Below are 56714 nucleotides of genomic sequence, written 5' to 3'. Positions count from 1 at the left end.
GATTATGTTGCTGAAACTGTGGCCAGAGACAAATACCAAATAATTGTACTATGCAGAGACCTCAAAAGCCTTCTATTCTATTATTCATCTCGACTTGACCTACTTTGGCTTTGAATTATTTTATCAATGGGCTAGATCTATGTTATGTTCTGTAATTATTTGCGTCTCACTAAGGAGCTTTTAATATAAAGGTTTTGGTTTTTCTGCTTAAGCTGGTATCTTACATAACCTTTTTTGCATTTCTAGATTCTTGATTATGGGTTTGAACGAATGGGTGCTGATGGATATCAGGTAATTGTCAGTGTGCTCTTATTATGTATGTAGAGTATAAGTATACTATGGGTAGGACTTTCTTGTGGTGCTTTGTTCTATGATGAATGCCTTGAGTCTGTGTGTTCTGTAGACTGCTTTTTATCTGTTCTGTTGGGTTATATTTTGAGTTTGGAAAGGTGATACACAGGCTACCTCATCACTGATTATTTACCAGCATAATCAGTTATATAATTTGATCCCTCTTTCCACCCATAAAAAACATATTCAGGTAACATTATTTGTCCAGCTAAAACCATCGTGAACATGCATAGACATATTGGATGCTGAATCAGTTGCAGGCTATGATGTAGGATATGAGCAAGATGCAACCGAACACAGATAAATGTTGGCAGAAGCCAGATCCCAGACAGAATATCAGTTCCAAATGTTGGGAACAGGTAAGGAAGATGGCTTAGAAGCTGGTGAAAGGCACTGAAATGAATATGAGTGTTGTGCGACTTATAGGATAAGAGAAATGCACTTAGTGGGGATACTGAGTTCAGTATTTTTTTTGTATAGCTCTCTATCTGAAATAAGTAAGTCTGCCAATGGTCTCTCTCTCCTATTGAATACCTTCCTTCCAGCATAAGAGCACAAGAAGATTCTTTTGGCAGTGAGTTGAAGTGTTAAGTGAATCTCTCATATTTATAGAAGTTAAATATTCAATAACAAACCCATTTTGGAGAATTGTCGCACCCATAGGTCAGGAGGTTTGATCAGTTTGATATCCTGGTCAAAGGACCCTATTGTGTGATCCTTGTATGGCGCAAAGAAATGGACAAATCTGGTGGATAGGTTCTCCAGAACAGCAAATATTGTTTTCAATAAAAAGGCTAATAAATGTAGCAGCCGCCAGGTTTTAGGGGGAGGATTCTGCTGGGTGTTCAGTCCTCATTATTATACTATTAAACACTAGACAACAATTAAAAACAAATAAATAAAGACTTCTACTAATCCTGTATGCATAGCCTCTGCCTGTATTATGGCCCATTAATCTTGCTCATTACAAAGTAAATCCACTTGATATACCCTTGCTTATGTAAGTTTTCAGCACATGATATGATTGATCGCATGATTTTGGCTTACATACTAATAAGACTACTGTTGTTGGCGTGTCAAATTTGAGGGCAGAACAGGTTGAGCATCCGGTCCTGATGACAGAATGTGCATGTAATCCAGTGCAGTCTCGCAGCAAAATGGCAGAACTTCTTTTTGAGACTTACGGGGTACCATCAGTGGGTATGAGTTTTATATATATATATATATATGTATTTTTTTTATTTTTAACTTCTGATGCACTGTAAGTATTGTTTGTCTATCTACATTGGTGTACTGAAGAATCTTTTTGTTATATCTAGGCAATGCTTTAGCTGTACAAAATTCTTTTGTTTCTATATTTTATTCATATGAATTTCCCCCTAATTTGTTTCTTTTACATGTGACATCATAGCTTTTGGTGTTGATGCTGCATTCAGCTACAAGTATAACCAAGAACTTGGTCTTTGCAATAATGATGGCCTTGCTGTTTGCTCAGGATTTTCGACAAGCCATGTTATCCCTGTAAGACTACTGATTTACTACTTATTGGTGAATACCCCAAGCACTGACATTCCATGTTTTCCCAGTTTTCTCTCCCTTTGCTGCAATCTTCTTCTCTCTTCCCCCACTCCTAGACGGGGTAAGATAATAGACTTTTAAGTGAAGTACCTATATTTTATTGTGCTTTGTGATAGTTGAAGTCTCTACTGACTTTTGAATCAGTAATTAGGAACTTCACACCGTGTGGAGCCTGAAGAGAACTGTATTTCATCAAGATAAGATATAATGGCTGACAATGATTGTTAATTGCATTAGGAGTGTAGGAAGAAATCACAAAAATTTGTATACATATGAGGGTTCCAGGCTGTGTTACTAGGTGAGAACCTGGGAGTGATTGCGTTTCGAGCGACTGGTTTCTATTTGATACGTGCTAAGTAGAGAAACCAATTTTCAAGTGTATTGTAAATCAGTCAGGTTTTAAGAGTTATGGAATATGGAGGAACACAAAAGGGCAATTCCTTTCTGATCTCTGTAAAAATTATTTGCGGTCACTATATAATTCTTGTCTTTATATTTTATTATTATTATTATTATTATTATTATTGGTGGTACAGATTCTTTCTGGGATCAACACCAATAAATTTTGGGGGGTCTGCCGCATCAATCGCCTCAAGATGACTTGACTTGTATCTGTTCTGTGTACCGTGTACTAGTGTACCTGGGATTATCACCTTGGTCGATTGTCATTGTAAATAAGTAGTTTGTGTATTTTGTTATAGACTAATTAGACTTTTTTATTCACCCTCTAAGGTGTTCAATAATTTGTAGAATTATAGCTTTTGGCTGTTTTAGTAAAGTGCAATTTTTTACTAATGAAGCTAAATCCCGTCATTTCACATGTATACTTTAAAATCGTGCAAGACGATGACAACTTTTGGTAATGACATGATCAAAAGTTACTTTCAAATTAATGTTAAACCTCATTTTACCCCTTGCTTGAAGTACCTTAGGCAATAAGATAAGGGGCGATCAGAAGGTCTCAATAGGTCAAGTTCTAACTACACCTCTGGAGGAGCCCTTTTGGTAGTTCTGGCATTTGCCTACAGTATTTACTATTAGTCTGCGTATCTATTTTGTTCTGGGTAGTAATTAAGTAAGATTGACACCCTAATGCCCTTTGGGGGCTGAGTCATCCTTTCATTGAGGATTTTTGGGGAACCTGATCTTTTGGTAGTTACTTATCCACCATCTTTGTTGTAGTACCTTCTCATTACACAAACATGCACAAATGCAATGGGGGCCAAAAACCCTAGGGATATGGATAATTTTCTCATCACTTATGTTGCTACTATGTTCAGTTTGTAGGTGGCGAGCCTGTTTTGGAAGCATGCTGCAGAACTAATGTCGGTGGTTACCATGTCACTGATTACTTGAAACAACTTTTGTCACTTAAGTACCCACACCACATGTAAGCAGGGCCGTTTCTCTGTTTTGTTTATACTGAATGTTATTGCTCTATTTCTGTGTTTCTGCTCATGTTTTAATTTGCACACAAGCAGGTCTAGCATTACATGGGAGAAGGTTGAAGAGCTAAAGATGGAACACTGTTATGTAGCTATGGACTATGCTTCTGAAGCTAGAATATTTCAGGTTTTAAAATTTTGTTTCTCCTTCTCTACTTTTATTCTTCTGGACTGAAGTTTAAGTGGTAAAAGTACATGACAGAGAGGGGAGAAGGAAGCTGAAGACAAAACAAGGCGTTGGCAGCTTCCTTGGGTGCCTCCAATTGAAGAACAACCATCAGAAGAAGAAATTGCAAGAAAAGCAGCTATAAAAGAGAAACAAGGTCAGCGGCTGAGAGAAATGGCAGCTGCAAAAAGATATTCTAGAATTACAGAATTGGAAAATGAATTGCAGGGTCTGGAGTTTCTTTTGCAGCAGCTGGAAAACGTGGAAGAGGATGATGTTCCCTCGTTCCTGGCCGAGACTGGCTATGGGTCCAAGCAGGAAATTGAGTCTGCTGCTGTTAAGGTAACACAATCTCTAAGAAAGGCAAAGGGAGAGCAAGTTGAAGTTGAGGAAAAATTGGAGTCTTCAAATGCTGAGAAGTTTCCTCTTGTCAATGTTCCGGACAATATGCTGTCTCCAGAGCAGGTATGCTCTTTTGATAAATAGCTGTGATTGTTCTTCTGTTGCCATGGTTTTGTGGTTATATTTGATGGAACTTGCTTAGGAGAATGCCATTTCATAGGGAAAGATACAATTGGAACAAGATTTTCTTTCACTTCAAAAGTTGTTCAAATACAGCTTTGGGCTTATGGTCAGAGGCTTGACTGTTCGCTCCAGGCTGTCCAAATTTTTGTCACAGTAATGCAGAAATTGACAAGATAGTATTTAGTTTACCCAGAAACGATTAAAGTGCAATGGTGAGGCCTCATTTCAGTTTGTGGTGGTGTTGGGATTCTGAGAATTGAAGTTACTCAATGCCTTGCATACATCATATTCATTATGCACTCAAAAGAGAAGAAAAAAGATATAAACATCTAATAGGATATTTTCACATTTTGTCCATGGTTCATTCAAGTTTTTGCTTGCATCTTCTCTCTAGCTCTGACTGTAAACTATACTGTTTCTCATCTTAATGTGGCCTTGCTTTTTGTTGTCAGTGCTGACATTTATAGTTCACTCAACTCAATTTTTATTCATTTGGCAGCTGAAGGAGAAGAAGAAGCAATTATTTCTTAAAACCACATCTGAAGGGCGGCAGCGAGCAAAACAGAAACGCTTTGAGGAGGAACAACAACGAGAAAGGCAAAATCAACTGGATGAGGAAAAGCGTTTGTATGTTATATCATGCTATGTTTTAATGGCTTCATATTTTAATAAGCAGATAGCTGACTGGATTCCTGATCTTTCAGTAAGAAATGAACATATTATCTTCTGCTGAATTTGACTGCATACTTGCGTAGGGTTTGGGGGATGGAGGGATTTCTTTTCCTACCACTTTTGTTTGTTTTGATCACAAAAATTGGAACTTCTGATTAAGATCCAAAGGACCATAGCTTTAGCCTGTGGGAGGGGCCACCGTGAATTTCATGCTGACCTTTACAGTGTACTCACATGATGATGGACTCTGACTATATTTTTTATTTATTTTCTCCCTGCCCGATGGAAATATATAGAGAGAATCCAGAGCTTTATTTAGAACAACTACGTGCAAAGCACAAAGAACTCTCTGAGAAAGTTGAGCAGAGGAAGCGGTTGAAGACAAATGGGACTCGTACAAATGGGAATAATAATTTTCCTGGAGGCGTTGGCCGTGGTGAGAGATTGAATGCTGCCCAGAAGGAAAGGATGCGCCTTTTGACAACAGCAGCATTTGATCGAGGGAAGGGTGAGGATACTTTTGGAGTCAGGGATGAAGATTGGCAACTGTACAAACTCATGAGCAAAGATAATGACGATGATGACGAGGGACAAGACGAGGATGAGGCAGAGCTTGTTCGTGTCTCGTCTCGTTTGCAAGTCAGTTGAAAAAGAAAAAGAAATCCTTACATTCTCAAACTCTCAATTTTTTACTTGGTAGTTTTGTTGTCCAGGTGGTTCCTGTGGATTGATTATTATTTTCCTCTTGATTTATTACCATGACAGGACATTGATCCAACATTTGTTGCCAAGCCAGAATCAAGTTCCTTTCAACCCATTGCAGAGGTCCCACGCTACCGTCCTCTAACAAAGGAAGATTTCCAGATAACACTGGGGGTTGAAAGGTTCCGGTGCCCCGAAATTCTTTTTCAGCCTAACATGATTGGAATTGACCAGTCAGGGTTGGATGAGATGACTGGGATCTCAATGCGGAGATTGCCTTCAGAAGGTGGCGGAGTGGAGGATAGAATCACCAGTTCAGTCCTTGTGACTGGTGGGAGCTGTCTCTTCCCTGGTATCGTCGAGCGCTTGGAAGCTGGCATCCGGAAGATCCGTCCCATCGAGTCACCGATAAGAGTGGCGAGGGCATCTGATCCAATTCTTGATGCATGGAGAGGTGCAGCCGTGTATGCTGCTGCTGCGCAGTTCTCTTATCAAACTTTTAGTAGGGAAGACTATTATGAGAAGGGTGAAGATTGGCTTAGGAGATACCGACTGAATTACAGTTTATAGCCACACTGAAACTTGGAGTAGAGGTGTCGATTCATGAATGCCTATAAATTATGCACTGATGCGGCCTCGGCTACCCACGCTATTAATTTTGTGTGATGCGAGCATGTATTGGTGATTGTAAGTAGTTTTTGGCTTTGGCTGTAAGATGTTTGACTAAACAACACGAATTCAAATGGTTCGTAACATGTTGGTTTCTCATACAACGTAGACGATTTAGTAGGAATTGAATGGTGGTATGATTGCGATTGAACATCAAAATAAGCTCTCTTTTTCTACTCTGTTGTCAAAGACTAAATGTTTTCCGATGCACATAGCAGGAAAGCTGCTTAGTCTCAGATCAGTTCAGAAGTTGCAAATGAGGGGGTTGGCTTTATCCATGAGAATCAAGGATTTTGTGGGTTGGGGTACAGCTGCGCACAAAATGGGGACTTTGGTCAGAGTAAATATTCTTCTAAAATTTCTCCACCACACAATCGTGGAAGAGTTAACTTTTACACATTCATATTTCCTTTTATAGAAGTGTGACTTCTACTCTTTTACACATTCATATTTCCTTTTATAGAAGTGTGACTTCTAATGAATCTATTATCTATTATGTAATGAAAAAACGTTAAAAAAGCACAAACCTTGACTAGACTCAAAAATCAGTGTTGCAGCCGAAAATTTTGAATTTTGTATTTGTGACAGCCAATGAAATTGTGGCTTGTGCCACGAAATCTAGCGTGAATGGATGCTGAGGATTTGAATCGCAACCAAAGAGTTCATTAGGTATTTGGGTTCGCAAGACCTACAATTGTCATGCTGCCCGTGATTCTAGGAAAGCCAACCTCTACGTGGCACAATAGATCTCCAAATTAAAAGATTGTGCCATTTTCAAACCTATGACCATATTTTTGCATTCAGAAGAATCCAACAATGACAAGGTAGATAACGACTCTGACATTGCCACTTGGCCCCAAAGACCACATTCTCGTTCTGCATCAGGCGTCCGTTGGGGACTAGCGGGAATAAAGAAAATCGTGATATATATTACCTTATGGTTTAATTTTTAATTATAAATTTATAGACATTTAGTCAAGGTTGATTTATAATTTCAATTTCTTCTTTGTTTTCAGCTATAATAATTTTACATAATTTCAATTACATCTTTGTTTTCAATTAATTTCAATAACATTTATAAGAATTTCAATCAAGTTTTTATTTTTATTTTTATTTTAATAATAACAATCGTATTAGAAAGATATACAAATATTATCTTATCATTTGATTTCTAATTTTAAATTTTAACTTTTATAATTTCAATTACATCTTTGTTTTAAACTATAATTTCAATTATATCTTCTTCTTTTTTCAATTATAAATAACTTTACAATATAAACTCTCCTATTCTGTTGTGTTTTGAATTTTAGGATAAAATTCACATTTGGTTAAGTTTGTATTTAAAATTTAAGTTTGATTTGGTGTCTTAAAAATATATTCTCTCTCACATCAACCACAAACAAAAATAAATAATTAATAAGAAAAGCAGTAAGAAACTTTCACTCCTAATCATAAATATTCAACATTTAAAAGAAAAAAAAAGAAAAGAGAAAGTGTCAAATAAATAAATCAAAAGAGAAAGGAAAAAATAAACTAGAAAAGAGACAGAAATAAGAATACTTGATTGTGGTCCTCTAATGAAATTTAAGAGAAAATATTATTTTTTAAATTTTAGGAAAGAGGGGAGAGAAGATGAGAGAATAAATAAGAAGAAAGATAATAAATAAGGAAAAATCTAGAAATCATGAGTTAGTTTTTAATTGGGAGTTAATTACTTTGTCCTTAAAAATTAGACTTTAATTATAATCATAAAATAAAAAAAAAAAAAAAAAAACATGTGTATCCTTCATCTTTTAACTTTAAAATTGTTTTCAGTATTACTAAAAAGAAACTATCGAAATTAAAAACCCCAATGTAGTTCTAGCCCTGCTTAATAACCAGGAGATAATCAGAAAAAGATTACAATGGCAGCGACTTACAAACTTGTAGTCCATAAGGTAATAGTCAGTATAGCTTCTTCAACTCCTAAAGCTAGCACAGGTCAGTTATGCTCATTTTCTCATTTCTCGTTTACTTAAATGCTACTCACAAAAGCAAGGCTTTGGATCTTCTGCACTCTTAAGGCTGTAAGGCCAAACCGTAGGATTTGGATCCCGAGCACTGGATGGGCATTTGAATCAGCCCAAGTATTAAGGGCCTATTTGGTTACATGAATCCAGAGATTTCATGAATCTAAGATTTATACATGTTTGGTTGTAAAAATCTCTAGATTCATGAAAACTAGAGATTCATCTTTTTACACTAAAAACGTAAATCTGTAGATTTATGGGTATAATGCGGTGAAATTCAGAGATTTTATTTGCGATTCTACAAAAATCACGTCGACTAATAGTTTTTTAGGATGAATCCATTGATTTCATTCTACAACCAAACAGTTAATTTTATGAATTATGACTCCATAGATTTGAAATCTATAGATTTGAACTCTCCAAACTCATGTAACCAAAGCTATTTAACAACTAATGAAAGGAATGTGATCATCAAAATGGGAAATTCTAACAACATTCAGTGGGATCCTTCTCCCCTCAATAAGTCCTGTGAACACATTAGGGTGGACAACTATTTACATATATAATTTAAATATAAAATGCGATTTTATCCTTGGTCCCCAAGGAGATTCGAACTCTTCATCTCATTCTTTGGAGGCACAAACACACTACGGTCTTGTTTGGTAATTTGAATTTAGAGATTTCAAATCCTTGGATTTATGAATCCGAGATTTATACCTGTTTGGTTGTAAAGTATCCATAGATTCGTGAAATCCGGGGATTTCACTTTTTTGCCTAAAAACGTGAATTAAGTTATTTTTGGGTATCGGATGAAATCCATGGATTCTATCATAAAAATAAAATTGATGAAATTTGTGGATTCACGGGAAATAACCCAAATGATAAACTTTATGAACTTTGATAGATTTGAGGCTAATCAAACAATTAATTTTATGAATCATGAATCCATGGAATTGAAATCTCATTTCCTTTCAAATCCCTGGATTCAGGCTGTAAAGTAACTATCATATACAAAGAATCCACCCACAAGCATTCCTATGATCGTTCAAGATTTCTTTCTATTTTAATATCGTAACCATATACAATGGATTCTCCCCTCAACCATTCTTATGATCACTTAAGATTTCAAGGTTTAATTGTGACTTTTTACCAAAAGAAAGAAGAAAAAAAAAGGTTGTGACTAGATACAGTGGATTCTCCCCTCAACTATTCCTGCGATCACTCACGATCTCATCTATTTAAGGATTGTAACCATTCATACCATGTAGTTTACCAAAAAAAAAAAAAAAAAAAAACCATTCATACCATGTAATAAGGGTGTTCACTCAATCAATCCTAAGATCACCCCAAGAACTCATCTGAGAGCTGTGACCACACAACAGAAAGTTGTTCTGAAAAACTACCCTCTGGCCCATTGACATCAGTAGGTAGTTCTACAACTGAACCAAGTTAGAGCTTGATGTGCTTCTATCCAGTCTCTTTTTTCTCTCGTATGTGCCTGGTTTGTGTTGGCTGGTTAAGCTAATAATAAGGGTATTTGGCATTTCGAGATAAGGAGTGAAAGAAGTTTGAATTTGGATGGATGAGGGACCAAGTGAGAATGAGTGGTTAAAACGCCTTTTTCCCTCTGGCCCAGGTGGTTCAGTTAAAATTCTGAATCATCCAAAACTCAAAACGCAACGTGTCAAGGACGATCTACTGACTGTGGACTGGAGGTCTCTCTCTCTTCCCCTCCCATTTCGTTGTTTTCTCTTCTTTTTCTCTTCAGAGTTCAGGAAAGAACCAGTCTCTTTGAAGCTATTTTCTTTCCTATTTTTCGCATAAAAGGCAACCGAAAGTGTTACCAAAATCAACATAAACACCTCCTTCTCCTCTACACCACATCATAACAAAATTCGTTTTTCATATTAATCTTCATCCTGCTCCCTCCTATTTTTAGATCCCAATTCTGTTGAAACAACAACAAAACAACCAACTTAGCCTAATTTCTACTCTCCGGTTGGCTCCTGCTTAATATAAATTCCCCAGCCACACCTCTACCCAACACCCCCACTCATTCTTGCATCCTAGGCTCTAACCCCGGCCAACCGATGCAACCCTTCTTTCCATCTTCTGCAGCTATTCTTCTCTCATGCTTCTTCTTGATTTTTTCCTTTCTTTGTTTATTCTTCTTCTTCCTCCAATGGCGTATGCGTCAGAACCAACCCCACTACAACCTCCTCCCTCCTGGTTCCCTGGGTTGGCCTTACATCGGCGAGACTCTGAAGCTCTACACTGAAAGCCCCAACACCTTTTTCTCTTCCAGGCATAACCGGTACATCTCTCTGTCTCTCTCTCTAGATATGTACAGATGGCAAAACATTTTGTGGGCAGTTTTTACTGTTGAGAATCCCAAGGGTGATCTAATTCATGGATTTGTTTGTACTGTGTGATTGTGACAATTCTAATCATTGCGTATCTAATTAGTGTTGGTTATCTGTCAAATTTCATACTGAAAATAATTATCCTCTCGTCTATTTTAATGAATATTCTCAGTAGTTGAAGATTTTTGAAAACTTTATTTTGCCACTGGACCAATTTCAACAGCACCATACTTGCTTTGTAATACGAATAGATGGACTATCCTTGTAAACCCCATTCGATTTACTGATGCATTACATATTTATATGCTGTAGGCATGGAGATATATTTAAGACCCATATACTAGGATGTCCCAGCGTGATGATTTCCAGACCTGAAGCTATAAAGACTGTGCTTGTGAGTCAAGCCCATTTGTTCAAACCAACTTACCCACCAAGTAAAGAGAGGCTGATTGGTCCTGAGGCTGTTTTCTTCCACCAGGGAGAATATCACTCCATGCTAAAGAAACTGATTCAGTCCTCCTTTCTTCCGAATGCAATCAGAGGACTAGTCCCTAATATCGAGCAAATTGTACTCAACTTCCTTCCTTCATGGGAGAACTCCACCATCAATACACTCGAAAAAATGAAGAAGGTATGTCAAATGTCATGTCCTTGTACATATTCATCTTTCTCTCTACAACAGACGTCTAATTTCCCTTGAATTTTCTATAAAGTTTGCTTTTGAGGTGGCAATGTTCTCTGTCTTCGGCGGTGGTTCGGACATTGACAAGGACAGGATCAAACATCTATACCTCTGCTTGGAGTCAGGTTACAATTCCATGCCAATCAATCTCCCTGGGACTCTCTACCGCAAATCAGTCGAGGTAATTATTCTTGTTCACACATTTGATATTAAAAACTTCAAATTCTAAACGATGGTTCATGCTATATGAATCAGGCAAGAACTCTACTGAATGAGGCCTTGCGAGAGGTAATCCAAAACAGAAGGGAAAGAGTTGATCAAGACCAAGGAGGGGGCTTATTGGGAACATTTTTGAGGTATAAAGATGACCAACTTAACCATCTAAGTGACTCGCAAATCTCTGATAATATCATTGGAGTTATATTCGCTGCCCACGATACAACTGCTAGTGCTCTCACTTGGATAATCAAATATTTGCATGATCATGAAGATCTTCTAGACCTTGTTACTGTGAGTAAATTTACTTGTGATTCCTTGTTGTTTTTTCTCTTTTCTTTTTTTGTCCATGTTGTCTGTGATTGATAGGAAATGGGGTTGTTGCAGAGGGAACAAGAAGGAATACGGAGAGAAATAAATGAAGAACAACGTGAACTTACATGGGATGATACAAGGAGGATGCCATTAACCAGCAGGGTATCATTTCATTGCTGATTCAATTAGTTTACCATGTTTTTTTGGCTCCCTTGCCTGTATTTTCTTTGCCAGGAGGAAGGAAACTTGCTGTCTTTTATTTTCAAGAAAATTTTTTAAACAAGTAGGGTTGCAATTTGCAGTTAATTCAAGAAACCCTACGGAGAGCGAGCATTATATCATTCACATTCAGAGAAGCAGTTGAAGACGTAGAGCTTGACGGGTACATAATCCCTAAGGGATGGAAGGTTCTTCCCCTCTTTCGAATTATGCATCACTATCCTGATTTTTTCCCTCAGCCTGAGAAATTCGACCCTTCGAGATTCCAGGTGAACATTTTTCTTTCTCTCTCTCTCTCTCTGATACACATGCACAGAAAAAGTCGTCAGAGAGGCAAGCCGTTCTGGAACTACTGTACAAATATTCCATCTTCCAATATTTCATGGTGGATATAGATACACGAATCTAAAGCTTATATGGTGTCATAACTCATAAGTGGGTTAATTCTGCAACCCATGATTTTTTTTTTTTTCCCTTTTCAATGTAAAACCCATGAAAGCTCTGAAAAAGAGTAAGAACTATACGGACCTTGCTAGGAAGGGGCGCTGCTCCGAGCAGCTGAACTCGAAATCAAATCTCGACGGTCAGCTGTTCGGAGAAGCTCCGCTCCCTAGCAGTTTGTGTACTATACTGGTTTCCCAGAAAAAAGTAAGTACTGGAATTGCGGTTTCACTTGTCGAGGCAGCAGGATTCAAGTTGAATACCTAAAATTGTGTCAAGAGTCGAATCTATAACAGCACGTTAATGGGTTTCCTGCAAATTTATTTAACAGATAGTTTTGATTAGAAAAAAAACAACTGGTTGAGATTAAGTGGGAACCTTGTGTGGTAATGTTTTGCAGGTTCCACCAAAGCCCAACACCTATATGCCGTTTGGTAGCGGAGTCCACTCGTGTCCTGGCAATGAGTTGGCGAAGCTTGAAGCTCTCATCCTTCTCAATCACCTTACGGCCACTTACAGGTATCTCTCTCGCTCTCTCCCTTTCATGTAATTATATTGTAACATGGAGTAGGGTAAGACTTACTAGGGGAAGAGGACAACAGTGAAAGCCAAGACCTTAATACGATAGGACCACCAAAGAAGTAGCATTAGACAAGTGGCAAGCATACAAGAGGTGAGCAGAGGTACTGGGGCTCTAATGTGAACCAGTGTCACATTCCTGGGATTTGTGGGTGTGGGTACCTCTGTGGTGACTCTGATGATAACATCTATGAGGCACACAAGCATCCTCTGAGAATCGATCTCCATTCTCGATTAGTAATTTATTCTGGTTTTAGAGTGGGGTTCTGTGATTAGCTAGTGTTCTTTCTCCCATAGATTTTAACCATTTCTCCTCTTAAGTTCAAACTGTTAGTGTTTGATATGATAATTCATAGATAAATATTGAGAATGAGCCCATTTTTTTGGGGGTATTTAACTAAAGAAAATTGATCTACAATGTAGTTCAGAAAGTTCTGTTTTCTTTATTCTGATTGAACTACTTGGCATACAGGTGGAAGGTTGTTGGGGACAATGAAGGAATCCAATATATTCCATTCCCCGTACCAAAACGAGGTTTACCCATAAAGGTAACTCCCAGGAGCAACAAGAAGGATTTATAATATAAAGAAACAGCTTGTGCTTAATAGAACCTCCTGAAGATGGTGGGCAATTTCTCTGTACATCTTATTCACCAATGTGGATGCGAGGAGCAGCAAGAAGGAATTATAATATAAAGAAACAGCTTGTGCTTAATAAAACCTGAAGATGGTGGGTGGGGCAATTTTTTTTTTTTTTTTTTGTGGGGGGGATTTTTTTTTTTTTTTTTTTTAGTTTTTTAAATTTTTAAAATTTTTTTGGGGTAAAAATCTCTAGTTGATTTGTTTCCTATTGTATTCTTAAAAAAAAATAAAATAAAATAAAAATCTGTATCACATTTTTGAATCATAAATAATTACAATCTCTTCTTCCCTTCTGTGCGTTGACTTGGATATCACATCGTGATTCTACATAAACTTGGCTCTACCGTTACGGAGATACCAAATGCAATAAAAATCATTCCATCAATCTATAGATTGATTATTCTTCTAGGCGTCAACCAATCAATACATATGTTCGTCAAGTTCTTCATAGAATCAAGAATGTGGCATTCAGCAAAAGCAAAGAGAGAAGAAGCGGTGTGTGTATATATATATATATATATATATATATGTGTGTGTGTGTGTGTGTGTGGGATAAAGCCTCGAACTAATGGTTTAATTATTATAAGTCCTTGGAATTCATTGAAGAAAATTCTACAAACACTTGGTTGTAATTTCATCGTGCATGTCATCCCCATATCATTTCCTACGTGAGGTGAATATATGGTTTTAAGTGTTAACAAATATATATAGTTATAAGATTATTTCAACCACAGTACTGTCAAACTTTATGCAAGAATATAAGTGATGATCGAGGATATGGTTACAATGACAGCAGGGGTAGAGCTAGGATTGAACATTAGGGGCCAAATAATGAATCCAGATCACCTTTCTGTCGGATGAGCGTTAACCCTTTTTCACCACACGTATTGTGTGGACCGATGTGAGAATACCACTTTTGAACTATTTTATCATATTCTGACGTGGGCCCATATTAAAAATTTAGATTAACTAGTGGGAAGATTAAAATATAAATAATACAATTATAAGTAAATTTTAAAATTTAGATTAACTAGTGGCTAAAATTGTGAATTACATTTGTTACCATTTAAAATTTAAAAAAACCATAAAATAAAGAAGGTGGGGAAGAAATTGTAGGAGAAAATATATTAGTAAAATTTATCAACTAAATATGGAGAAAACAGTGAATTTCTATAAATTATGTTAAAAAAAAATTTAAATGATTATGATTAGATCTGATAAAATCAATAGTTGAAATTCTAAACATCCCAACTAATAAAACTTAAAATTTAAATTGCTATTGTAGGAATGGAAACCTTAGGAGAAAGTTTAGGTATTCAAAAAATTTCAATGATTATGTCTGATAAAATCAATGGCTGAAATTCTAAATGAGATTTAAATTGCTATTAGTGGAAATTGAAAATTCAAGAGCAAGTTTAGGGATTAAAAAAAAAATTCAATATTATGATTAGATCTTATAAAATCGATGGTTGAAATTCTAATGAAATTTAAATTGCTATTAGTAGAAATCAAAATTAAAAAAAAATGTTTAAGGATTCAAAAAAATAAAAAATTCAATGATTATAATTAGATCTTATAAAATCAATGGCTAAAATTCTTACATATTTAAATTGCTATTAGTAGAGTCAAAATTTTAAAAGAAAGTTCAGGGATTTTTGGAAAGTAATGGTAAATAGTGTATTTCAAACATACAAAGTGAAAATCAAGAAGAAAATAAAAAGAATATGAAATTAAAAAATAAAAATAAAAGTTTGAGGGGGCCATGATCCCCTTCCGCCCCTTAGTAGCTTCGCCTTTGAATGATAGTAACATAAAGCTTGTTTGCAATAATAAAAGTTATGATTGAGATGAATCATCAAAATTTCCCTTATCATCACATTTATAACTTATCAAACATTCAAAATGTAAAAACAACGATACCAACCACCGGGGGTGGTGGTCTAGTGGGTCCAAGCTCCTTTATTTCTCACATTAGGAAGTTGTGTGTTCTTTGGCTTCGGTAGGGGATTATATCGGCTTCTATGGATTGTATTAGAGATCCGGTGAGGTTATGCGAATGAGGTCAGTGCTTGCATTGGTAGTTTACAGGGCTAATGCTTGCATAGGTCGAACTCAAAAATTCGAACTTTGCGTAATAAGGGCGCAAGGTCACCACTATTGCATCCTCTCTTCTGTTTACCAAAAAAGAAAAAGAAAAAAAAAAAAAAAAAAAAAACCCTACAAACACACACCGACAACAACAACACCATCAATAATAAGAAGCTTGGTCCCAATTAAATAGGTTGACTACATGAATTCTCATATTCCAATTAACTCGATTTAAGTCTACCAAAAAAAATTAACTCAATTTAAGACGATATTAGATACAATCATTGAAACAGCCAAAATGTCTTGTTGAAATTGAAAAATTTTCTAGGAAAATATCACACGTTGCAAGTAAGGTAAATATTTTTTTGTTCTTTTCTAATTTTTGTGTCTTTTTCTTTTTGTGCATGAGAATTGTTAGACCAAAGTGTCCTACATATGGTCCACATTGGAAGGCGTATTTCACAATGACACCTACTTGTTTCAGGCTCTCTTTGACATGATTTTCATCATCTTTTAGGCTCACTTTGTGGTGATTTTTCTTTTTGATATTTACTTATTTTTTTAAAATCAGTAGAAATTATTTTTCGATTAAAATATGAAAACGTTAATCAATTGTTAAAATAGGATTTTTATTAAAAAATACGATTGGTATATATTTCTCTAAAATAATTTTATTTGTCAGCGGAGATAAAAATTTTATGGAAGAATAAAGAGATAATGAGAGCTTTAATAAAGGAACTAAATTTAGTGTTTTAATCTCACTTATAACTATAATTAGAACCTGTTTTTGACTTTTGATTGTTTTTTTCAACAAATTTTAAATAAAAGTAGACTGTATAAATAGTACCAAACACTATTATTTCTATTTATTTAAAAAAAAAAAAGTAAAAAACAAAAACCATGCCAAACACTGCCTTAGAATTCTGGAATAGCTTCCAAGGCAATGTATCCCAAGCCCTCGAAGTAGGACAATTAAACGGTACAGAATTATTTCCTCCCCAGTCCTCCTTTTGGGGATGGTAGCTCTGGCTCTTCTGTCAAGTGGGAATAGCATGACACTTATAACGCTCCTTTAATAAACTCTCCATTTTTTCCCCCAAGTATCTTGAGGAGTTGCACACAATTTCTCTGGAAAAATTTAATTCCAAAGCTGTAGTCATTTACGTGTCACATCCAGGGATTGTAAGGCTTGATCAAGTCCATAGGTTAAATTTTTTTTATAACATAACTATTAAACCTGTTTTTGCTGTGCAAAATTATAATTTTTCCTGTCATCATCAAACAAGTCACATACACTCACAAAAAAAATTGCCACCACTATGACAAAAGCTCATCAAACCATTTTTTTTTCCTTTCACGAGTAAGAAACGCATTTATTGAGGGGCAATACGAGACTAACAAGCAAAGTTCAACCAGCAAAAGAGTGAAAATAAGCCAAGCATGTTCAAACAATTATCCAACCATTCATTTTCAACATTTAATGATCAACTTCAGGCTTCTGCTTATATTCAACTCCACTCTGCATATCACAGCTCACAAAAATTGGCCAATTCCAATTCCTTGAAGCCTGTCAGAACCTGCATAATCTTGGTACGTAATCCAACATAGCTGCTGATACCATCGACCAAGCGTGTTCAAAGAATTTCCGATCACCATCAGGACCTTGCACCATTCTCAACTCTACAGTCCCAGGCTAGACTGCGTATACCAAATCTACATGATCATGGTCTCAAATGTGGAACCAGCATGATCCACATGAATCAAACTACACATACTCAAATTTCATGAATAAAAAAGCCGAAATACATCTCATTCCTCAACTGTAATTTAAGGAAAAGAAGAAAAAAAATACATTGTTATAATCATTACATTGTTTTTATTCTTTCCTGTTGTAATGTCTTCTAGAATCCACCTTTTTTTGAGGACACTTTCTACCTCTTTTTCTCAAATACATAGCCACCCGTCCCAAACCGAAGGGAAAAAAGAAAGAATCAATCAGCCAAGACTAGTGAGTAAGCGGGGCAAATGAGATCCCCCTCTACATGGTATCATAAATCAGCCAAGTTGTTTGAAAAACTCCATGTAAAAGTCTGCCTCTACAAACATCAGATCTAGTATGTTCACTAACAATTTGCAAACTCTTGATGATTTGGCTTTCTCTATACTGATGAACATGGACCATCCAAGGATTTGATCCAATCACAGGACATGGGAATGCACAAGCAGCGCAGTTTACATGCAGTGGTGGTTGAAATGAAAAACCAACCTTTGTTTCACATTCACATCCTAACTGCATCTGTCCACATTGAGAGCAACTCCTCAGGTGTCCAGAGACAAAGCTACTTGGAAGGTCTATCTCGAAGTTGATATGAAATTTGTCTGATCGTAGGCAGTTCGAAACCGGAGGCCTGAGCCTATGTGTCCTGACGTGGGACATATCCAGGTGAAAATGCTTGGGCCCAGTACCTGGGAGAGAGAGAGAGAGAGAGCAAGAAAAACCACCTTTTATACACTTAACTAAAGAAGATAATATCATATGGATTCCAACCACTTTCTGTTGAAACTAGTGGAAACATGTTTAAAGTGTGAAAGGTCAATTTTCAATTACTTTGTGCTTCTGGAGAAACAGATTTTAGATATATAACCACCTGTGTCCTAGGTTATGAAATAAATAAATACAATAAAAATATTACCGATGTCAGATTTTCATAAGGACCAAGGTCATAAGGATGCCTGTAGACATTCCCAATCTTCTCTGCTAGAGACATTGCTCTTACTCCTTCATGATACTGCATGAATATAGGCACATAAATCACATACCATTAGTCCATAACCACTAAGAAGGATATCTAAATTGAATGGACCAAGGAAGAACAGAAACAAATACTAGTTATATTATTATATTCTTCAAACCTCAATTGTTGTCTTGTTATGCAAAATGAGGTATATATGCCAACCCAAGAGGATACTTAGTGCCACAGTCAAAGGAGCCAACAGCACACCAGATAGGATCTACAAAGAGCAACTACTTGAGCAGAACTACAAACAAGTAAGATGGTGCTTGAAGAACCATACACATACTTGTATTACTTACATAAGCAGTTTTTATTGAGCCTTCACTTAGTTGCTCGTCTTTCTGAGTATCATGAGTGACACTACCCACAAGCAATACCTGAAACCAGGTTATGTTTTGTAGTATTTAGTATATCACAGAGCCACTTGGCAAGGCATGCAACAAGGTGAAAAGGAACTAACTCTCTAACACAAGTAATTGATGACAGCAAATATGCCACACACTTCGCCAAAGATTATTAAATCATACCAGGGAGTGCATGCATGAGATTACAGCATATGTCACGAAGACAAAGAAAACCTTGTAGTTAGCATGTCCCACACAGTTATTGATCCATATACAATGATGGTCCTGCAAGCAACGGATGGACAAATTCAACACAAAATCGGCACTAGAAAATTCAACTAGGTACCAGTAATGATATAATTCTTACATACCATTCGCAGAACACATCTCTTACAAACACGGCAATGATGAGCACGAGGAGGCTTAAAGAAAGAACACTTCTGGCAATATCTCAGATCCCCACCCTGAAAGAACATTGATCATGAGAAATGATGATTCAGTTCACCAAGGGATATTTCCCAAGTAGGGGCAAGACAAAGTATTTGAATAAGCTTTGGGAACAAAATACTTCCATGTGGGGTGGATTCAAGAGGGTTCAACAGGTTCTACATGGTTTGTTATCATCCTCTTGGTCTATTGTGATGACAAGATTGTCCTCCCAAAAATCAGTCGATGCTACCATGGGCAAAAAGGATGCAATGTATATCTACAAGTTGCTATAAGAAGTTATGGGGGATGCTGTACTACAAATGTCCAGGTGGCAATGGACCACAAAAGAATCTTTAAGAAAGGAGGGGAGAGATTGATGACAAAGTGCAACAGTAGGCTCCACATCTTTTGGAGTTTGGACGACGTGCAGCCTATTGCATTGATCCCATGCATAAGGAATGGGAAAGAAATCCTTGCAAGCTGCTGTGGTCCAACAGGCAAGATAGGTTACTAAATTTGTTGTTGATTGGGTTTTATTTTCCATTATATTGAGGAGGTGCAAAGGATATTTGAGGCCAGACATTACTCAAACGCCAAATGGTTGACTTGAATCCATGTTTCCTAGTGAGGATTGATTTAGTTGGAAGGAGTAAGGTTCACCAGGGGAAAAGGCAGTACAAAGGAGCAGTCAGCTACCTCTGCTGACCAGTTCTGACAGGACTCGAAGATCTTCATACTGAAGGTATTGTTAAGGGTGCTGATTATGGTAGATTCAGAGAAGAAGCCTACCATGAGACATTGGATGCTGCCATGGAGCTAATAAAGTTGTCAACACAGAAATGCGATGCTTGGTGGTGGTGATGTAGATCAAAGGTCCAAGTGCAGCAGGAGGAATCCAAAGGAAGACTAGTATCATTGTGGGAGACAACCAGGTATGCTTATGTGGCAATGTTTTAAGGGTTCAATGGAGTATCTCATAAGGTAGCACAATATAGAATGCAAGAGAATTATAATTTCCAATTTCCAGATTTGGATGGAATATCAGCCAGCTGTTAAATAGAGTATATTTTCCAGGATATGTTCCAGATCTGGTGAGCCCCATGGTCAGTTGTATGGTGGATGGTTTAAAAACTAGTTGCATGAAGATTTTTATCCCAAGAGATAGAGCTGTAAAGAAATAATTCAGAAACCCAATTTGTCTTTTCGCGCAGGATTTAGTATTTAGTTTAGTTTCTATTTTCACAGGTAGTTTCTAAGTTCCTAAACCTTCATTTACCAATTAGTGGGTTTGGATTTATTTGCAATTAGCCTCTAATAATGAAGCAGTACCACTTGTTTCTATGAAGAGTATGAGGTCTCTACAAGATCTTGCCCATCTTCCAAATTTCAAGACAAGAAGAAGGGTCACAATACTGAAATAGTACATTTTCTCGGTTGATATTTTGGAAATCTTGCATCAAAGTTTTGTCTAGGGGGAAACTATTACAAACCATTAATAAAAGTTGCATTATTTTGGATGAAATCTCAATTAGAGTCACTTCACTTGGTGGGTATTCGCAATGCCTTCACAAAAACTCTTATCTGTTATTATTAGTATTTTTTTTAATTTATCAAAATACAACCCAAATCTTGCTTGTGTCCACTAAATTTGTTGCCACAAGTTTGGCTTTTGACTTGTTGCAGAACATCATTTGGAGGATATTGCAACTTGAAGGTATGCACTATTTTATGGTTTATAATTTGATGTCTATTTCATTCTTAATGCTTATTTAAGAATTCTTTTAACTCAAATTATGTGTTCAAGTACTAAAGCTAAATTACCATTCAACTGCAGTGCGCTCTTTTGGGGGCAGGGCACTTAAATTAAAGGGTTCCAAACTACTGCTGGTATTTATTAATTCCATAGTAGGTTTTTTTTTATAGTTGCTGAGATGAGAACCTCATTATGCCACGGATGTTGCTTTTCATTAAAGAGATCCTTCTCTACAATTAATAGGTGGCAGCTTAGCTATTTATATTAGGAAGAGTGTTTCCCAAATGCTTAGGAGACAAGGTTCCCAGATGTTATTTTTCACTTTCCTTCTTTCCTAAAATTATTGGGGGTACATACTGTATACTTATACGATAAGAAAAATCAAAACTAAGTTGCATCAAGTCATCCAAAATCAATTTTAAGCTACAAGAAGTTCTAAAAAATCAATGTAGAACTGAAAGCAGAGCTGAAGAAGCAAACTATTCGACATTTGAAACATCCATTTAGTTTATAATGTTCATGGAATTGGTCACTTTCCTGGTATACCTAGTTTCACAATTAGCTAATATTGTTCATAGAAAATATGATTTATCTGTAAACCATTAAATTGCTCTAAAAATGTTCTCGTTCTCTAAGTTTGACAAGTCAAATGATTCATTCACATGAGATTTTTTATAATACATAAGAGCATAAACCAGCTTCCCAACAAATCCAAGATTGCTTAAATCTGAATTAAATTAGGTAGAGCAAAATCCCAACTCTCCTTTTGGAAGTTTATTTTTTACTATTTGTATTGGATTCAAATAAGAGGGAGGTATTTGCTTACTTATGAATAGTATCTTATAATTTAAATACTATTTGGCATAAATAAGAGCAACTTGGTTCAATACCCACTAAGTTGAAAGTCACCTAGACCCCAGAAAATCCATCTGAACTGCTAGGCAGTGCCCTGACAACTATGGAGCTAATAAAGGAGCGCACGAGAGTTGCAACACCTCAAAGTGAAAAGGCATACCTTAAAATCATAGAGAATCAATGGGAGAAGAACTCGACTCATCAACTACATAGAGCTGGTGGTTTCATGTATGCTTGGTAAAAGATTACTTAAATGTTCATAAGCATTGCAATGCAAATTTACAGCATACTATTTCAATCCCAGATTTCACTAGAACCGTCACCTTAGGATTGAGAAAGCACTACCAGAAGTCACGGAAAAATAAGGAGAAAAATGCACAATGAGGTAAGACTTGATAGTCACTAATTTGTACAGAATTTAATTAATCAAAATGAATACTAATGCAAGGAAAGCCTAAAATGAGTGTAGATAAAGAACTTTAGAGATGCTCTTGTAAGTTTCCACTGTGTAGTTGTATTGCAACTAACAAAATAAATTGTGCAGTTGTAGTGGCTTTGGAGAATCTGCAAACCCTAGTAGGACCACTGGATTATTTATCATATTGTCTCCATTGATTCACACAGATACTATGTATTCAGTATTCCTAATATTCTTAATTTCCAAAGCAGCTTACTGGTGGGTGCTCAGTGGGAAAGGAACATCTAATTGACAAACATGGCAATCAAGATGACAAGGTCCTCCCTCAAATTTGTCCACCTCTCTAGATGCGAGTGTACATTCTCACTTACCCACAGCAAGAGCGAAACCAATTGGAACACAAAAGGCTGAAGCAGTTGGTGTTGGTGCATTATAACAAAAAGCGGAAGATGCAGTACATACTTCAAGGTTGGAGGCTGATAATGATCAAATCGGACTTGCCAATATTTTCCAGGTTCACTAAAATGATGAGGATGATTCCCTAGACCAGTGGGTGAAGGATCCGGCAGACTTAATCATGGATCAGGCTGGTGGTAGCCCGAACCCATGATAGCTAGTCAAATGGTACCAACAAGGACAAGTATACGGCACCTTGAAAGGTGTTGTGCATCCCTAGGAACTCCCACCTTTTGAGTCTCAGGTTGGTGGGGATGATAAGGGCCACAATCCATGTGTCCCCACACATAAAGGGCTAAAGCTACTTGTGAGGCCTACATGGCCAAATCATACCACCTGATGAGCAAGATGATAGCATTGTATCTGTGTCACTTCCATTCATATTCAATAGGCTTCATACTCTAAGGGTACCTCTAGTTCATTCATGACTTGGTAAATACATGGATGACTTCGAATGGTTCTTCCACCATGTTATGACATGGTCAGCTTATCTGATACAGTTGGAAGCCAACTTGGCTTGACAACGGCTAGTGCATTTGATCTCATCCAACTTTCATCAATACTGGAAGTTTAGATCCTTCAGGACTCCAGGATGGGATAGGGGTGTATTGATGCCTGTGTTGACAACTCTCAAATGTTGGTTCTCTATAACAAATAAAGTTTGATGTATGATTTATGAAATGGTTTACATTTTGATGCTGAATCATTCCTAATATACCCAAACTATATATTCTAGTATAACACAATGTAAGGAATATGCCATATCAGAGAATGTTCATAGGCTAAATGAGCTGCCATACATTTTGTACGTGAACTTCCGATATGTTTAAAGAAACTAAAATGACCTGCCCTACAGGTTTCATGACTATTCATTGGCCTTTGGCCCATCAAACCCAACATCGAAATCCACAGAAAAAAATGTCAAGTTTCGGCTGAAACTTCAGTTTGACTGAAACAATTTAGTTTTGGGACGGGTTGAAACCAAAACCCCAAACGAAACCTCCAACCTTAAGAAAATTACATTCACCATGCTGTCTAAGAGATGAGAAGTCAGACCTGTTCCACTTTGCTTGGTCAAGACTCTGCTGACCTCTGATGCAATATAAACTCATTAATGACAAAACACACAGGGTCCACATCTATGGTGATGATTGAGTTGATCAAACTAACTCTTCTAGTAAACTAGCTACAACAAAAACCACAAGGTCCACATCTAAGATGATGAATGATTGACAGTTAATCATACTAACTCTTCTAGCCTTCTGTGCAGCTTGTGTGGGAACGAAATGAAAATGGAGATGAAGAACCATTCATTATCACAATTGATTGGGAGGGTGAAGAAAACTAAATAGCATGTCAATATCCTTTAGTTTAGTATCATATCCAACATTAATCAGCAAAATTATGGGGTCCTGTATAAACCATTCCCCCTATCCCCACCCCCAATAAAAAAATATAAAAAAATAAAAAGGCTCAATGGTGAACTACAAAGATTATGCTTTATAATTTTTCACCCAAAAAGAAAAAAGAAAAAACAGATTGTGCTTTATAATCATCCAAATAGCGGTAATCTGGAGTTAGAAATTAACAAAAAAGACAGGAAAAAAAGGGTGGGGGAGAGGTTTTAAAGAAAAACAGATTGTGCTTTATAATCACCCAAATAGCGGTAATCTGGAGTTAGAAATTAACAAAAAAGACAGGAAAAAGGGTGGGGGAGAGGTTGTTTTAAAACTCTAAAAGAGTTCATGCTAAGAAGCAGATTGCAGAACGGAAATTTCTGTCCCGAGGCCACCCAAATCTCAGCAAATTGATCGTACGACCTGCGGTACTACAGTTTCATCAAGTCCTATTCAACTCTAATAAGACAGAAAGAATGGCTAGGAGAAGACCCTTGATCAGTCATTTAATAAGAAAAACATCATAAGGATGGTAAGAAGACCCTCGATCCATTAATTGATAATTGACAGCGGAATGCGAACCAACTCTCCCAGGAACTCCCATCACATAAAAACCACATCTATGATTTCGTTTTCAAAGTTTTGAGGTTTATTCTCATAGCCTCTGTCAAAAACGAAAAGACATTCTAGCTGACAGAAGAAAAAATAAAATTAATTAGCATGATAATGTTCTTGCTAGATTTATTGGTCTACAGACTATACCACCATTTTATTCAAACAAAAATGACAGCCCATTAGAGATCAACAAGAAAGACTGAGTCAGCGAACCCTAATTCTTGAAATTGCAAGACTACCATAAAGAACACCTAGCTAATTCGATAAAAATTAAGGGATGGAAAAAATTCTGAAAGAAGTGTTGACCTTTCGCTTGATCTCGTGGATCGGCGTCTTGGTATCTTCGATGTCGGGCACATAATTAGGTGGAATAGCGCCGGGGTCCCTGAGGATTGCAACGGCGTAATTGAAGACGCACATACCAGCTGTAAACGTTAAAATGAAAGCGTTCAATAGACCCGAAGACGTGCTGAGACCAAGCCAGCCTTCTATGATGATGAAGATGGTGGTGTAATAAATGTAGCAAATTGCCGAGAAAACCACGAGCACGGGAAGAGAGATGCGGCAGCCCCGCCTCATGGTTACCGGAATTCACAAACACGATAGGTCTGCAGGCGCAGAAAAGGCTTAAGCGGTCTTATCAGTTGAGAGCTAACTCCTAAGGACAGCAAGAAAACCGGAAAACAGACTTGTCGCCGCTAATGAAAGAGAAGGACGATCGATCCCTGCAGAGAAGCGACGAGGAAGCACTCGTGTGGAACTGAAATGGGAGGCGACGATTTGTCATGGTCGCCGAAGTTGGAGCCACCGGCGTTTGTCACGACGGCGTCTCCGTTAGTCCGTTTGGTCCTTCCTCTTTTCTGAGTTTATCGGTGATTTCTGCAGAGAGCTGGCTGGGTAAATAAAATATCAGAATCGGTCTTTTTTCCCCTTAATAATCACCACTCACCAGTACAAAATTGACCTTAGCTTCTTCCCTTTTTACAAAGATTCAATATTTCGGATGCTACTTCCACAGTTCCACCGTAGAAAAAATTTTCCAATGCTGCTTTAAAAAGAAAATATCTTTTCTTCCTCCAAGAAAAGGGAAAATGTGCACGAAAGTAAATGTGATAAATATGAATATTTTTTAAATCAGAAGTTTCGTAAGAAAAAAATGTGTGTTAGATTTAATTAATTGTAAGGATTCTATGAAAAAAATATATATAATGAGGATGGAAATAATTGATTATAAGTTAATAAAATAGTTTATATTTCTTGCTAACTTTAAAAATGATTGGTTTATTCAACGCTTTATATAGCCATATGTTAAAGCGGTTAAAGATCCAACTTCCCTAGGGATGTCTTGGGTTCGCACCCACTTGGCGGCATTACTATAAAAAAGCTCACTTGAGGATGTGAATCATGGTGCACGCAATGAACCTCAAATCCAGGGGCTGACCGACCTAGGATGAAATATTGGAGGCCTTAAGTCATATCCACAAAAAAAAAATGACTTCTACCAAGAAAACAAATGGTTCGGACAACCATTAGATTAAATTTTTTATTGTCCAAATACCTCAAACCCTTTGATATGATTTATGGACACGTATCACTCATTTATAAGAAAATGGACGAGAAGAAAAGTCAATTATCTCACAACCTCCTTAATATACAAAAGCTGGGAAAACATTCTCTGTTAAAAGACTATTGATTTTTTTTTTTTTTGCAGAGAATTGTTTTTTCTTCCAAAACCCTTTCCATTAGGCATCCTCGAGGTATCAAACAGTTTTGGGGTGGTGGATCATTTGAGAATCATGTTCGTGGTTATTACTTGGTAGATGATAGCAGAGTATATTAATTAGCAAATTGGAGATAAAATTCATTGTTTCCCTTAAGAGAAGCTACCAAATTTAAAATCGTCTGTTAAGGGTTGGGAGTGGAAGCCTCGAAAAAAATTCAAACGTTGAAGCATGGAATTAGCTTAAAAGAAACAAAGTCCACAAGCCTGTCAACGGTTGGATACAGATTACATACATGAAGCTGGAAAATAGTTTTAAATTTCATGCATGGCTGGAATGTGGAGGAAAATTAAGGATTACAAACGTAAGCTATGTTGTCTATACATTGCAAATCGTAATAAGCACTCCCAGAAAAGACACTAATTATTGGAAGTTCAAGCGTCCCAAATCATCACAACTGCTATAACTCCCACACCAAGAAGAACAGCAAAAAATTTGTAGAAAGGGGTGTTAAAGTTGCTGGGTTGTAGTGGTTTGAACCCTTTGGCGATAAGGTGGTTGATGGCAACATATATGAAAACACCAGTTGCGATAGACATGGAGATAGCATAGATCCAATCTGCCACTGCTCCTTGTGTTGTTGCATCAATGGCTATTCCGATACCAACTCCGACAGGACTTGAAATAGCGAAGGCGAAAGAATAACCAACAGTAGCTACAAATGGCCTCTTTGGCAACATACGCAACAATGCAATCCCCATGGCAATAGCTGCAAATATTTTGTGCAATGATATTGTCCAAAGATTCTTCCATGCTTCTGCTTTGGTCCCTGCAAATAATGAGTTCACACTTACTTGCAGATCATGTTCAATTGATACATACCCAAATTGATTCAAGAGGAAATAAATTAAACGAACGACCTGCCCAGTGCTCTAAAAACTTGAAGCTGCTAGAACAATCTAGCACCCATACATCAAATTGGGACACATAACAAAAGCTTACCTGCAACTCCAACGGCTATGCCCTCAAAAACAGAGTGAAAACAGAGGGCGAGGATTAGCAGCAAAGTATCCCCAAATGAAGATGTCTTGACTAGAATTGGGTTGACGTCGACGGTGCCCATCTCCTTTCCGGTGACTCCTTCACCTCCTTCGTCGACTTCTACCACCTCCACTTTATCCCTTCTTGCAGGTCCGTTGACTACGTAGCTTATGATACAATCGCCAAACATGGTAAGGAGATAACCGGCGGAGGCCAGCATAAAGGCAAAAGGATAGGATTTGGTTGTTAGATCTTCAAAAGTAGAGCTAGCATCGCTCAAGAAGTGCATAAGAGACGTCCCTAAGAAAACACCGCCGGCGAACTGAGTGCCCATCAGCAGAAAGGATTCATTCCATCGGAAGAAGTAAGGAGAGACTCCACCGGCAAAAGTGCTCACCAGCATGATTATGAGACACCATACTTTTGTTAGAATCAGAGATTTGGAGTGCAGATCGATGTTTGAGCTATCGTCACCAGCATCCCCTCCATGGCCTCTGATAAGGGAGAATTGCAGAGACAAGAGGAGAGACAGGAACAACGAAGTCTTCGTCGTTGACTTGGGAGAGTTCAATGAGGAAGCCATGCCCAGAGCAGACACGCTAACCCAGGAAAGAAGCTTTCTCTTCCTGATATGTAATTTGGGCTTTTCTTTTGTAACATGGGATTATCCTTTTGTATTAATTACTCCATTTTTCGTTTGTTGTCCTGCAATTGTAGTACAATCTTGACTTTCGGATAATTTGTACTACACAATTTCATACATGCTCGTCAATAAGATTTTTTTCGTTCCTTACCAATTTCCACAAATTGTTTAAAGTGAGAGAGAAAATTCCAATGGACCACACGTCTTAATGAAAGATAAAGGAGGAAAACCCAATCCAGACTTATAGCGGAATTTTATCCCTTTGGGTTTGGATGATTTTTTTTTCCTGAAAAGGGCAATTTTTATATATAAAGGATGAGAATATTATATATACTATATCGTGGATTCCATAATTTCTATACTAAAAAGTATGAGGTTTACTAGCGATCAACCTTGCATTGGCTTTTTGAATGTAAGATAAACGAGCAGAAAAAATAATAAATGCAGAAATCAAGGTTTAACATCTACATGTGAATTTAGAAACTAAGTCCATTGGGCTGATTTGTTTTTTTGATAGAAAATTTATTTATAGAGGTGGAACCGAAGCTATAGGTAATAGAAATCAACCAAACAATTAAATGACTAGGACATCTGCAAGAATATTAAGGGTCCTAGAAGTAAAATAAAATTTACAAACCTTAAAATATGAAGCTAGTTACAAAATATCACGAATAACAATATCAATAGAAGCCGATAAAGAGAAAATCTTCCCAAGACAAACAATGTTTTACATGGAGAATTATGTCGGATCAAGAAGATTTTTCGTCCTCATCAATTTCTCTAAATAGAGAATTCTCAGTCAAATTGGTTTTTAGGGAAATAGTCAACAACGTTTCATGACCAATGATTATTAGTTTACGAATTGGTGGAAACTACCGATACACCCAAAATTTCCAAAATTTAAAGTTTTCTTTTGGCATAGCTTAAATGTAGGGCTACCGGTGCAGGCAAAATTAGCTCAATAGTCGCATACTCAACTCAGCCTGAGTGTGCTTTATGCAGGAAGGAAATGGAAACAATATGGCATATACTACTCTCTTGTGAATGGGTGAAGAGAATTCATGCAGCAAGACCATTGGGATTACGCATGAAAAACTGGAATGATATGTCTAGTATATGTGCTCAGTCACAATTAAATATGTCTAGTATCAAATGGTTTATGTTTGTGTTCGTAATCTCATATTATTTCATTTAGAAATAAAGAAACGATAAGGTTTTTAATAAGAAAAAGTGGTAGCACACCTACAACATTGGATTGTAGCTTTTAAACTAAAAAAAGAGGAGGAAAGAATAGTAAATGTAGCAATGTACATTAATCATGTGGCGCCTCAAGAAATATAAGAAAATTTTTGCATTAATATTCCGTAAAATAACAAAAATGTGTTGATTGTGCAATGATTTTTAACTAGCACAGATGGAGATGCAATGATGGACACTTGCAGTCTATCGATTTTGAAAAACGAAGTACAAATGATATGTTAGATGCAACACTTTTTTGGGTTACAATTAGAGGTGGAAAAGCAAATCAATGATGGGATAGAGATAGAAGAAATATAGACTAATTATCAACAGTTATTTGATCTTCTACCTCGGGTCAAGTGGACCATGGCCCCAGGGGAATTACTTATGCTAATGAAACTTGCCAACACAACAAAAGAAGTCAATTATAACAGAATCCCAAACTCTATGCTCTAAATTTATTTTGAAGAATTAGCTCTTATAACATCTAATCTAACGGATGACTGTAATAGAACATCATCTAATAGTTGTAAGTACTTACAGATGTTTAATGCATGGTAATTTTATTTATTAAAAAAAAAGAAGAAAAACATCATTGGGCTGAGTTAGTCACGTAAAAAGACACAGGCTAACCCATTTTAGTAATAACACAATTTTTTTTTGGTAGAAAAGTATATCTTCTTTGTCAAATATTAATAAATAACGAGGGGCCTACTGCAGTTATGCGACACGTACCATGCAGCGGAAAATCTAATTCTACTCTTGCAGATACAACATAGATCGATAGACACGTACAAACAACTACCAAACGTAGAGTGAAGAATCTCTGCCGTTGGTTTTGCCATTGGTCGTGATCTTAACTCGTGATTAACTCCATGAACAGTGGTAGGGTTAATGACGGTGACAGACCCCTTTCCACAGGCTCAACGCATATGAGCTTATGGTCCTGTTATGGACCCAGCCACAAATTTTGTAGAAATAGGTCTGCTATCTTGCTATTCAGCCATACGTTTGTCTCTCTTTACATAACAGAGAATTTTCCTTTTTACGCACCAAAAACAGAAAATTCGACTCCGGCCGGCCGTTCACCATAACTATGACGGTGATCAAAATTTATGGTAAACAATTTTGTTTCTTTAAATAAAAAAGAGGAGAAAAATAACAATTCTACCCTCGTTCTCTCTTTCATTAAATGTGAGTGTGAACTCCTTCCCTTCTACGGTGTGTGAGCAGTGTACGTGCTCTTGGACTTTTGACTCGACCCGATATCGTCTGTATCTGTATATATATATATATATATATATATGAACCCTTCCTGTGAAACACACACAAACAAAGAGAGAGATCCTCTAAAGGCCTTTACCCAATCTCCGAATGGCGAGAGCACACCTAGCAGGTGCCAATCCAACCCTTGAATTTTGCAGATCGAATTCCATCCACAGATTTTGCTGATGGTGATGACCTATGATGTACGCTTCCACACCCATCAGATCCGAATTTCCAAACGTGAAGCAATATACCTGATCAGTACCTCGCACTTCTCCTTCAACCTTGTACAACAACTTTTCTGAACCGGTGACCCTCATCTCGGCCCCACGAAACACCAGACTCACCGTCGGCAGACTCGGCAGGGTCGACGACCGATTCAGAGGTACCCGAAAACACAAATCCATGCATCCTTGGAAGACGAAGTTGGAATCCTCCAGAACAGTTAACACCCCTCGCGTCTGCTCCACGAACTCGTTCCTGAGTGCACTGTAAGCCGAGCCGAGTAGGAAGGTGAACTGAGTTCCTGAGTCAACCATGGTCTGCCCCGCTCCTGTGTGATCCGGTACAAACACCGATTTCGGCAGCGGGAGCAGTTTTTCCGACACCTTTATCCCTTCCAGCTGAACCGTGTAGGCGGAACGGTCGAAGTAAGGCAATGGTGTCGAGATTTGTATCAGTGGCGTATAATTTAATGGTCCAAGCCAAGGAAAACCGGCACCGCTACCGTTGCCGCCACCGCCTTCGCCTTCGCCGCCGAGCAGTAAAACTCCCCAGGAATCGCGGCCGGAGATGCAGTAAGAGAATTTCTGAAAGCGCATCTGAGAAACGAACGAGAGAGCACCTCGATTCATACCCATTAATCCTGTGGTCTTGGAATCTTCTTCGGTTGAACTGAATCCCGAGTCCATGCATCCGAAAATCATTCCTGGAGCGGCGGAACTTCCGATACGAAACGTGTCGAGCGCGAGGTTACCTTCGCTGGAAGAAGCATCAGCGTAGGACAGCGTTACATGGCAGAGCTTTCTGGAGTCGCACGAAGTTGGTATTGGAAGGTCTCTGCTTCTGTTCGTACATGTTCGGGAGGAACAAGGAATTGCAGTATAGGTAGACGAGCGAAGCCGGTCGAAGGTGGAGTTTAGATTTGGGGTTTTGTTGCAGTGAAGCCACGAAAGCTCGCTTCCTGTGTCGATGACCATGGAAACGTTCTGAGGGGGTTTCCCAACAGTAAGAGAAGCTGTTAGGCTCACATTATGTCGGAAAGTTACTTGGTTGGGGATGGAACTGGATCTGATTATCTGGGTTTTCAGGGGTAAGATGAAAGTTGCCTGGGTTTGCTTGCAAGTAGTGAAGAAGCAGAGTTGGGTCAGAAGAAAAAAGAAGAACAGATGAAAAGTAACCAGAGTATCCATGTTGCAGAGAAAAAAAATTGCAACGGAATGGTGAGATGAGAGATCTCCTTAAAAATGGAGATTACACCTGTATAAAAAGTTGTAATGGGCTTTCTGGCTACCAGAATCCAAACTAAATTAAGTTACTTTCTTGCCCAGGTGGTGTGAGAATATCAGAATACTCTCTGTTCTGCTCCATTTCCTCACGAATCAAGAATGTCTCCGCTGGATGTCAATTGATTTAGAAACGATTCTTCCTTTTTGCTAATTAGTAATTACAACTGTTTATTCCCCAATGTCGAAGTAATTTTGGAATCTGTATCTCTGCTTGAGAAGGAAACTTGGTTGAGTTAACCAGAATCTACTACCTCGAAAATCGTCAGTGAAAGGCAATCCTTGGAAAGCTACCTTCTTGTCTTCTTAATGGTACAGTTAATCAACCCAAGAAACGACAAAGCTTATGGGAAAACACGGTTTAAGAGAGAATGACAATTAAAACTGTCGCAGTAATATGTGAAAGGACAGCTACTGCATGGATAATGGAAAATGAAGATGCAATCGAGTGGAAGCAGTTGAAATATTTGAATATGAGTTGAAGATAACAAAAAGCCAATTTGATTATTTAATGGATGACTGCTGCTGAGTCTTAAGGTCTCACCTTTCGACAAGAAGGCATGTAGATGCAATTAAGTAAGGGATCAGACTTTTGTTGGAGAGTAGAGACAAGAGAAAAGAAGACGCAACAGGTAGTAGAACTTGAGCTGCACCCCGACTTTACATCATCTATCCGTATCAAGCCATCAAAACAACCTTTTCTGCTTCCATAAAATTTGCCTGATGGTCCTGATGGAGCTCTTGAAGCTTAAAAAGGGAGAAAATCCTTCTAGGAAATGGAAATAAGATCTTAACCACCCAAAGAATGATACACCCTACCTAACCCGACTATAAATTTTTTAGAAGTCAAGACTATCGATTGAAGTTGAAGTTTTAACTATGAAGCAATGATCTTAATAAGTAGCCAGTATTTTTACAGGTTTAATAGTAGAATGCTGGTGAAACCAATTCTCGAACTCAAAAAAGAACCCTCGATTCAAAATTATTTTGCTCGAGATTCAATTTCACACAGTAACTGCCCACCAACCATATTCCAGTCGTCCCCATAAATTAACATCATAAAACATTTTGGGGTTCCCCTACCAGCCACCAAGCCTTTGTCGGAAGCCTTCAGGCCCGCGCGCATCCCCATCTCTTCTCCCTTTTCCCCAACACACGCAAAGTCGCAAATCCCTCAGGTGTTTGTTTATCTCTATTTGTTGTTTACTGCAGTTTTTATGCTAACACCACACAGCACAACCCCTCTCTCCCCCAAGAAGCCTCTCTTGTAGTTTTTCCATCATTCATTCATGTGAGTTATGATGGGTTGGGCCAAATTCCCCAATAACCGGTCTGATCATTGGTCCAACGGAAAACCCTCTAAACTTGTGGTTCAACTTGGTTCATGCAACGCCTTTAGTTTGGGCTGATCACCCAAGAACAAGGAGACCTCGGCGCATTAATAGCACCGTTTGACAAGCCACTTAGTGAGACTAACTTTATCATTGGAGGTAGTTCACCAACCCAGTGATTGATCTTCTCCGACTTTCTTTTTCTCTTTGACGTACATGCAAGACCCCAACTAGTTCTACCTCTAGTTTGCTTGTGGCTCTAGCTCTACATCTTGGTTAGATTCGATAACAATATAATGATAGTTGTTATTGAAGAGAATGGATTTAAAATAAATTCATACGATAGACAAATAGTACTAATTTTTCATTCATTCATTCATGTCTATTTACTAGGAATGACTCAGCCTACTAGACTAAAACGAGGATTTGACACTTAGTAGTTGGAAATGGGTCCAGCCTATCCTAAATCCTAATAATGTTCTGGTCTACTACTCCCAAGAGGAGCATAGGATTAAACATAGTTAGAAAATGGGTCTAACTAAGTTCTGTTTTTTCCTTTATTGATGATGTTACAAGAAAGCTACTTCATTTAGTTCATTATTTCTATGCTATCAATTACTTATGGTTAGCATCTAGCAATAAGCAAACGCTAACCTACTAACCTGCCTTATCAACCACCTTCTGGTGTGAAGCTGAGATTTGTTATTACAAGAAGAAAAGAAAAAGTAGATGGTTTCCGTTTAAGTGATTCTTATTTAATTCAAGGCCAGAAAATATTGGTGAGTGAGTTTTTTATAGCTTTCAGATCTAAGCATAGAAATCACATTATTCCCTGGAAATGATTTCCTTGGAACCATTTAGTTTTGGGACCATTGAGAAATGTGTTTCTATTAGACATTAATCATCTCATGGAAAAGCTGCAAGTGATTTTTCTAGTGTAGATAAAGTTGTTCGATTCACTGTCGTTGTCTAGTTGAGAATTGCAAAAGTGAATCACATTATTATGATCATATAAAGTGTCACCGTCACTCACATGGTTTTAAATCTAGGCTTTGCTGATTTAAGCGACCAAAGAGGGTGGCATCTTTTAATAGAGGACTTACAGAAAGAGACAGAGATCGACCGGGCATATATTTAACTATCTAAAAGTATTTTTACAATTTTACCCCCAAAAAAATAATTACAGTGGCAGAAAAACAAGGGGTAATACCCAGAACTCGGCTAGTTGTGAAATGATAAATCATGGGCTTTCATCATCAATCAGTCCCAATCCAGCCCAGCCCAGCCCATTTAGCTTGGTCATACCAAAAATCAAAAGAAAGGCCACCATGAGAGCAAATATTCTAGCTAGCTTCAATGGAGTTTAGACGATCTGCTGAAGGTGTATCAGATACGGTTCCATCGTTACCAGCCAGCACTTGGTACTTGTCCTTCCTAGTGAAATTGGTGCACTCAAACCCTAAGGTCGATGCTAATATATTCTGTACGTAATTTGCTACATCATAAGGGCTCTTTCCAGATGAGCAGGTAGCCTCAACTGGTAACTGATTCAAAAATGTCACCTCATAAACTGGGCGAGGGTTCATGAAGAAGAAAATGGGATCCAACGCTTTCCAACCTCTTGCAGTGGTCGCATGGAAAAAACCAACCCTGTAGTTCATAGCCACAGGCACGATCCTGTCTGTTAATTCTGCAAACAGTGCACTAAACCTCAACAGAAATGGTTCTCTACATGTGGTACCCTCAGGACAGACCACTAGATCACCCTTGGTGAGTTCTCTCTTTATGTTCTTCGCGTCGATATCTCTCCTCCTCGTCAGCCGCACTGTGGGTATTGGCGATAAGATCTCTGAAAGCCGTGAAATGGAGTAGGTCACAGCTGGGATCTTACGTCCAAGCACAACGGATAAGACGACTGGGTCCATTAGGGTTCGGTGTGTACACACGAAGAGAACGCCGGCATTCTCGCCGGATGTCGGTGGTGGTGGTGGCGCCTTGCCTTTAACGATGATCTTGCCACCTAATAATGGAGTTACGTCAAAGGTGATGGACATGGGCAGCATCACACCCACCATAATACGTAATGTAGCTACCATGATTCCTAGTGGCAACCATAGGATGATGAGAAGTGCAGTGGACGGTGTCGGACGCTTCACTAGTCTACCGTCATGGAAGATCACCGGCACTGGCCGAACGAGTTGATGGAGCTGTTCCTGGAGAGATATATATAAGACTCGTTAGGGTTAGGTTAAAGCATTACACATGAATATCTAATGTGGATTCTAACTCCTATTGTGTAGTGAAGAAATGTCAAGATACCTCTCTTTTGAGGGGAGGTAGTGGACTCAGTTTTTGGATAATAAACCAATTCGCTCACCTTGCGCAGAGATAGGAAGGCTGGAGGAGGAGAGATGGCGACGGTAGATTTTTGGCTGGTGATAAAACCAGTAGCAAACCCAAAACGATTCACCACAAGCTCACTTCCAATAACCTCATCGGCACGTAGATGCTCCTTAACGAATCTCTCCACCATGAGTCTAGGTATCATAGTCACCACTACCCTCTTCTCATAGGAGCTAAACACCCTCCAAGCCTCCATATCTAAGTCATCCATATAGAACTTGGGCAACACTGCTCGTGCCACTGTCTCAATCTCTGATTCACAGACTCCGGCAACTGCAACAAAGATGGTTAGCTTGAGACCAACACCATACATGCCTAGCATGTTCAGCAAGAAGATGAACGGCCAGACCAGTAGTAGTAAAGCAAAATGAATCAAACCAGAGGCCTCAAATGCAACGAGCATGAAGTAAGAGAAAGGGTCAGGGTTCCTGAGGAGGTTGCCTTCGAGTTCTGATACAACCGAATCCATGGTTGGGTGCTCCTTCGGTGTATCCATTGCATGAGTTGTTCCTGATTTGGATTTTCTTCTATATAGCGTAATTTTATGGCTTCTGTATTAAACTATACGCCACGCAAAGTTCAAATATTGATAGCTTAACTTCAACAACTTCGTCTAGCTGCTCATATATACACTCCAGGTGTCGTTATACCTGGTAATTGAACCCAACCATGGTCCGCATAGCCTTGAATCCAGAGTATTTTACCTTTCTCATCACATTTTTTCCTTTTACAAACTTCTACTTGCTGAACAAATTAAACCTATCATACATAACTTTCATGCTTCATTGGGAATATCCAGATCTAGCTCTGAATGCTAGAAAAGAATTAAAACTCTAAGATTGATCGTCTAACGTGATATACATTAGCCATGCAACCAAGCACACTTTTTTTTTTATGAGCTTGACATTTTCATTCTTAACTCAAACCCATCTGCGAATACATCAGAATCGGCTGTAATTTATTTAAATTTAGTTTTAAGCTTGATTAGAATAAGAACAAAATTCGACCAATAAGCAGAAAAGGAAAGAGGGAGATTCCAATTCAAGGTAGGCAAGAATGATTTGAAAGGGTAGGTATGGTTGCTCTTTTCAAAAAAATTTTGTTTGAAGCTTCTTATCCTTGGAACTATAAGCCCATGGATTGGTGATCTGAGAACTTGCATGGAGAATTCAAACTTCGGAGTTAGGTTTCTATTCTAATGTTACAATTTGGTCATGGTTCTTCATCAACTGGGATCCTTTATATTTTAAAAGTTATTAAAATATATACATGCTACTTGGGGAAAGAGGTTTATATTTCAAAATTTCAAAAACAATTCAAACTCCAATTCCAATCCATCCCTAAGATATATATCCATAAATCAATATTACCACATCTCTCTTTTTTTTTTTAAGTTACACAAATAAATATTATTATGAAGATTCATGAGTGAAACTTCCTGATACTTGAGTTAACTTGGATGAGAGATCTCCAAGACTGAATTGCTCATCCAGCACCCTTAACAACAATTTCCAAGGCTTTGGTTAACTGGAAAAATAACCATAGTTCTCTGGATCCACCACCCTTTAGATATATTTGAATATAAAAGGAGAAAGTCTCAGCATTAGCATTATATATAATGGGCTTTGGTATTATCAAGAGCATTATCATTAGCATCTTAATTTAACTTTGAATGCATAATTATGATGGTACGCGTGAGCATCATTGATCATGCTCTTGTTCTGTCCTTTTACCTTTAATTGGGTTCTTGGAAAGTTGGAAAGTGTGAAATTATTAACTAAACCTACTAGGGTTTTGGCAAAGCCTTACCTTTGAGAATCTGGACTGAATGTGTGGTGATATCTGAACTCTGAAACAAAGTCATTTACTGTTTATAAGTAATATGCTAACGCTATGGGATGAGCTGACAGCATTAAAATAATAAGGGAACAGGAGAGAGAAGTCACATAGGAATTAGGGCTAGGATTCCATTACAGTGAAAATACTGATATCTTGGAATATATTAATTTGTTTATAAAGGCGGTTGGAATACTGATTTGGGTATGCATTTTTAAATTCTCAAAACACTTGTTTTTCTTTGAAATATCTTCACACATTTAATGCGCATCCCCTAGCATGTCCATTTCCTCAATTACAATAACGAGAAATTAACCTTAAGTTCTCCATTAGTCTAAAAACAGTATTAAAGCTTTAACACTTGATTTTAGACTAATCACTTGAAAATTGAATTAAATTTGGTGGGAGTGTGTGTTGTTTAAGTGATGTTGCATTTGCAGTTAACTATTTATCATGAAAATGATGTTTTGTTTAAAATATAATTGAGATATCTTCTTATTTTGGATAGATAAATATATACTCTGGTCAGATCTTTATTTGGTCTTACAGACTTTGAAATGCAATGAAATCAAATACAGACTTATCTCTAAATTTTAAAATTCAAAATTTTGAGCTGAATTTAGTTGGTGCCTACCTTTATAATCGAAATTCAACTGTATTTATTCAATTCAATTAAATTTTCAGATTTTTATTTAATGTAGCTATCAATTATGATTTCTAGAAATTCTTCAAGGTCCATTGAGGAAGACACCTTACACAACTCTCATGCTTGATTCATTTAAAAAGAAAAAAATTATTTTATGGCTCAAGATGCATGACCCAAAAACAGCTCCTTGATATTTTGAGAGTTAAAAGATTGGGTGTCTGCACCCAACAAAATCTAAGCAAATCTTAAGGTAAACTTGGAAATTTTATCCAAGTTTAATAAAAAACAAATCATTATTATTATTTTCTATTCAAAACATTATTTTATGGCTTGATTCATGGTTACTTATTAAAACAAGAAATTTGCATTTGTGAAGCTCAACATGCATGTCCTCTAAATTTTTATTGGAAAACATTTGGATCGAAAAATTATAAATTATTTTTTTATTTTCTTACTAAGAAGAAATAAAACAATATCATTTAATTAATCTCTACTTTGCATGTTGGATGTCTAACAAGCATAGTAGAGATTGTGACCATTTGCACAAAAAATAATAAAAATAAAAGAATAGAGTTTGTGACATTGACTTGAGTGTGTCGATGTCTTTATCCGAGAAATGTGTGCGTTGTTTGTCTTCTAGAATGTATTGAACATCACCAATGTTTGATTTTTCTTATAATTCCTTTTTCTTTCTTTCTTGCAACTCTTTTTAATTGATCCTCTTCAGCCTTTATATATAAAAATACGACCAAACGGTGTGCTTTTAGTGTGACTATTACTTCGTCTTTGTCATTTTCTCATCCTTGGTTTCATGTTGATTTTGTTTCTATCATTTTTTCTTTTCTTTCATAGTTAATAGCTTATCTCCTGTATATAATATATTGTAACTGATCACAACTCTATTGTGTTTTGGCATGGCCTAGTAAACATTTCTTACTGAGTATTATATGGACTTATGAACTAATTACCCATTTAATTTGCATCACTAGGGGCTCTTATGGTCTTGAGGAGAGTGAATAATGACACTTATTTGACTCTACTATCTTGATCCTTCTATAACTTTTAGCTTGTGATTATTGATGGAATGTATGTTCAAGCTTGTGCTGATTACAAAGCTTTCTTTCAATTACAACTATTGTGGTTGTTATTAGCACTAATATAAATAAACAAGTGTCCCAACATTATTGTGTTTTGTAATTTAATTATGAGCCACCATAGATAAACTCCTGTATCAAGAAAATAATACCTATGACCCATTTAAGAGAGAGAGAGAGAGAGAGAGAGAGAGAGAGAGAGAGAAATCATGTAGTTACCAAATGAGGTTAACTCCTTTTATTTTTATCTTATCTTTATTTATAGAATGAGAGAAATCATGTAATTAGTTAGTGAGTGCGTCTAGTAATGTTCTTAGAAAATGTTTTTGGCTCTTCTTCTGTTATTTGGGAACGGAATAATGAGTTAGATGCGTTTGTTCAAACGATTCGTTCTTTTATTCTTTTATAAATGATCGATAAAAAAAAAAATTGAAAAAGAACATCAATAAAATGTTTTCACCAAAGAATATAAACAAAAGTGATAAAATTGGTTTCGATTGAAACCTTAAAACGAGTTTATTAAACACCAACTTATTATAATAGTGTTATGAAATTAATTTCACAACGGATTTATCAAATGCCAATTTTTCAAAGTAAAGAACAATCTTTTAGCATAGAAACATTAAAAAATTATTTTACATAAGAATTAGTCTCTTGGAACATAAATGTTACCAAACACATACACTTTATCTCAAAAATCATATGAAAAACCAAAAGTTCTTTCAAGAGACATTTATGTACATGTACAATTGATAACTTATTGAAAAGAAAGAAATATCTTACCTTGAAATTTGACAAGTGTCAATAATCTAATTATATGGGTTACACAATTTTCTCTTTATACGGATAGATGATTCGAAATATGCATACCTTATCCACACTATATTATTATAGACAACTTTTTTCGATAAATATATTGTTATAGACAATTGAACTGTATAACATGAATCTAGATTATTTTCATCAAACTTGCCTATAAAATCATTTTTCACAAAGTTTGTTCATGTCAAATAGAGTAGTGTGAGATTCATATTCATGTGAGCGTGAAAAGACGATTTGAAAACAAGTTGGGTGGAAAGGATGAGAGAGAGAATATCAGAATCTGAAGAAAAAATAAACTTGGTCCTCATCTGTCCCACATTTATACAGCATTGCGGCGAATAAAACTTTTATCCTCATGTTAGAAAGAACGAGATGCCGAGTTTTCTTGAACCGCTCTTACATAATAATTTATAAAAGATTGGAAATCAAGTCTAATTACCTAAAAGGACAAGTTGAGTTATGGTGACGGCAAGAGACAAGTGCAAAACTAGAGGAGGTTATTTCAGTCATTATACTAATCTGAAGTGTACTTGCATGCCCCCGGCCTTTTCCACTGAAACTAAACCCTAACGAAAACGAATCTGAAGTAGTTACGTGGCAGATTTAGTAGCGATATTTTAGGGCACGAGATGAAAACAATCGTGTCTTTCTCACTTGACACGAAGTTGGTGTTCTTCATCAATCCAATCAAGTCGAGTTTTCATGAAATTTTATTACATGAATTAAAATCATAAATGCGAATTCGCAGGATAGGAAAAAAAAGGCGGAGACAAGAAAAATAAAGCTAATGATTTTTAATTGGTCGATGCTTGGGAATAAAACCCTAACTGTGTTCTTACAAGTAAAACCTCCCACCAGGTTGATCTCTGCCGTTAGCCGTTGAATCGAACGATCCTGATCTCACCAGCTCGTGTGCTTTATGAACCCACTCAATCACATCGTTTTCCTTTTCTCGTCATTTGAGTTTTTGTTTATCGTGTGTATGTTAGAACTTAGAACTTAGAAGTGTTTGCTGTTGCTGTACAACTAAGTAGTTGTAGTAACAGTTGTTGTGAAAATTTCTGTTGGCGTCGATGTCTCTGATCACTGCTAAAGCAGGGATTTTTGATGACAGAAATGACGGAAATGATCGCCGATCATCGATATTGTCGATGTGCTAAATTAACAGCTTGTTTCTTTTCTATCCGATCGCTCGATATATTTTTGTTTCCGGTGAATTATTTAGAATATCCACGCATTTTATCTTAAAATTTTAATTCGTCGTACGATTTTCGATTTGTTCATCCTTATCTGAGTCAAGAAATGAACTCAAAGATCCTATTTTTCATCCTGTTAAACTTTGTATAAGCTGTTAGCTGCTGAGAGATAATAGTACTACTGTTAGTTTTGTAGCTGTTCAAGTTGCGATTTTTAGAACTGCTTTAGGGTTTTGTTTTCCGTTCTTTTGGGTTGTGGAATGGTAACCGAGAGCCCTCTTAATATCTTGTCTGATATTGGGATGCGACCTATGCTCGGGGGCAACGATGAATCGTTTGGCGAAGAGTTTGGGAAGGAGTTAGATTTGTTGCTTCGAGAGCAGCGACGCCAGGAGGCAAACGACAGGGAGAGGGAACTTAATTTGTACAGGAGTGGTTCTGCTCCTCCGACCGTCGAGGGCTCCCTAAATGCTGTTGGAGGTCTTTTCGGCCATGTCGGAGACGGCTCTCTCTCGGACTTTGTTGGCAATAAGAACGACAATGGGTTCTCGGAAGAACAGCTCCGCTCTGATCCAGCTTACCTTTCTTATTATTACTCTAATGTCAATCTCAACCCCCGTCTTCCGCCACCTTTGCTCTCTAGGGAGGATTGGCGTTCCGCACAGAGGCTTCAAGGAGGGACTTCTGTAATAGGAGGTATTGGAGACAGAAGGAAGGTGAATCGGGCTGATGACGGGAGCAACAGATCGCTGTTCTCATTGCAGCCTGGGTTTAATTCACAGATAGAAGAGAACGAGGTGGAGCTGAGGAAATCACAGGCTTCATCGGAGTGGGGTGGTGATGGGCTGATTGGGTTGTCGGGATTAGGACTTGGGAGCAGGCAGAAGAGCCTCGCAGATATTTTTCAGGTGACCCTCTTTAATACTTTTGCCGTCCTGTGCTCGAAAGTTTTCTCACTGTTTGCCGCTGCTTGAAATTTTTCTGGCTTAGCAAAAAGTATTCTTTTCATCTTTCTTGTATCGCTGCGGATGTTTAGCACCTTGTTGGGCTAGGTTCTACTTTAGGCATATGTGCCAAATTTTGTTTTCACTAGATTCTGCTTCAAATCTTTCCTTTCCGTTGTACTTGTATAATCTTCATTTTCTCTTTTCTACATTTGACTCTTTCCTGATTCCTGACTTGAATATTTATGCTAACTGTGACTTAGGATTGTGATGAGTGGAGCTGATGCTTATGATTAATCTTACTGCAGATGATAACAAATTTCTTGCCAACGTCCTCATTATAAGTATCAATTGAATCTTTCAGCAGATGATACCAAATTTCTGGCCAACATCCTCATTAAGTATCAAGTTTCCTCCAAGTTTTTTCTCTTATTCCTACTCTCAACGGCTTTCTTTTTTAGGCTCACGGTGATGGTGCTGTGTTCCTTCAAGCCATCCCTATCTTTATCTATTGTCTGATCTAGCAGCAGACCATAATACTCCAATTTACTCTTACCTCCTTCCACCGCTATCTTTGATGGTTATCTTCACATTGCAGCTTTTAGCTGTTTTCCCTCAGGAAGCTGGCTATTTTGTATCTTGCATTCATTACCCTTGAATCAGAGCATTGTCCTTTTCATCACATATTTTTCATTTGGAGAAGAACAGAACCATCTACATTCTTTTTGGAAAAGTAGTACATGGAAAGTTTTGATATCAGATCCTCTTTTACCCTTTTCTAAAGCTTACATTCTTGTCTGGGGAAAGACAATTTGAAAATTTCCCCCAACAGATGCAGAACCTGTTGGATTGGGGAGGCTGGGAATTTTGGTCTGTTGTACTCAGCTTTAAGATTTTGAATGTTTCATGTGAATTAAAAGTTAGAAATTTAACAACTCAGTGGGTTTTTCTTTCTTTTTACATTGATTGTGTCACAAGGTATTGAAAATTTTGTCCTTTGTCATGGCCCTCTTGCAATGGGAGTCCTGTCGTCTTCTTCTACTTTTTTCTTTTAAATGATAATACCTATTGTCTTCTGCCTCTTCTGGTGGAATAAGAAGTTAGTTTCTCTGCAGGATGATCTGGGGTGTGCAACACCCGTCTCTGGTCACCCATCTCGCCCTGCTAGCCGTAATGCCTTTGATGACGGTGGGGAGGCACCGAGTTCTGCTGAATCTCAGCTTGCTCATTTGCATCGCGAATTGGCAGCAGTAGATGCTTTGCGGTCTGGTGCAAACATCCAGGGCATCTCTGGGGTTCATAACGGTAGTGCATCGACTTCTCATAGTTTTGCTTCTGCTTTAGGTGCCTCTTTGTCAAGAAGCACAACTCCCGATCCTCAGCTGGTTGGTAGAGCTCCGAGTCCCTGCCTTCCACCTGTTGGAGGTGGGAGGGTCAGTGATAGAGATAAGAGGAATAGCATTGGTCCAAACTCATTCAGTGGTGTTGCATCAAGCATGAGTGAGTCTACTGATCTTGTAGCTGCTTTATCAGGAATGAATTTGACCACAAATGGTGTGGTAGATGAAGAGAACCATGCAAAGCCTCATGTTCAACATGGTATGGATGGTCACCAGAGTTTCCGATTCAATCTGCAAAGTGGTCAGAACAGTGTTAAGCAGAACCCGTACTTGAATAGGTCTGAGTCTGGGCATTTAAATATGCCTTCGGCAGCAAAGGGATCATACCCTAATTTGGGTAAAAGCAATGGGACTGGGATGGACCTGAACAACTCCTCGTTGATAGTTGATGCACAAGCTGAACTGCATAAACCTGCTGTATCCTCTGGTAACTTATACATGAAAGGTCCCTCGACACCCATGCATAATAGTGCAGGAGGTTCTCCTCACTTTCAGAATGTGGATAGCTCAAATTCAGCATTCGCAAATTATGGTTTAGGTGGTTACTCCATGGTTGCAGGTCAGCTTGGCAGTGGTAACCTGCGTCCTTTATTTGAAAATGTTGCTGCAGGATCTGCTATGGCAGCTCCTGGCGTGGACCCCGTAACAATGGGAGGAGTTTCACCTTCTGGAACTAATTTAACCAATGCAGCAGATTTGTCAAATTTCAATAGGATGGGCAATCACACGGCTGGGAATGCGCTTCAAGTGCCCCTTATGGATCCTTTGTACCTTCAGTACCTGAGGACAGCTGAGTATGCTGCACAGGTTGCAGCCCTTAATGACCCTTCTGTTGACAGGAACTACCTTGGTAATTCATATGTGGATTTACTTGGGCTCCAAAAAGCTTATCTCGGGGCATTGCTTTCATCCCAGAAATCACAATATGGAATGCCTTTCCTAGGTAAATCTGGCAGTCTCAGTCCTGGTTATTATGGAAGTCCATCTTTTGGTCTTGGTATGTCATATCCTGGAAGCCCATTGGCAAGTCCCGTTCTTCCCAATTCCCCTGTTGGACCTGGTAGTCCTATTAGGCATGAGCGGAACATGCGTTTTCCTCCTGGGCTGAGAAACTTAAGTGGTGGTGTCATGGGATCTTGGCACTCGGAAGGTGCTGGGAACATGGATGAGAGCTTTGCATCATCACTTCTGGAGGAATTCAAGAGCAACAAAACCAAATGTTTTGAACTTTCAGAAATTGCAGGTCACGTTGTTGAATTCAGGTATATGTTGCTTTTCCTTTCTGGTCTTCATGAATCATATTACGAACAAAAACATATATAATTTAAAATCAGGAACTGAACTGTTTTAACCAACAATATTTGTGAACAGTGCTGATCAGTATGGGAGCCGATTTATACAACAAAAACTTGAAACAGCTACAACAGAAGAGAAAAACATGGTTTTCCAGGAAATCATTCCCCAAGCTCTTTCTTTGATGACTGATGTTTTCGGTAACTATGTTATTCAAAAGGTATCTTAATTGTCTAATCCCTTTTCAATCTCTTATTGGTAATCTGGCATATGCTTCCATATTTGTTTCATTTGATTTTTTTTTTTTTTTTTAATCTTTAATCTTTTTCTTTCTTTGTCCTCCTTTGGAAGTTCTATAGATGTCTTACAACTGTAGTTTCTTTCCAGTTTTTTGAGCATGGAACTGCAACCCAGAGAAGAGAACTTGCAAACCAGCTAACTGGTCATGTTTTGACTCTTAGTCTCCAAATGTATGGCTGTCGAGTGATACAAAAGGTATCTTGTTCACACACTAAGGGTTTTGTTGATCTAACATTAAATTTTTTCACAGGATGGGATCTGAATGTAAGAGCAGCAAAATCTTTTCCTTAGCTTATTTTGGTATACCATGCTGCCTTCCCCCTCCTCCCTCCTCCTTTTTCAACATCACAGAGAAACTTCAAAAATAGACTCAACCACTAAAAAGAAAAAAGCATAACTCAATCCTTAACTAATTAAATAGTCAACAAAGTGACTAGGAAAAACTAAAACGAGAAAAGAAACTGATGTGAAACAGTGTTGGGCTTATAGAATCCTAATCAATCTACTAAATCACTTATTAGCAATTAAAAGGAAGAACTAAAAGCTCCTAACCAAGTGATTCTGTATGGCTAAACCCATATTATAGGCCCAATAAAGTTGCTGGTACGGATAAAAACATTGAATTAAAGGTCCGAGATATATAACCTGAATAAGCCTAGTTAGGTGACTTAATTGTGTCAGGTCAACTGCCTAGCAAGTAATTAGGCGCAGTTTTCAATAAGGTCTCTCCACACTGATATATGGTGCTGACCTTCTCAAGTAAGAATTACACGGACGTTTAATTTTGCATTTGTAAACGAAGGGTGCTGCAATTCATCTTCTAGTCATTTTTGAAAATTACTTTATTTACTTTTTCCCCTGCTCACTAAATTGTTTCAGAAGAACTGATAGTTCCAGCTTCAACATATTATGATGCAGTTGGATCTTTCTCATTTTCCTACTGTTACCATTGTGAATACTATAATTTATTTTTTCCCACTGTTTCAGGCAATAGAAGTTGTAGATTTGGATCAACAGACTAAAATGGTCGCAGAACTTGATGGTAATATCATGCGTTGCGTACGTGACCAGAATGGGAATCATGTCATCCAGAAGTGTATTGAGTGCATACCTCAGGATGCTATTCAGTTCATCATTTCTTCATTCTATGATCAAGTTGTTACGCTTTCCACCCATCCTTATGGCTGTCGTGTCATACAGGTTGAGGCTTTTTTCCAAAAAATTAAAGTAAAATAATAACTGTTACTATTGGTTCTCTATATTGCAGCTTTTTAAGTTTTCTAAAGGTACATGCCTTTCGTGTTACAGAGAGTACTGGAGCATTGCAGTGACCCAAAAACACAGCACATCATGATGGTTGAGATCTTGCAATCTGTTTGCATGTTGGCGCAGGACCAATATGGAAATTATGTTGTTCAGGTCTGTTCTCTTTTCTGAAGCTCTCTAATTCAGATGACTGCTTTGCATAATAGTTGCTGCTAGTGCCTGGAGTTGATGTGGTAGGCATATTCTGTGTTTAGTACGATAATGAACCTTCTTACCTTGAGTCCACCTTTCCCTAATGTGTCTTGGGGCTGCGTCTACATATACAATCTTGAATTTTGGAATAAGGCATGTTGCCTAACCATTTGTTTATCGGTAACTGCTGCTGATGATTCTAGATGTACAGAGTATTATTTGAGGTTGTGTTCATGAGAGTCCAGTTTTAATCTGTCAATGTAATTTTGTAATGAAAACATAGTTGAAGATATTGAATTAGCCTACTCATCCCAGTTGGTGACCAAGGCTTAAATTGTTTTTGAACCTACAACCCCGGTGTTATCGTGAGACTGATTCCCATTACTTTAGGCTCATGAAGATTTTATTTTATTTTGTTTTTGGAGTAAAGTTGAACATTTTAGTTTTAATGTGCACTCATAAGGTCATTATTCATTGCATTTGGATCCTTGTTTCAACAACTGGATGGATGGTGTAGGGAACGTGATATTCCAAGCAGTAATGTCACATAGAGGAGGAACCATAGTGATCCTGATATGGCTCCACTGTACCAGGTTCGGGCTGTTTTGGCCAGGCCTCCCAGGTCTCTGGTTCACCCAATACCAGTCGGAGAACCAGTCAAAGAAGAATCTGAAGTAATTAATGCATTTGTAGAATTTGAGAATCACTATCTTTTTAGTAGAAGGGTGAAAAGGAATTAAAATTTTTAAGAAATTGACGTGCTTACATTAGTTCAGCTAGTTGGTTGATTCGTTGGTGGTTGTGCTAGTCCGTGTAAATGTAAGTTAGACTGTTAATGGCTTTGAAGTCCTTGAAAAATGGTATTCCAGTCTGTTGATGGTTTTATGAGTCCATGAAAATGTCTAGTTCATCAAATGGTTGCATGACCTAGAAGAAAGTCCTTATTGGAGTCTAGGATCCTCCTTCCCACTCTATAAAAGAGCTGTCTGCAAGCATTTCGAGGGAAGTTAAAAGGTTGGTTTTGTATCAATAGCTATGAGATGCAATGGAGCCTAAGAGATGCTTGGTTGCTTGTTGAGATGCCTTGTTTTTGGTTGGTGTAATGCTAACCTGGGCTTTCATGAGAACCCTTGGTCTATCGTTCTCTTCCTCCCACCCCAAAAAAAAAAAAAAAAAAAAAAAAAAAAAAAACCCCAAAAATGGTTTGTGACCAGAATATTAAAGTGCTTGTTGACAATAGTTCAATCAGATCCAGTTAAGAAAACGACTGGTATCTCTGACTGAAACCAAAGGAAATGGTTTCAATACGTGTATGCTGTTTAGCATCCTGATCTTGCGTTCAGAGTGCTGACTGGTACCAACCAAAAAGGAAGAGCGAAGAGGAAAAAGATATTGAGACAAAATAGATTATTCAAATTCAATTCTTGCCATAAAAAAGCGACCTTCTCTACCACTACATGAAGTGCTTGTGGAGAGTGAAAAAGAAACTATTGTACTTCTCCCAAATTTGTGGCCTTGGGTTTTCCTGTTAAATTCTAGCCCTTAAATTTAACAGAAGGCTTAAATAACCCTACAAACATGAAGTTATCAAGCAATCTGTGCTTCTGCACCACAGCACCTAATTCTGATGTTTATGGGGGTGTTGATTACCCGTAAGTGACTACTTTTATATGTCATTGATGCTAGGCCATAGGTCTTGATTGCTGATGATGACATTATTATTAATTTTTTGGATACTGTTTTTGACCAATCTCAATTTGTCTCTTTTTCTTTTATGTTAAGTTAATAATTGGCCATTGGTGGTTTTTGAACCATTCAAGTTGGGACTCTACAGCTTCCTTACCTCAGAAGTTGTTGCGTTCAGTCATAATTTCACATGTGTATTATTCAAATTGTTCTTCCATATTTATCTTTGAATGTCCCTCCTACAGCATGTACTGGAGCATGGAAAGCCACATGAGCGCACTGCTATAATAAAGAAGTTAGCTGGGCAGATAGTTCAAATGAGTCAACAAAAATTCGCCTCCAATGTTGTTGAAAAGTGCTTAACTTTTGGTGGTCCTGCAGAACGTCAAATTTTGGTCAATGAGATGCTTGGCTCCACAGACGAGAACGAGCCTCTGCAGGTTTATCAAATCTCTATGGTTTCAATCTGTGGATGTGATATGAACATGCTTTGTGGCTGAGTAGTGGTGGTAGTCATATATTATCTCAAACCCCTGCCCCTCCTCTTTTTATATGTCAAAGTTCTTATATTTTCTTCTAATAACAAAAACTAATACTGCTGGATCAAAGGATGGGTTTTATACTTTGGTAGCAAACAGTGTGAATTGACTCTCTGATGTCAAGTAAATTGAATTAAATCTAATGTAGGACATTTTGAGGATAGTAAAGAAATTCTTTTTGCCATTGCTGTTTTTGCAATCAAATCTAATGGAGGACATTTTGAGGACAGTAAAGAAATTCTTTTTGCCATTGCTGCTTTTGCTGTGCTAGGTACATGATCAGTGTGCTTTTAATTTACATTTAAGTCTATCCACAAGCTGTAGGAATGGAACTCTAGAGTACGAATCTCCTAGTGGATCTCTTATTTATAAGATTAGCAATAGAAACTTTTCAAAGCACAGGAACTCAGGAGAAATTCTACGAATTCAAGACACACAGATCAGAATGACCTGATCGGTTGACTTGTCTGTTTCTAGACCAGATGGTGGTGTGCGATGCAAGAATCAACTAACATAGGAATGTCATCGGGAAAGAAATACAAGATTTCAGAAGTTAAGATGATGGAGATCAACTCATAAATTTTGAGAAGAAACTGAGAGGCATAGAAGATTAATGGTGTTAAGAAGGTGGATAGAAATAGCCCAAACAGAGTTTCTGCTGTATGAATTAGGAAGTAGAATTTAGAGAGCATGTAGAAGAATACTAGAAAAAGTGGAATAGGAATACAAAGTAAGGAATCCATCTAGGTCTTGAGAATCTCACTCCAGTGCTTACTGAGTCCACAACTATCATTAAATTTAGAGAACTGAACTCTTATTATTCATAAAGCATGGGTTAGCCATAGGCCATCACATCTAATTATTACTTTGACCAAACAAAATAGACTATTAATGGATATGCCTACTCTAACCAGGGCTCTAAAGCATAGATGAAACTGAATTAGAGAAACCAAATAATACTCCGAACAACTCTAGAACTCCCCTAAACTCATAAAAACTGAGTCATAATCCCACGAATCTGGATTAAACTCATCTCATTTCTCTAACCCTTTGTAGGCCCATTAAAGTGGCAAATTACAAAGAGAGCACCTAAAAGCAGAGGCCTGACGTATATGCAGATTAAATCTTATTTCCACTAAATTAGCTCATTTGTGTGATTCGTCTGTAACAGGTTTCTAAAGGTGTATGGAGCCTTAATGAACTTGTTTTGCTCATGCAATGTTTCATCTGAAATGAATCTTGTTGGTGTTGGAAATAGCAATGGCCATTCCTCTATTGGACATTTAGATCCTAAGAAGTATTAGAATGCCAGAATCCTGCAAACCTGGTCGATGTAAGGTGCTAGATACAAGTTAGGCAGGTCAGAACTGAGTCAATTCCTAAGCTCTGAACAGATTCCTCCTGACCTGATGATTCATGAATCGATCTGAGCCCTCAACATTTATTTAGCTAACTTCATGAACTCTGGTTGGGTTGGGTTCACTTTGTTTTTTTTTTCCTTTTTTTCCCTTTTTCCCCTTTTCTTTTGGGGACTGAAATGAAAAAGGATATGGTTAGGGTTCAGAATCTTCAGTACTGAAGTCTCAAGATTTCAGTTTGAAATTCTGGCCAATGCCATAAATAAGACCATTAGGGGTAGGAATGAAAAAACATCTTCTTCCAGTTAGTCATTCCTTAGTCAGAAACTCAGAAAAAATTTCCAAAAAGGAAGGGAAGAAAAAATGGTTGGCAATACAAACTGATAATGTTGTAATTATGTATGGATCATTACTTGTGGTGATACTGGATGCTTCTATTAAAATCTTTCTGGAAAACAGCACCCCCCCCCCCCCCCCCCCCCCAAAAAAAAAAAAGATGGAGGGTGGGGGAAGTCTTACAAATAGATCTGAATTGTACTTGCTGCAACGTTATACTTCTCAGAGGCAGTGGAAATTCATGCTGATACAGTAGTCATCTGGTTTGATGAATTTAAAGACAAATCTTGTAAGCTGATGGATAAACATCAGTGAGCCCCCCCCCCCCTCTCCTCTCCTAGAAGAAATATCACTGAACTTAAAATCTCCTCATACCTTTATCATGATATGACTGAGCTGGCTGACACAAAAGAAACAACTAGTAGGGGTCATTAACCTATTCCATTTTGGTGCATTGTTACCTGATTAGTTGATACATTTTATTGAGTACTATACAGTTAATGGTTTACTTGGAATTTGTTTTGAAACTGTGGATATTCTGTTTGAATATTAAAATTGCTTCATAGACAGAGACTAGTTTTCCTGGTGCTCAGTGACTTGTAATGACGTATTAATAATAGTTCTGGATTCAGAGTTTATTGACTTTAGATACCATTTGTGTAACGGTTTTTTCTGTCTCTTCTGTTCAACTTATTTCCTAGGTTTGTTGTGGTTTCAGGCTATGATGAAAGATCAGTTTGCAAACTATGTTGTACAGAAAGTGCTGGAGACTTGTGATGACCAGCAACGTGAACTGATCCTCTCAAGAATAAAGGTCCATTTGAATGCGCTGAAGAAATACACTTATGGGAAGCATATTGTTGCACGTGTAGAGAAGCTTGTTGCCGCTGGGGGTACCATTCCTTTTCCTTGTTATTTTATAGCTATATTATTTCTTTTAAATTGCATTCTTGCATGGTTGGTAAACTACTTGTTTTGAAGTTTTGTGTTCCATATGAAGGACTTACACAGCGTGTGAAGCCTCCTGCAATTGCAGGGTGGTCTTGTGAGGGACATGTCTCCACACCCTCTTGTGGAGGCCATTTCCTTGCCTGATCCTGCAATGATCTGGTCGCAATAGAACAAAATTTTATGCTCCTTGTATAGAGAAACCATTGTACTTATGGTGTTTCAGATCATTATTATTGTTTCTGGTACCATCTCTACCAATTTGCAGTGCAGCTATTCTAGACTACCCGATGGATGGTTATGGACATACTCACATACCATAGCCCTAGAATCTTGGTGACAAGATAATTGCTACCATGTAGCTGGTGACTTACTATCGGTTGTTTAATGATGCTCCTGCTGTTATGATTCCATCTGTTGACTTGTGGTGCTTCTAAGATGAGTTCATGTTGGTTTGTCTTGATCAGTTAGATCAATTAGCTTAGATGCCTGTTATTTGCATACTTTTAATGGCCTGGATTTGCCAATACAGTTTGCTGTGATGGCAGTTGGACTTTGTTGGGCCTCAGTGCCTCACTGTTAAAGAAGTTGCCATGATTATGTTGTATCATCAAATGCATATTTGATATGCAATTGACTTGCTAATGGGGATTTGTTACTTGCAGAGAGGAGAATTGGTATGCAGTCTCCATACCCTGCATAGATGGCATCCGACTGTTGTACAGCTAACTGAGGCTAGTGTGAGCTCTCTCCCCCCACTTCTTCCCTTGTTCAGCTATTGCTCTGTCCGTTTAGAAGGTACGAGCTGATTGGAAATAAAATTGTTGCTTGTACTAGAAAACTGTACATTGTGTAGTTTGAGGGTATACCTAGAATCAGGCAAGCTGAGGCTCAGTGAATACACTTGATGCCCCTGCGGAGGAGATAAAATGAGTGTACAAGTTTTTTAAGGGTGTAAAGAGTTGAAAAGGATAAAAAGGTTGTAGTGAATATGTTAACACGACTGTACAAATATCGCGATGTGGAGAGCCTTCTGTGTTAGGTGAGGCTAGAAATTTTCTATCTATGGGATTTTTAGTAGTTTTTATTGAAGAACAGTTCTGTATTTGAGTACTTGGCTGGCACGCTTAATTTTGCCTCCTAAGCATTTTCATGGTTGTGGTGTTATTTTTTAGTTAATTGATGATAGTTGAGGCGCTCGTAAAGCTCTTCACCAGGGAGGAGAAGAAAAAAGAGTGCTAATAGGCCATCTGCCCTATCAAACTGGTTTATATTGACATCTCAAGTTATGACAGCTACAAGATGTCAGGTCCCATTTTCTGAGGTTTGACACTTGTGAGTTTCCTTTGATATCTGTTTTAGTAAACAAACCATACCCATAAACTGGAACGCCTACCAGCAGAGCCATGTCCTCTGGATTAAAGGTAACCCCGAGCTGTCTTCTTTCTCCTGCGGGCAAAACCCTTATTCCCCTTGATTTGTTGCTAGGGACCTAGTGTATTGTGTCCGTGGGTAAAGAGTGAACCTTGATGCTCATGGTTTAGAAACAACTTCTCTGTGATAAGCAGGGGTTAAACTGCATACATGATTACCGTTCCTAGACCCTGCAGTTCCAGGAGCCTCATTAGCGTATGGCCAGCAGTAACCAAGTTTAAGGATCGTCATTGCCTTCTTCCTCGACTTCTTGATTTGCTGGGGAACTGGTTCCCCTGTGAACAGTCTGTCAATTATTTTCATAGATACAGAAGGGCAAGTTTGTGAATAAAATGCAATATGAATGATGTATTGGACAAAAGAAGCCACAGGTGTTGAAGCAGAGTGGTGTCGTTGATCATGGTGACCAGAGCCTTACTGCCTGATTCAATCAGAAAATTGTGATCTCAACTCTTCTTAGTAGCTTGAGATATGACTAAGTGAATGCCCATCGTTTTACCCAAAATAAGGGAGGACAGCTGAGAAACGAGATTTTAAAGGGTTTCGACCGTCATCACAGAAGATACAGCCTAGACTATCAAACTAAGGCTGTTGAGTTGGAGAGAAGCATTGCAATTCACTGTAGGTGTATTAGAATTGAGGTGTACGTCAAGATCATCACTTGATATTTTGTTCTGAGCAATTGGAGTTGGTGGTATAATGAAAGGAAGAACAGGAGAAGTGGAGAACTGTGTCTTCTTTCATAGGAAAAGAACTTTGGGACATGGGCAACAAAAAACTGAAATCTTCAACGGAAATCTTTCCCTGTTGGTAAGGAAATTCGATCCAACGCAGTAGTTCCCGGTGCCAAAACCAGATATGCAGGGAAATCGGGAAGAAATACTCTCCTATAAGAGGCAACTCATGAGCAATGCAACTAATCGATTCCGGACTTAAATGGGTATCGGTCGACTTGCTCAATTCTCCAGAAATGGTGCTTCCTTGCTCCCTCTTCCCTCCTTTTTCTCTCCCCTATTTGTAACAAGATGATACATCCAGAACGCAAATCGGTGAGTACGTATAACCTAACTGAGATATCACCGTTCGTAATTAGGTTTTTAGTGTCAAAGGCAATAGAAGGTGTTCGGTATTGTGTAATTCCCCTCAACCCACCCACCACCCACCACCCAAAAAGACTACTATTTTCAAGCGTTTCATTTGAACCTCCTTAAGATAACCCTCCAAGAAAATTTTCCATTTTAAGGAAGAATCCTCCACCCATTTCTTAGTTTTGGTGAAAGGAAAAAAAAATCATCCAACTTGCCAGTAAACAGAACGAGAAAACAGAAAAAGGTCTTTTCTTCTGAATTCCAATGATCTTGTTCCGGGAAGAAAAGAAATAGGGTTTGGTTAAACGTGTAAGAAATCCAATCTAATCGTCGTCATCGTCATAATCGTCATCAATCTTTTGGCCAAATCCTCTAGGTCCAGCTCTTGACCTAGCCTTGACCTTCCCCCTCTTCTTCTTCTTTTTAGCGACTTCTTCTTTATCCAACTTGTCCCTCTCTCTTTTCTGCAGAAAATCCGTCACAGCTAGGTAGACAACCTGCGTCTCCAAAACAAGCAGAAGTTATATCCCAAAATCAAAATTTTAGTCGAGCAGGAAAAAGAAAAAGGCGAGGAGAACAATTACCCCTACAGTAAGAATAGAAAGGCCAACAAAGGCGGCGAACAGAAGAATAGATATAATGGTTGAAGTACCACTATCTTCAGTTGAAATTATCTGCTGGGTATTTTCAATTGGAGTATCCGAAGGCGAAACATCTTCTGCAGATACAGAAATTCTTAGAACTCGGGTGGTGTTAGTTGGTGAAAATTGAAGGGTTTTGAGTTGATAAATAGGGGATCTTGTAAAGGGGATTACAGCAGGTAAGTATAGAGAGGAAGCGAACTTGGCAGAAGAATCACAAGTTCTAAAAGAATGGCAAGGTTTGGACTTGGCAACGTAGGTAAGTGAAGAGGAAGACAGAGATATAGAAGCGATAAACATGCTTCAGCTGCTATGGTACTCTCTCCTCAGCCGGGAGTGGGAGTGACTCGTGATTCTGTGTGTTTGAGAGTAACCATTATCGTTATCACAATGTTGTTTTTTTGGTGAGATGTATTAAGCTTATGGTTCACATCAGACGACGTGTCTAAGTGGGTCCTGCATTACCCTTTAAAAGTCGAAAGCTTTTGAAAATGGAAAATCTGACAAAATCTAACCTCATCTCTTTCGCTACTAAGAAACCAGGGCAGCCATGGTACAGGAACACCAAATTGATACAAGAAAGGTAGCAGAATTAAAACAAGAACCACCATGATTCACCACGGCAAAGCGGGTGTGCGTGACTCAAAGGGTGTGGTGAAGGTGGCTATCTCCCAACCTATAGAATTCGAACTTGCCAACAAGGGAGAGGTTTTGGCCATTTGAGAGGCATTCTCCATTGCATCTCAGCGAGGACTAGACAGATACTGAAGTGGAATCAGATTTTTTTGGGTATTATTCAAGTCCTTCCCAACCAGGCCCAGGCCCAGCCCACTATTGATGTTGGGCCTTGTTCAAGACATTTTTCATTTGGCCCAGTTTGTAAGCCCAGTTATACTTGTCTACATTTCCAGAGAGCCTCCTAGTACGTTAGCTGATTCCCAAACTAATATCTCGTCCATTTCTGCTTGTAGATGTGTGATACGTTCATGTCTCAACATCATATCAAAAAGTTAAGATTCATTTACAAGTTACATCATTTTCAACTATTTGATATGATGTTGGGACATATGTCATACATTTACAAGGAAATGAACTGGATAAAATTTTGTTTAGGAAAACTATGTCTTGTATTAATATAACTGAGTGGAACTCTTCCTCTCCTTGGATTTTTGTGGTTTGTTCAGCATTTTTGCAAGGATTAAATCCAACATCTTTCCACTGAAAAGCATAAATCTTTACCATTCAATCAATCCGGCATTGACATGAAAATCAAGTAATTGGGGTACTATTATGGGCGAATTTTTATTTAATCGCTTGATGTATTAAATGCTTATGTTCGTCAAGCCGAGATTTCGTTCCGTCGGAATCCAAAATTTCGGCGAAATTAAATCCGGAACGAAATTCTTATCTTACAAGTTACAAGTGGGTTGACTGACCAAGCAAAATCCGTATCATATCTATACGGTGGATACGGAGCAGAGCATCGTTATCATATCTATCCGGTGGATACGGAGCAGACGAAAGTGGAGAAATCATCATAACCAGTTTTAGCACTAACCGCTAAGGCAGTAACAGCAACAGGTCAGGTTATCTTCAAGCAGAAGCTGACGTCTTCTGAAAAATCTTGGTATCCATTTTCACTTTATTAGGGATCCAACGTCTTGTCATAAAATATCTTCCATAGTGCACTCCCAAAAAAGGGAGACCGGTGGAATCTGTCAAAAAAAAAAAAGTTGAGATATTTTTTTTATTTTAATTTTTTTAGTGAAAAAGAACTAGTTTTGAGTCTTTTGACATCTTAAAACATCTTCCGTCTCTCCTCG

At 37.8% G+C, this 56714-nt stretch overlaps 7 protein-coding genes across 7 annotated transcripts in view; 3 read left to right on the top strand and 4 right to left on the bottom strand.

Moving 5' to 3' along the window:
- The window catches only part of ARP5 (actin-related protein 5), a 10410-nt gene extending 4108 nt beyond the window's left edge, over positions 1-6302 (top strand). Inside the window, exons 4-12 of the mRNA XM_089161250.1 lie at positions 247-291; positions 1449-1551; positions 1763-1872; positions 3210-3319; positions 3411-3501; positions 3577-4005; positions 4565-4692; positions 5034-5376; positions 5503-6302. Of these exons, the coding sequence (XP_089017376.1) occupies positions 247-291; positions 1449-1551; positions 1763-1872; positions 3210-3319; positions 3411-3501; positions 3577-4005; positions 4565-4692; positions 5034-5376; positions 5503-6009 (1866 nt within the window). The 3' untranslated portion in view covers positions 6010-6302. The remainder of the gene's footprint in view (positions 1-246; positions 292-1448; positions 1552-1762; positions 1873-3209; positions 3320-3410; positions 3502-3576; positions 4006-4564; positions 4693-5033; positions 5377-5502) is intronic.
- Positions 6303-10159: 3857 nt separating this feature from the next.
- On the top strand, positions 10160-13686 carry LOC149027286 (abscisic acid 8'-hydroxylase 2-like). The gene is made up of 8 exons (XM_089161239.1): positions 10160-10431; positions 10793-11111; positions 11194-11343; positions 11418-11672; positions 11766-11855; positions 11996-12181; positions 12754-12872; positions 13405-13686. The coding sequence occupies exons 1-8, from the start codon at positions 10208-10210 to the stop codon at positions 13511-13513; spliced, it is 1452 nt and encodes a 483-aa protein (XP_089017365.1). The 5' UTR covers positions 10160-10207; the 3' UTR covers positions 13514-13686.
- A 3316-nt stretch (positions 13687-17002) lies between these two features.
- LOC149027285 (DHHC-type zinc finger family protein) lies at positions 17003-25718 on the bottom strand. The gene is made up of 7 exons (XM_089161226.1): positions 25030-25718; positions 19172-19264; positions 18984-19085; positions 18756-18833; positions 18575-18673; positions 18355-18450; positions 17003-18127 (listed from the first exon to the last, which is right to left on the bottom strand). The coding sequence occupies exons 1-7, from the start codon at positions 25300-25302 to the stop codon at positions 18014-18016; spliced, it is 855 nt and encodes a 284-aa protein (XP_089017352.1). The 5' UTR covers positions 25303-25718; the 3' UTR covers positions 17003-18013.
- Positions 25719-26746: 1028 nt separating this feature from the next.
- ZIP2 (ZRT/IRT-like protein 2) lies at positions 26747-28135 on the bottom strand. The gene is made up of 2 exons (XM_089146634.1): positions 27447-28135; positions 26747-27273 (listed from the first exon to the last, which is right to left on the bottom strand). Exons 1-2 carry the CDS (start codon positions 28066-28068, stop codon positions 26879-26881), a joined length of 1017 nt encoding a protein of 338 aa, XP_089002760.1. The 5' UTR covers positions 28069-28135; the 3' UTR covers positions 26747-26878.
- Positions 28136-30544: 2409 nt separating this feature from the next.
- On the bottom strand, positions 30545-32855 carry LOC149027283 (aspartic proteinase PCS1-like). Its single transcript, XM_089146622.1, has one exon. It carries the CDS (start codon positions 32043-32045, stop codon positions 30717-30719), a length of 1329 nt encoding a protein of 442 aa, XP_089002748.1. The 5' UTR covers positions 32046-32855; the 3' UTR covers positions 30545-30716.
- Positions 32856-34651: 1796 nt separating this feature from the next.
- LOC149027282 (glycerol-3-phosphate acyltransferase 5-like) lies at positions 34652-36355 on the bottom strand. The gene is made up of 2 exons (XM_089146610.1): positions 35847-36355; positions 34652-35682 (listed from the first exon to the last, which is right to left on the bottom strand). The coding sequence occupies exons 1-2, from the start codon at positions 36339-36341 to the stop codon at positions 34813-34815; spliced, it is 1365 nt and encodes a 454-aa protein (XP_089002736.1). The 5' UTR covers positions 36342-36355; the 3' UTR covers positions 34652-34812.
- Positions 36356-41027: 4672 nt separating this feature from the next.
- On the top strand, positions 41028-54318 carry LOC149027281 (pumilio homolog 1-like). Its single transcript, XM_089161215.1, has 9 exons — positions 41028-42374; positions 43526-45072; positions 45182-45323; positions 45491-45598; positions 46391-46603; positions 46712-46822; positions 48793-48987; positions 51499-51673; positions 52394-54318. The coding sequence occupies exons 1-9, from the start codon at positions 41727-41729 to the stop codon at positions 52429-52431; spliced, it is 3177 nt and encodes a 1058-aa protein (XP_089017341.1). The 5' UTR covers positions 41028-41726; the 3' UTR covers positions 52432-54318.
- The last annotated feature ends 2396 nt before the right edge of the window (positions 54319-56714 follow it).

This window comes from Hakea prostrata, chromosome 1, assembly GCF_041222555.1.
Source record: "Hakea prostrata isolate BN-2017 chromosome 1, UWA_Hpros_2, whole genome shotgun sequence".
NCBI lineage: Eukaryota > Viridiplantae > Streptophyta > Magnoliopsida > Proteales > Proteaceae > Hakea > Hakea prostrata.
This window is presented reverse-complemented; position numbering and strand designations above follow the sequence as displayed.

Coding starts and splice junctions, on each gene's coding strand:
- ZIP2 (XM_089146634.1), bottom strand. CDS start 28,068: ATGGCTTCCTCATTGAACTCTCCCAAGTCAACGACGAAGACTTCGTTG. Junction 27,274..27,446: donor CATAGCCGTTGGAGTTGCAG/GTAAGCTTTTGT, acceptor CATTATTTGCAG/GGACCAAAGCAGAAGCATGG.
- LOC149027285 (XM_089161226.1), bottom strand. CDS start 25,302: ATGAGGCGGGGCTGCCGCATCTCTCTTCCCGTGCTCGTGGTTTTCTCG. Junction 19,265..25,029: donor TCCACGAGATCAAGCGAAAG/GTCAACACTTCT, acceptor ATGTTCTTTCAG/GGTGGGGATCTGAGATATTG. Junction 18,834..18,983: donor TCTCATGCATGCACTCCCTG/GTATGATTTAAT, acceptor ACCTGGTTTCAG/GTATTGCTTGTGGGTAGTGT.
- LOC149027286 (XM_089161239.1), top strand. CDS start 10,208: ATGCAACCCTTCTTTCCATCTTCTGCAGCTATTCTTCTCTCATGCTTC. Junction 11,112..11,193: donor CACTCGAAAAAATGAAGAAG/GTATGTCAAATG, acceptor TTTTCTATAAAG/TTTGCTTTTGAGGTGGCAAT. Junction 11,344..11,417: donor TCTACCGCAAATCAGTCGAG/GTAATTATTCTT, acceptor TATATGAATCAG/GCAAGAACTCTACTGAATGA.
- LOC149027281 (XM_089161215.1), top strand. CDS start 41,727: ATGGTAACCGAGAGCCCTCTTAATATCTTGTCTGATATTGGGATGCGA. Junction 45,324..45,490: donor GTAACTATGTTATTCAAAAG/GTATCTTAATTG, acceptor GTTTCTTTCCAG/TTTTTTGAGCATGGAACTGC. Junction 46,823..48,792: donor ATGGAAATTATGTTGTTCAG/GTCTGTTCTCTT, acceptor TCCCTCCTACAG/CATGTACTGGAGCATGGAAA.
- LOC149027283 (XM_089146622.1), bottom strand. CDS start 32,045: ATGGATACTCTGGTTACTTTTCATCTGTTCTTCTTTTTTCTTCTGACC.
- LOC149027282 (XM_089146610.1), bottom strand. CDS start 36,341: ATGGATTCGGTTGTATCAGAACTCGAAGGCAACCTCCTCAGGAACCCT. Junction 35,683..35,846: donor CCTTCCTATCTCTGCGCAAG/GTGAGCGAATTG, acceptor ATATCTCTCCAG/GAACAGCTCCATCAACTCGT.